The following is a 72,089-nucleotide window of genomic DNA, read 5'->3' as shown; positions in this document are numbered from 1 at the left end:
ACACCTGGACCTGTTTAACCTGGACACTAGAGACCAGATCGGTGTTCACACCTGGACCTGTTTAACCTGGACTCTAGAGACCAGATCAGTGTTCACACCTGGACCTGTTTAACCTGGACACTAGAGACCAGATCAGTGTTCACACCTGGACCTGTTTAACCTGGACACTAGAGACCAGATCAGTGTTCACACCCGGACACTAGAGACCAGATCAGTGTTCACACCTGGACCTGTTTAACCTGGACACTAGAGACCAGATCAGTGTTCACACCTGGACCTGTTTAACCTGGACTCTAGAGACCAGATCAGTGTTCACACCTGGACCTGTTTAACCGGTACTCTAGAGACCAGATCAGTGTTCACACCTGGACCTGTTTAATCTGGACTCTAGAGACCAGATCGGTGTTCACACCTGGACCTGTTTAACCTGGACTCTAGAGACCAGATCACTCAGGATGGATGTTAATGTGAAGTAAATGAAGAGGGCCAAAGAGATGGGACGGAACCCGTCCAGCTCTCACCTACAGAGCTCTGATGTGTACAGCTGGCTGCTGAGGAGACCATGTAGAGTTTGAGTTTTTCTCAATAACGTCATTGATCTGTTGACAGAGCTGAGGCCAGGAGCCAGAGCTGTAGCTTCTCTAGGACCGTCTTAAACTCATTTTAGCTCAGGGACCACATAGAGCCCAGTTTGATGTCTAGGGGGTCAGATCAATGATGCTATAAATAAATAAATAAATAAATAAATAAATATACTATTAGATCTCTTCTAGTGAATCATTTCTTCATGATTACATTCATTTGGCTTTCCTCAGGATGGAAACAGATCAGCTCGTTGTTTTAATCACACCTTGGATCTGGTTCATAGAAGCTGAAGGTTTTATTTACTCATAAACTGAATTTACAGCAACTGGAAATAAACGTTATCACAGTAGATGTTTATCTGATGCTGCTGTAACTAGAAGGAGGTCGTTCATTATTCACTGGAGGAGCTCAGATGGTCTGGAAAGATGCTTTAACACCTTTATATGAAAATAAATCTTTAATGATAGAACATCATGACCATGCTTTAGTGATGCTGCTATAGGCCGAGGCTGCTGGGGGACTTCCCATGATGCACTGAGACTTCTACTCTCTGTTCACTCAGTTTACAGCACAGTCTGAACACCTTGAGTCTGGACAGTAATGGATCATCAGAGAACCAGGTTCCTCCAGGTTCCTCCAGGTCCAGGTCCAGGTCCAGGTGAGTCATGTGACCTTCCGGTGGCCTCCACCACCAGATGTTCCTGATAAAAACCAGACATTTAGAGCTGAACACTTGGAGGAAAAGTCTTCTACAAACACAACTAATCCAGATTCATCTTGTTGTGTTTTTTTTTAGAGATCAGTAACGACGTACTAATGCCTCCCAGGATACATGAGCCCCGTCGGCCTGTAATTACGACCCACAAACACAACGTTGTAAAGCCGACGCCCTTCACACTGTGAGACGAGATCACGGCTCAGTCCAGACTGTTATATCTGATCATGAGGAGCTTGTCTTTGTTTTTATTCTTATTATTTTATTAATATTAGAGCGTCTTCCTTTGGTCAAAAAGGTTAAAACTCACAAACGGCTGCTTGTTGACTTATATTTAATATCTGAACATTAATCTAAGCTAACTACAGCTAATCTCCTCTACTCTACTGTTTTATATCTCTGGACACTACAGTAGTCCAGTGTCGGTGAGTTTCAGTGGCAGCAGGGGTTGAGGGGGTCTGGTTTACCAGAATTTACTGCTGAGGCTTGTGGAGGTGCCGTCCATTTAATTTAATGACACTGTGATGGGAGGTCCCGGCTGATAACTCATATACTAAACTAATCAGACACACAGGACGACTGCCATCAGCGATGGAGGAGATGAGTTCATTCTGGTTTAACAGAGAGACACAGAAGAATCTGACACCAGTCAATGATGGAGCCCTTTGTTATTATTACTGTTGTTATTACTGTAGTAGGGATGCACGTTAACTTTTTTAAAAAACCGATAACCGATAACTTTCCGCTTCCAAAGGCCAATACCGATAACATACCTGAAGATGAGGAAGACTAATGAGCAAAAGTGATATATCATGACATCAATTCTATAAACAAAATCGAAAACTGATTTGAATCTTAAAATGAAGACATACACTATATTACCAAAAGTATTCGCTCACCCATTCAAATGATCAGAATCAGGTGTTCTAATCACTTGGCCTGGCCCCAGGTGTATAAATTCAAGCACTCAGGCATGCAGACTGTGAAACAAGACATTTGTGAAAGAATGGGCCGCTCTCAGGAGCTCAGTGAATTCCAGCGTGGAACTGTCATAGGATGCCACTTGTGCAACAAATCCAGTCGTGAAATTTCCTCGCTCCTAAATATTCCACAGTCAACTGTCAGCTCTATTATAACAAAATGGAAGCGTTTGGGAAAAACAGCAACTCAGCCACGAAGTGGTAGGCCACGTAAAGTGATGGAGAGGGGTCAGCGGATGCTGAAGCGCATAGTGCAAAGAGGTCGCCGACTTTCTGCACAGTCAATTGCTACAGAGCTACAAACTTCATGTGACCTTCAGATTAGCCCAAGTACAGTACGCAGAGAGCTTCATGGAATGGGTTTCCATGGCCGAGCAGCTGCAGCCAAGCCACACATCACCAAGTGCAATGCAAGGCGTCGGATGCAATGGTGTAAAGCACGCCGCCACTGGCCTCTGGAGCAGTGGAGACGCGTTCTCTGGAGTGATGAATCACGCTTTTCCATCTGGCAATCTGATGGACGAGTCTGGGTTTGGAGGTTGCCAGGAGAACGGTACATTTCAGATTGCATTGTGCCAACTGTGAAATTTGGTGGAGGAGGAATTATGGTATGGGGTTGTTTTTCAGGAGCTGGGCTTGGCCCCTTAGTTCCAGTGAAAGGAACATTGAATGCTTCAGGATACCAAAACATTTTGGACAATTCCATGCTCCCAACCTTGTGGGAACAGTTTGGAGCGGGCCCCTTCCTCTTCCAACATGACTGTGCACCAGTGCACAAAGCAAGGTCCATAAAGACGTGGATGACAGAGTCTGGTGTGGATGAACTTGACTGGCCTGCACAGTCTTCCCAGAAGAGTTGAAGCTGTAATAGCTGCAAAAGGTGGACCGACATCATATTGAATTCTATGAGTTAGGAATGGGATGGCACTTCAGTTCATAGAATGAGTAAAGGCAGGTGAGCGAATACTTTTGGTAATATAGTGTATATATATATATTTTTTTTTTTTCTTTCACATGAAAAACCATTAGAAAGCAAACATGTGCTCTATTTCCATGATCAAATCTCCAATAGCTTCAGCCCTTGTCTCATCTCTGGCAAATTTCTTGGATTTTTCGAAAGCCTCACCAATTGGTCCAAATCCAGGTGTCTTCTTTCCAGCTAGTTTGCTACCTTCTTTAGCCGCGCTGGCGTCCTCATACGCCTTCAAAACCCCATCGAATCGATGGCTATGTTTCAAATGACTTTTCATGTTAGAGGTATTAAAGCTGGTGCTGACTTTTTCACCTCGTGGCTCTTTCTTTAAACATTTATTACAAACAGCCACAGAAAAGTCATCCTCGGAAACTTTTAAAAAGTCCCACATCACCGCCGCCGCCATGTTGTTTGTTTAGTCGTTTTTCCGACCTTTTATGTTTCTGTGGTTTCTGTGTAACATCCTGGGTAATGGGCAGCTACTACCAGAATCATGACCCAGTTGACCTGTTGTTTTCCGACATGATGGAGTATTTTAATGATTTGCTTCAGCTATAATGTTGTTTTTCCGATTATACCGATGCCACTTGAACGCAGCATTCACTTTAAAAAAGTAATTGTTGTAATATTTGTTTTATTTCATCGCTGTCTCTCTTTAGATAAATCTTTTGTCACTTATGTTTTATTTCTTAAAAAACTTTAAAAAACTATTACACCATTATCCTAAACATAGTATTATTATTGAAAATACTATTTCTATCATTATAATTGAGCAAAATACAAAACCCCAACTCATCCATTTAATTATGTTGCATTTTATTGCTTTACATCCACATATACTGCTATATTATAGAACATATTAATCTGCTGCTCTCATATTAGATCATATATAACAGATATACTACTATCATATTATAATTATATATATTACTGTATTATTATGCCTCCATCATTAATAAATACTACAGTACCAGTGGTATCCTTCAGGATCCAGTTTGAGGATGCATAGACTACTACTACTACTACTAGTACTACTACTACTAGTACTACTACTACTACTACTACTAGTACTACTGCTGCTGCTGTGGTCGAGGTTGTTAATCGTGAACCAACAATAGGAACAGATTTCCTGAGCAGCCTCTGCAGCAGCTGGATCTTTCCTCCTGTCCTGGTTTATATTTAACAGGTCTCTAACACCAGGAGACTGTAAAGCTGAGAGGCCATATGTTGGCTCACATGATTAACTGTCCACTTGAGTGGTCAAGAGTAAGAAAAGGCAATTTGGAAAATCTGTTCAACCCGTTTTATCGTTATTGCACTTGAGTGAAGCGCTCCAGTGGAAAGAGAACCCACCCCCCCCATCATCATGACTACATCCTGCCTCTATCTGGCTGTAGGTGATTAGGGTTAACACTGTTCACACCATGCTTGGACGCAGGGACGTTCACTGGACAGGTTAGTTAGTTATTGTGTGGTTGCTGCTTTATTTAACACTAATCTATTAGCAGAGAGTCTGATTGTTTTCTTTAATAATGTTGTATTGTTTGTAATAAATTATTAAAGCCCCTATAGTCTGTAATGCAGCGTCAACAAAGGTCATAAAGGATTTATACAAACTTTTTACCCAAAACCTTCACATTCACATCTTTGCATTGTAAATATATATCTATATATACTGTATCTATAGATATATATTTCTATACATATAACAGGTGGACAAATCGACTTAAAGAGCCCTGGGGGAGTTTTAAACTCACTCTTTGCTGTAATATTTCTTTGAGGCCAGTCACAGTCTCAGGATCACGTCGTCTTATCTCTGAGCTTGAAGATTATCTTCAGCAGCTTTTGAGCAAAGATCAGAAAACTGCTCCGTGATGACGTCCCCTGGTCCAGGACAAACACCTGGACATCTATTAATCAGATCCAGATTGAACACTCTGATAAAAATCACTTCCCTCTCTTTGTTCTGTGGTTTTAATATTTGAGATAACGTCCGCTTTGATCAGGAAAGGTTTGACTTTAATTTATTTGCTAACTCACCAAGTAAACGGTAGAATATTGAGAATATCACGACGCTGCTTTAGCTTCTGTCTGAAGGGACATTAGTCAAATTAAAAGATATGTGCTTTAGCCTCAACAAGACTTTAACTCATTTTCTAACCTCCTACGTCTCTTTACAACTTCAGTTCACTTCTCCTTCAGTTCATTAAATATTCTTTTCTGCTGCTACACACCTTGTTACTCAACGTTCTTCTTCTTCTTCTGCTCCTTTCACACCATCTGTGTGTTGACAAACCGTCTCCTCGTCACGACACCCATTGATCTGACGGGCGTAGAAACAGGCAGAGTCTTTGATAGACGCTGGCACATCCAGAGGCCGGGTGACGTTGGGGGGAGTTGGGGTTCTACAAATACAGGGAGGAAGCTCACTTTCCCTGATGTCTTCTCTGGGTCATGCATCATCTCGTTCCCTCGCCCTTTGAGTCATTCTGGTCAGATCACTCTGCTTCCATCAGGGCTCAGCAAACGTCAACTAGCATCCAGCCTTTACGTTAACAGAAATCTTAAAGTCAGGCTGAAAAGAAACTTTTATTATTTTATCTTCAAATGAAATGTTTCTCATCTGATCCATGAGTTTCTCAGACCTCTGCTCCTCCTGCATCATCAACACCTCCCTCAAAAACCTGTTTGTTCCTCATCATCTGCCCCCTGCTGGATTTATACGGGTACTGCAGCCGCTAGCTTTTGGCAGACGTTTCCAAAATGGCCGCCTTCGCCTCAATGGACTTTCTAGTTGTTGTTTTGTTGCAGGGAGGTTTTTACTCATTTTGAAAAGTTTACTTTAAGAATATCAACCGACAAGTTCCTTTATACTTTTCACATTATGTTATGGTAAAATAGTTGGAATGCATTTTTATGACACATTTTCTAGCAGATATTTAAAATGTAGGGGTTATTTAAAAGAATAAAACATCATCTTAAAATATAATTTCCTTCAATATTAGTGTAATGTTTGGATATTTATGTATTTTTCTATTTAGTCTAACGTTGCAGGTTCACGTGTTGTCTTTTATTGTCCTCAGTTTTACAATTAAACACAATTAAATGACTATGATGACCTATAGAATATATATTTAACAGTTCACAGAAATGTCTGAAAACAATGCACAGTGTATTTAAATTAGTTTTTACACAAGTTTGTTGTGAATCTGCTGGAGGTGAAATAACCAGTAATACATTAACAGACGTGAACCTGTCCTCTGTGTCCACAGCGCTGATCATCACAGTCAGTTTACACAGTAGATCTCTGCTGTGGCTCAGTAACGATGAACGACTCTCACTGCAGAAGAATTCAACTGTAAGCGGTGGCATCCACCATCATTTAACGCGTCCATTAGTCTGCAGCTGCTTTTATTTGCTTCGCTCCCGTTTCAGGAAGCTATTGGGCTCGGTCGGCTGCAGGACGCTCCACTGCACAGCGCAACGTTCCTGCAGCCTAATCAGGACGAGACGACGCTGATGAGGGTTCTTCAGGGCGAGGACTGAGTTTCTCTTCATTGACCGGGGTTCTCTGTCATCCCGTCCTCATCCCCGTCCAGGAGGTGAACATTAAGGTCTTGGTCATCCTGCTGATCCATGGCGACCGTCCTGAGATCACAACTGTCCTCTTCTTCTTTGAGGCTTTCATAGTGGTGCACACTTTGATATTATATTCATGTAATTATGTGGGGTGACTGATAAGACCATGGCCTGAGGGAAAAGCAGATGAGCTACGTAGCTCTCGTTCACACTTTAACTCTGTGAAAGTTTATCCAACAAAGGTTCAAAAAGGCAACTGGACTGGAGTTTTTTTGAGAAGACGTTTCACCACTCATCCGAGTAGCTTCTTCAGTTCTAGGGGACTGGTGGGAAGTCTGAGGTTTAAATAGGAACTCCTCCTGAAAAAACTTGCTTGTTATGCTAATAACCAGAAACTGGTGCAAGAAGCTGAAGAAGCTACTCGGATGAGTGGTGAAACGTCTTCTCAAAAAACGTCTTCTCAAAAAAACTCTACAAGTCCAGTTGCCTTTTTTGAACCTTTGTTGGATAAACCATGACCTGGATGACTAAGAACCTTCACAGACATATCTGTGAAGGTTTGAAGTTCATAACTTTTGTGGTGAATCTCTTTACAAAGTTATTACAAATCAGCTCCGTCTGTGTCGTCACCTGCTACTGGAGATCAACCAACGAGGTCCATGAGGACAAGGTGGACAAGTAGAAGAAGGAGCTTGGTGGAAAACGACATCGTGATGTTTGTTCATTGTCTGGAGAGACAAGTAGACCATGATCACTGGTGATTACTTGATGACTTCATGAAGTGAACACCTCACTGGTATTTCTGCACACCGTACTTTACCGACCTCACTGCCTATGTTGCACTCTAATGTATATATTGTATATAATATTCAGTCATTTGAACTACTCATCACCAGGTTTGTGTTTGTCATTTATTTTAGATATATATTTATTCTTATGTCGTCTCATGTCTTTATTGTCTGCTCTGGGGACAAATGAAGTTTCTAAATCTGAAAATCACAAGTGATTCACACAGATTAAAACCCCAGACGACCTCTGACTTTATCACTGGAGGTCGTCAGGTTAAACTCAGGTTAACAGGACTTTAGTCTGCCATGTTTAAGTTGAATAAAATAGTTAAATCTGCTCCTGACTGGACAGTCCTCCAGCCAATCAGAGCCATTTCCTGTCAACGTCTCTCAACATCTTGCTTCTCAGACGGCCGACAGTCTAATCTAGACCACTGTCACTCTCCTGTCCATCACCACATTAAGCCCCGCCTACACGATCCGATTGGCCGATTGATGAACTTATTTCCATCCCAACAGGAAGTATCTCTTCTAAACGCTGGCTTCATCAGAGTGGATTGAGTCCACATGTTTCCCCCCGTCTCAGTTTGACAGGTGATCTGAGTGAAGTCCTGTGTAACGCCAGCGTAGCTCGTAGCTTTCATAGCGACGGGTACGAGGGACGATCAGCCGCCCATCATCTCCTCTTAATGACACGTCTGCTGCGACCTTCTCCTCGACCTGTTACTGTCCAGCAGCAGCTCAGAGGGAGGCGGCGTTCAGCTCCTGTTCCTCCTCCACACAGATAATGGGCTCTCTGATGAGTCGGGGCACCTCTCTCCGTCTCCGTATCGCCTCCATCGGTCACTGTTCCTCCTCAGGATAGTTTCCCTCGGAGTCGTCTTCATTCCCAGATTGTGTGAGGTCAGGTTGTTTGGGGCTGACATAAATCACCCAGACATAAAGTGGAATTATAAAAGAAAATAAAGAAAAAAAAGCGTATAAAGATTGTGTGTCCTCGCCTCCTGGGGCACTTGGGAAATGCAGTTCTGTATATAAGGTCACATAGAAAACATTTATTTTTAACGTTTATTGAAGTTATTCTGAAGGAGCATAGAGGTCACATGTTTGCTTCTTATAAATAAATATCGGGCCTTGTGTTAAAATATAAGACCTTCGTTGTCATGGTTACGGTAAAACAGATATGATTAATGTGATGAAGGTCAACGGTTAAAGGAAAGATTACTGAGACATTGGACATGAGCCGCTGGTCTCCAGTGGTAAATTATAATGTGTGGTGGACCCGCCCATCCGCCCCGACCTCCTCATGGGGCTGGGCTGTGTAACAGCTGTTCATGGCCCGACTCCATTCCTCTTTGCTAGCAAAATGCCAGGAACGTCAGTAGCTTTGCAGGGACTTGGATCATTGTGCTGCTAACGCCTCCTTCACCAAATATCACGGCAACACGCTCAATAGCAGCTGAGATGACGAGCTCAGCAACAACATTCACCAACGAATAAAAGAAAAAGCTGCAGTAAATGTTGAAGTTTGTGTCGGTTCATCTTTGACCCGTACATGGTTCTGGATCACTGCAGGGCTGAGGGGGTTCCTCCTCTGAGGCCGGTCGCTCCAGCTCGATAAGCAGCCAAACGTTCAGGAGTTAATATTTACACCGGTCCAGGTCCAGCTACGCCTGATGGAGACGTGGGACAGAAATATTGTTGATAACGTCAGCTGAACATTTCCGGTAACTGCTGATCAGTCGTCTACAGCAGCCTGGAGGACACCGCTGATGTTCTCAGTCATTTTTACGCAGAAATATCTGAAAGGAGAATAAATCTTGAAGCTGCAGGATTGCTGCAGTTTCTCATGACTCCTTCACGTCTGAATGTCAGGTCTAAGATCTAGACGTGGAGCTACGACTAGATGCTGGAGCAGAATCAGTTCCCAGCAGAGAGACTCCAGAACATCTGTTCTCCAGACTAGGATTCATCTTCTCTCTGCGTCAAACAGCTCATTTCATTTAATCTCATACTAGTTGTGATATTTCAGTCCGGACCACGGTATGATCCTAAATCTATTTAAAGTTCCTGCTCGACCTCCAGACTGGAACATCTGACCCTCACCTGTGTTCCCTCTGCTTCCTGTGAACTCCCCGTCCTTCTCCTCCAATCACATCGTCTTTTCTCTTTCTCTTTGTTCTGCTCCGTCTCATTTTGTCTCGGTCCTGTCCTCTCCTTCCATTATGGTCCGTGGTGACCCCAGAGGTCTCTGGACTGAGCTCACCTGTCATGAATCATCTGGTCATCAGCTTCCTTTCCTCCTGTGGTTCTCTCTCTCATGATCACCTCCATCCTTTCTCTCCATCCATCCATCCATCCATCTCCCTCTCTCTCTCTTTTGTTTTCTATCTCTCGTTCCTTTTTATCGTTTCGTTGCAGACTGCAGGACTGAGGCGAGCATCATTTATGACACCATAACACTCGCGCCACAGAAAGTAGACCGTAATAACAGAAACCCAGCAGTGTGTTTTTATCGGGGAGCAGAGGAGAGGGTCTTCTAATCAGACCTGAATGACCAGATGATCACAGAGACCATTAATCTGACCTGCACTTTGTGTCAGACGAATCATTCCTGACAGTCTAAAGTGACGCTTAATGAAAGAAGCAAACAGGTCATTACAGGCCTGGCTGACAGCTGGCCAACCCCCCCCACCTCTCCACCCCCCCACCAACTCCCACTTTAAACCTTTCAGAATATTCACAACCAGCCCTGAGGAGAGGAATGATTATTTATTTTACATTTAATGCAGAAAACTCTGCAGCAGAGCAGGATGAGTCCAAGGAGACACGACCAGAGATGTGGACCAGGACTGACCTACAGGGAAACTGGATGGCGTAGCTACGGCGACAGCCCAGACCATACGTAGACCAACAGACCAAGAGCTGTGATTGGTCCTCTTGTTTTCTCTTTAGTATTTCTAGCTGCTTCTCCATCTCCATGATTCTCTAAGTGATTGTTTTGGATCAATAAAGATGGAACACATGGAGGAAAGGTTAACTGAGGAGGTTCAGCGATACAAACGTCTTCTATTCTGTTATAAAATCACAGTGAGTTTTGGGAATCCATCACTGAGGAATCCTGGTTGGTAGCTTTGAGCTGTGCAAGCCATGGGTTATTATTAAAGGTCATCCATCACATCCACCAGACTGAGCTCAGCTTGTCTAACTGGTTGTCTGATGTAGATTCATTATGTGACCGATGTAAGTTCAACCCAGAGTCACATACCCACTGGTTCTGGTCTTGACCTAAATTAGGTGACTGCTCGATATCCATATTTGAAGTCAGGCTTTGTGGGACGGCCAATATCACCACGCCCCTTAGTTGGGTTGTTTGGTGTTACTTCTGACCAGTTGGGTCTAACTAGGACTAACTCTAGACGTCTGATTCTGGTCCAGAGGAAGGACTACAAACCCCCAACATTTACACATTGGGTCAAAGATGAACTTTACTTTCTCAAACTTGGAAAAATGAGATATTCTTTGAAAGGATCAGCAAAACATTATAATAAAATACAGCAATAAAATCATGCTCTCTGCAGGGTAACCAGAGGTATTCCTCATCAAGACAGAGACTGACTTCCATAATGCTGCAACACACTGACGACCAGTGGTCACCCCCCTTCCCTTTATGTCGTAGTGGGTCTTGTCTTTTTACATTTTGACCGTGTGTGTAAGTTACTAGAAATACTGTAAAAATGTTCAGGAATACTCGTGATGTCATGTCCATGTCAAACATACAAACATTTCTACGACTGGTCTTCAGTCTCCATTGGTGAAAGTGAAGCAGGAAGTAGAAACAAAAATGAACCCGACTGGTAAAAACGACACAGCGCCCTCTAGTGTTTGGGTGGAGATGTTACAGAGAGAGACTGACGAGGTAGAAGTAGAAATGACTCGTACTGGAGTAGGTTACGTACGTAGGTTATAGCGTCTATGTTCCTTAAATGATCCCAATGGATGAGGTGGTGAATGCATTTAACTTCACCTCCACTGAGACACGTCTGATGTTTCTGTTTTGATTTAACCTTTTTTTAACCATTTCAGCGTCATCCTTCATTTGCATATTGTTGATGTGGTAGAGGAACGTCAGAGGAACCTTCCTGCTCCTCCAGGTGTTGCCAGATACAGCTGATGGTTTCCTGTTCAGAAGTTGCTCAAAGTATAAGATTAATATCTTGTTTAGTTCTTCATAACCTCCTACACTGATTCCACTAGTGTAGCCCATCACAAACTGCAGCAGCCACCAACATCTGGATAGTATGAATGTAGTCACTGATAGGACGATAGAGGAGACACTGTCTTCTAGAGAGGGTACCCACAAATAAAAATAAAATCAAAACCTCCCAAATGAGCTTGAAATGATCTGGCCCCAACATTGACCCCCTCAGTGAGAACTGTTCCAGTCGGTTTAGTCGTGTTTTCTGTCTCTGTTCTGTCTCTAATGTCCTTCAAGAGTCCTTCATCGTGTATTGTCTTCTGGTTTCTAGTGTTTGCATGAAATCTGGATTCTTCATTTGCCTTCTCTATCAGACGTCTCTGCTGACACCTGCAGAGTAGAGCTGAGTCCTTATCAGTTGGCTTTGATACTTTGAACATCTGAAAAATCAGATTGGAGTCAGGTCTCCTGCCACCTCCATGCAGGGTTTGGATCTGATATGTGGAAATCTAATCCCATCTTTGCCGTCCAAACTAGTAAAGTCAAATAACAATCAGGTTTGGCCTTGCAGCAGGTTCCTGATGGAGCCAGAATCCAGCTGAACGCTCTGCTCATGTAAATCCTCGGTTTCTTTCTTTCTGTCAAAATCAACACGACAGAAGATGATTTCACGCTGCGAGCCGAGGATCTAAAAACCCGGGAACACCCACAGACTCCCAGCGTGGATGGCGCCGCTCTGATGAAAATCACGAGTCCATTAACAGAGTCTTCAACGCGACGGCGGAGCTGTGTGTACACTAAAACCGATTCAGCCGTGTGCCTCTCAGCCGTCACATCAGACGCTCAGATTCTAATTAGCCCAGCTGTCTTCGCAGGTGGTGCAACGCTTCACGCCTGCAAACGCAGCCGGAGCAGATTTCTACGCTTCAAGGGTATTTTCCTGTGTTTTACACGTGTAACTACAGCGACTGTGTGTTTGGCTCAGAGCGGTAGCTGCAGACACTCGGCCCTCTGCACCTACATAAGGTTTCTCTCACTCTGTAACTCACTGAGAAGCACAGTGAGCTCCGTTTGACCGGCGTACAGGTGTGAAACAGCCACAGAGGTTCTACAGATGTCGGCGTGAGGGTATGAAGCTCGCAGCTGAGCGTGAACTCGAGCGTTAATGACTGTTTCCAAGTCGTAGAAAGAGCCGCAGGGTGCAGGTTTGCTGCTGGTCGTGCACACACATGCCTGAGCTCAACGGGACCGAGGCGGAGCCGGGGATTTAGGGGGACCACCAGGACGCTACCTACCTCACACAGGAGCAGGTGCAGATCCACAACGCTCTGTTATTAAAGATCACTGACAGACTCTCCCATTTCCTCTGTTCACACAGTCACAACACTTTCTTTGATTCACTCTCCAGTCACATTTACTTGTGTGTAGGTGCTGTTTCACTACGAGACAATTAAAGGATCTTCATGAACCATTTTGAACCAGCTGTAGTTGAGAAAGTGACGTGCATGGATTAAAATCAAAGTGGTGCAGAGAAAGGAATGATTTCACTTTGGCCGGTTGATTACACCTGTGCATTAAATTTGATAAGAAAGCCAAGGCGATGACAACCTCCCGGGATCCTCTTCCTCTCTGCAGAAAGCCGCACGGCTGCAGACGAGGAGCCGTTGCAGCGTAACAACCTTGGCGTCGACGAGAAACAGCTGAGGTGTAAAGTACAGCAGGAGTGATGAATTGGCAGCGATGCATAAATGACAAATCTGCAAAAATCAGTTTGACAAATGGCCTTTGGAAGCTTCTGTTGTTGTCAGCTCAATGTTGGAGTGAGCGAGTGTGAGTGTGACAGAGATGGAGGGAGGCTGGAGCTGCTGATTAACCGCCGGAGCTGAGGACGAAGCTTTTTCACTCGGGAGAACGTTAAATAAATTCTCATTGTGAAGAATCGTTGTCGTGATCACGTCACACATATAACTCTATCAGCATTTACTTGTTCTCAGCGTTCGTGTGTGTTAAATTATTGTTAATATTATCAGTCAACAAAGGAAGTCATTAACTATCATGTAGTTCCTCTATCGTCCACTAGAGGCTCCACCAGTTTACATCTTGGTACTAAAACACTTTTAGAGATGACTAGAGATAACTTCTGATTTTTATAGAGCTCACCTGATCATTAAAGTAAACTGATTCTCTGGTTGTCCGTCTCTTTGTAGCTGACAGTTGGTCTCTAGTATAGTCTGTATGTAAACATGGACTCCTCTTCCTCTCATTGGTCAAACTGACGGCGGCGCCATCTTGTGAGTTTGGAGCCAATACTACGCTCTGCTCTACCTCCACCAGTTACAAAGACATGATGGATTATACACTGGACTTGTTTTTAATTCATTTTTACAACTTTCATGGTCCCATGGAACCCCTTCATGGAGCGGTTGGCATAGCAACTGCTGGTCGCCATTATGTCACATCCTGTTTCTATAGCTTATCCAAAAAACTGACACTTGAACATTCATCATCATTATATTAACTACCTAAAATGACAGAAACCATCCTTGAAAATGATTTGACGTGTATTTTAGTGTTTTAGTTTGGCCCAAGCCCCGCCCACTAACATGGAGGGGGTGGAGCTTATGACCTATACTGCAGCCAGCCACCAGGGGGAGCTCTACTTGCTTTGGCTTCACTTTAGAGGAGCTGTTCCATCGTCCATCTTTATTCAGTCTATGGTCTCCAGTGGACGTCCCAAACTCTGGTTACCTAGGTAACCCTGTTGACGGGACTAGCTCTTCTTCTGTTTGAAAAGAAAATGTCACAACAACAACAGCATCAACGCCGGCGCTAACATCAGGGTCCACCAGACGCTCCAAGCTGCTTTCAGCACCGTGGATTTGGTGGTTGGAACCAAAATGGTGGACGGTGTCCTCCATCATGACCACAACATTAATGGTGTCTGGTCGTCTATTCCTGTGGGGACGGACCTTTAAAGTCCTGCAGAGTCTAGATGCCTCAGCTCCACGTCTTTGCATCAGCTGGGAGACAGATGGAGTCAGGTGAAGATGGAGACGTCACGCTGAGCTTCAGAACTGGTCTCTAGGAGGAGGAGGAGGAGGAGGAGGAGGAGGAGGGTTCAACCATCCTGGATCAACCTGCACTGAAGAAGAAGATCTCCTGCTGTGAATAAAGGTCCAAAATGTCCAGAAATACCTGACAGTCATCTCATAGACGTCACCAGTGTGACCAGCTCTCCCCTCCACATGTCTGTCCCTCGTCTTCATTCGTCCCATCAGACATTCTGCTGTAAGAACGTTGCATCAGTGCAGAATCAGAGACATGGTCCCCAGCTGGCTACATGTCCTCATTAATGGCAGCATTAACGACGTCCTGCCTCCCTCTGCTCTGAGCTGGAGGTCTGACGTACCCAAGCTGCAGCAGGAAGACATGAAGACTCCTCAGCAGGTGAACCGTTAGTTGCTCATTCAATCGGCAACGCTTGGCCGCCAACGCCGTTGCTTTCACGACGTGCAACATAACCTCTAATGTGTTGGAGGTTATTTAAAAAAACAAAAGGAGGGATGGAGGGGTTTTCTGGTTTCCCTGCAGAGAGCTGCTGTTCAGGACACGTGATCTGAGACGGTCGTTAATGTTTAACAAATGGCAGCAGACGCAGCAGGACGCCTCTTCATTTATCAGTTTATATGTAGAGAGGGAGGGAGGAGAAAAGGCAATATTTTCTTTTCTTTTAGTCTCCAACTGTTCCAGCTCGTCTGGGCCTTACAGGGTACACATCATCTTTAGTTTTACGAGCCAGAAGTTTATCGGTTTAGATTTAAAACTACAGTTAAGGAAATGGAGCTTAGTGACTGTGATGGAGGCTGCATCAGTATCAGACTGATGCTCCGTCATATTTTTCCATCATGCAGTTCGTCACAAGTCACATTGGATTTAAAACAGGCATCTAAACCAGTCAATGAACATTAAAGGTAATAGTTTGATGGTTAGACTCAAACTAGAAAAGCTGAAACTCAAATGATGAAAGTAGATACGGGACCAACAGAGTCTAGGCCAGGGGTGTCAAACATAAGGCCTGCGGGCCACACCCAGCCCTCCACAGGACCCCATGTGGCCCATGGGATACATTCACCAAGTGGGAAATTACTTAGAAGACATTAACTGCAATTTTTAAATAAAAATAACTGCTATTCCTAACGTTTCCACTAGGAGGCGCACTGTTTTAGTCGTAAGAGTTGACGTAATACGACACAGAGTCAGAACTAAACAGCAGATGGTAGCTAGGAGCTGAAAGTGTAATATGTTTCTTAAAAAGTTGAGTTCATTAAATAAAAGGGAAACATTTGAAGTCATTTAACGTTGAGATGATGCTCGTCTGGTTAGCTTGAGCTCAGATTGGTCTGATGAAGACTTCTGTGACGATCATGGATCTGAACAACACGACGTATATAGTTTAAAGGTTCCCATCGTTCTTCTTTCCTTTAATTAAAGACGAACTGAGGCGTCCATCCAGCTGTTGAACTAAACAGAGCGGAACACCGACCTCACGCCTCCGCTGAAATAAAACCTAAACTCATTACTTGTTTCAGTGCGTCCTCTCATCCCTCTCCAGACCTCCACCCACCGCTCGGTTCATGCCCTGACATTATTACTATTGTGTCCTGCTAATTCCCCTTCCCTCTCTCTCTCTCTCTCTGTGTTGGTGTCTCTCGTCCTCTCTCGTCCTCTCAGACTCTATTTCCTGTGGACGTTCACGGGTCACTCGTCTCATTCTCTTTACGGGTCACACGGCTTCACCTCAGCCAGACAGACGGGGGGGAAAAGAAAACATTCAAAAAGCACAGGATTCTGGGAGTTTCTTTAATTAGTTGGCTGAAGCCTCCCGGCCACCCCCCCCCCCCCCCCCCCCGCACTAATGTCTTTGCCCAGTCATGTGAAGTGAACATCTGGGGAGAGGTTTTAAAGGTTTAGAGAGGACACACAGCTCTGGAAGTCTTTACCAACGCTGAGACACGGCAGAGGGACGTGGGCTTGATGAACTGGGAACAATAAAAGAGGTGCAGGGACCCGGGGGGAGGGGATGGACAAAGAAGGAGAAGAGACAGGAATGTCCAGAGTTCTGTGTCCTCCACCAAACTACTAAACGCTCTGAGAGGAAGTGGACAAAAGTGTCTCTGACCTAGATGATTGTACGAGTTGACCTCAGTTAACGAATTTAAATATTAGTCAAAGATAACACATGTTAACACAAAACGAAGGTTCTTATTATTCAGAGAAAACAAAACCCAACCCTACATGGTCCTGTGTGGACAGTGTTTGCTTCTCAAACCCAACACCTGCTTGTTCAACCCTTAGCAGCAACAACTAATCAATAATCAAGTGTTTTCCAGCGTGGAGGAACTTTCTTCCACTCATCTTTGCAGAATTGTTGTAATTCAGCCTCATTGGAGGGTTTTGGAGCATGAAACTCTTTTTAAGGTCATAGCATCTCAGTAGGACTCAGGTCAGGACTTGGACCAGGCCTCTCTAAAGTCTTCATTGAGTTATTTCTTCAGTCATTCAGAGGTGGACCTGCTGCTGCGTTGAGGATCATTGTTCTGCTGCAGTTCAGTTAAATACAACAGGATATTTCAGTGGAAAGCTACAACCATGTCTAACATTCATGCCCAAGAGTGTCAGCTGTATGGAGTATTACTTAAAAAGGAGAAGGAAGAGGAGAAGAACAACACAGGACTCAGGAGTTTAAGGGCGTATTCACACCAGGAAGGTCCGTTAGTTCACTTGCTTTGGTCCGGACCAATTTTTTTTTTCGTGCGGTTCGCTTTCACACTGTGATTAATTGCAACCGGACCAGAATTTATAAACAAAAACACATGTGCTAAGGTCGTTCAGCCATTGGCTGGTAAACGTATAGGCGGGGTAAAGAAGGAAGCTTTGTCCTCCGCTGGTGAGGGGTGAGGGGTTGGTGTTTGTCTAACTTGTTCTCCAGTTGATTCAGCTGTTGCAGTTTCTCGTCATGGCAACCAAATGTCAGTGAGTTGCTAATAATACCAGTGACCTTCCTTCCAGCTCCGGCGCTGTTTGCAGAGCTGCGTTGAACCGTTGTGAGGTTCAGTCAAGTTGAGTAAAACTAGACTCTGGAGCGTTGAGGGAACTCACAGCGGTCTCCCAGGAAACCACATACTGTCCCCTGTCCCATGTCCTCTGTCCTCAGACGTTACAGGAAGAAACTGCATCACATTCATTAGGATTATTGTAAACGTAAAAGTTTATAATTACGATATTAATTTTCCACTAAACCTTCTTCTGCAGCAGATGGAGAAGTTACTGTATGTGAAGTTATCTGAGTTTAATCTGAGGTAAAACTCTAAAAACATTGAGGGGTCTCCAAAAGTTTGAGTTAAAAGTTGAGTAATTTATCTTTAACTTCATGAGTTGTAAACTCCACCCATTAAGGAACCAGTCGTCCTGGATTAGAACCCAGAACCTTCTGGCTGGGAGGCGTCAGTGTTGACCACCACACCACTGTAGTTTGAGCTAAAACCAGAAAAGTAAAGTACGGTGCTGCTAAATACCAGGTAGTCTGACTGAAATAAAAATGTTTGTTCCACTTTTAAAAAATGATTTTGTACAAAACTATAAAAGACCCAAAAAGAACTGGACTTAAAATAGACCAGTGGTTTCCAAGGGTTTTCTGCGAGGCCACTCTTTAGTAGACAAGAATACTGTGGAAGTATTTCTCTGGATCATTTAAAGTACTACAGGACATAGACGCAGTAACCTACGTACGTAGCCTACGTTTATATGAGTCATTTCTACTTGTACCTCGTCAGACTGACTCGCTCTCCGAAATTTTGCCGAGGACGATTCATAGAAACGTTTGTATCTCTGAACCTCCTCAGTTAACCTTTCCTCCATGTGTTCCATCTTTATTGATCCAAAACAATCAGTTAGAAAACCATGGAGATGAAGAAGCAGCTGGAAACAGGCTACTACCAAGAGGACCAATCACAGCTCTTGTGGTCTGCATCACATTGAGGCATAGTTAGTCTTCTGGTTTAGGCTTTGGCGTCAATTTGCACCAGAGCCTAACAGTGTACCCTGATGTACACCTCCCATGAAAGTTTCAGTCTCGCTTATTGAAAGTGAAGCAGGAAGTAGAAACAAAAATGAACTTGACACAGCGCCGACTAGTGTTTGGGTGGAGATGTTACAGAGTGAGTCAGTCTGATGAGGTACAAGTACAAATGACTTGCACCAGCGTAGGTTACGTACGTAGGTTACTGTCTAGTCCTACAGTACTATATAAGAGCCTTACAGAGCTAGGGTCTGGGCTGTCACCGTGGCTACGGCCTCAAACTGATGCAGGAGCATAGATCACCTACTAGTCCTGTTCTTCTTTCCTCTTGTTCAGCTGCTATCTCCTGATATTTCAGTGTATCTGGTGATGAGTGTTCTCCACCTCCCTCTGATACCAGACTCTCTCTCTCTGGCCCATGTGATGGATCAGAACAACATTTTATTTCCTCTCCATAACATCTATTAAACGAGTCCATGGACAGTGGGTCAAGCTGTGTCAGATCAGAGAGGATCCAGAAGAAGGAAAACCAGGGACCAGAGGCACGATGAAGAACCAGAAATCTGAAAAGCTTTGAGGCAGAGAGGATCTGGAAGAACGAGATTAACCAGAGGAAGCAGAACAGCTCAGGAAATGCATTCTGGGATACCTGGCTGTGCCGAGTCTGTGGGCGGGGCAAGAACTCAAGAAGGTATCTGGACTTGGTGAGAGACTGATGACGTTTCATGAGAACAGACAAGAAGACAGATTAATAATTAGCCTTAAATATCTTCTCAAATTAATCTATCTCAGATTTTACTGAGATGAAAGTTGACAGCCTCATCATGTCCTCTCAGCATCATCCCCCCCCCTTCACTAGTTACATCAATCCTCCATTAATCTTTGTCATCACTATAATCTGTTTACCCATCCAGGCGACCGGCGGCGTCTCGGGAACACATTCATCACCGCCGCTCCCTCCTCCAAATTAAACTCCGTCGTGAATTATCAGAGCGCCGAGCGAACGCTTTTCCATCCGATCAATATTCTGACGGATCGATGCCAACGATCTGCATGCGGCGCGAGGAGCGGCGGACGGCGGACCCAGCTTTCACACCGAGTCGTCCCAGTAGTCATTCAACGGCAGAATAATTCACTGCACAAAAAATAAAAGAGACGTGTCCGAAGGCTGGAGACGGTTGCCAGGCAGCAAGACGTCCGGGGGGGGGAGGAGGGGGGAGGGGTCAGACCTCTGGTGGACCTCAAGACTGATTGATTTATCAATTCAAGGCTAAGTGGGAGCAGTAGGAAAGTGACAGTGACCAAAACGCTCATCCATAAACATCGGTCATGACAGGGTGAGGCGCAAAACTGCCGACGGGAAAAGACAAGGACAGACAGATGAATGAATGAATGAATGAATGAAGGAGCGCTGCTGGGGTTTAGTTTAAGGTACCAGTTGGTTTTATTATTACAATGCACACTTGATAAGCAAAAAAAGCCTTGGCATCCTGCGAAAAACCAACGTCATGACACTGCGAGCCACTCCAGCCGCCGCCGCCGCCGCCGACCAGTCGCCGAGGCCGACTGCGCCGCGCGTTATTATTGCAAAGGGTCACGTTCAGTTGAAACTCATCAGCAAACGAGAAAGGACGTGGAAATAAAAATCTGATTACATAAAATATGGGTCATTCCATCTTTGTATAGTGTGGGGGAGGTGCGGGGGAGGTGTGGGGGGAGGGGGGCGTACATTTTAAATGCAAACACACAGAGTAAAATAAAACATGTGACCCATGACGAAAAGAAAAGAAATCAAACAGAGTAACTGAATCATCGTAATCGAACTTCTAGGCTAAAATCTTTTTTTTTTTTCCTTTTTTACAAATCACAGAAGACTAATCATCGATCGGGTTTTGAGGCTGTATCAAAAACTTTGTAAAAAAATTAGAAGGAGATTTTTTTTGTTTGTTTTTTTTTTTTTTTTTTGAAGCGAGATCATTTTCTGGAGATGTCGGCCGCCGTCGCCTCCGCCGCGACCTCGAAAACACGTCTGTACAGTCTCCACGGCAAACAACCGGAGAGAAGAAACTGCCTCGTCACATAAAAAAATAATTATCCCCTCCTCCCCCCCCGGGTCCAAAATAATCTGCAGGAGGGTTCTTCCTGTTTACATCCAGAGTGAATGAAGCAGACTGAGCTCAGACGTCATCAACCCTTTAAATCTGTCTCAGTTTTCTTGTCGCTTCCATGTGACCGAGCCTCTTGTGTCTGCTGAGTGGACGAGGCCGTCGTATTTATCTGAGATATAAGAATAAAAACAGGAATAAAAACCCCTGCAGGTTATTTTAGAGAGGCAATCCCTTTCTCCCCCGATTTCCTCCCACCCCTCCCCCAAAAAATAGAACACTCTTTCAGAACGTTGTCCAGATATACAGTGACTCTTAAAACCAATGAAACAAACAAATGATTATTTATTCATCTCTAACTCTTTAGGCTACCTTGTTATTCTCATCTTTACTAGACATTGTGAATAAGGATAGAAACAGACAGCTAGTGTTAAAAGGCAAACCGTATTGAATCTGAATAAACACACACTCATTCATTCGGCCTCCCGTCCTCCTCCTCCTCCTCCTCCTGCGTCGTCTTTTATTTATTTTTAAAAAAACACACGAGTGGTCGCCCGCGGTGCTCCGATGACAGTTCACCGTCTTCTCGTGTCGTTTGAACGCGAGACAGAAGAAGAGTCGTTAGTCCAGAGAAAAAAGAAAAAAGAAAGACTAATCTGGGGATAAAGATAAAAATTAAATCCAGTATCCAAATGAACCGAGGAGAAACGAGGAGCGACGCCTCCCCCGTCGTCACGTCCGACCAACTGGTCGAACCAAAAGCCGATGTGACGAGAATTTGTTTGTCTTAGGCCACTGTAGAAGCTGGGCTACCGTTACGACAGTAGTCCTCCCAGCTGCTTCAACCAATCATCCCAGCTGTCTCCTGTAAAAGCCCCACCCAACTCATTGCTGCCCCTCCCTCACCAAAGTCCCCCTGTAGTTGTTTTTGTGTACTTTAGCACCTCTTGTCATCTCTCCCTGTAAAAGTCCAGACAGACAAACACCAGAATGGAAACAGGTCATAGTTCCTCAGGCTTCCTCTCCCTCCGCCCGATCAGGGGAGGGCTGAACAAGTCTTAGGGCGGCACGTAGGGGGGTGGAGATCTGTAGGGAGTCATGTTCTTGGGACGGGAGCCCTTGCCCTCCATGGGGGCGGTGAAGGGAGGCGGCGGCTGATAGGGAGGCGCGTTGGGGTCCTCGTCTCTCAGAGCTGTGTACTCCCCCAGCAGCTCCTGGTTGAGGGGGGTGGTCTCCGGCGTGGCCATGTTGGGGTACTCAGGGGGCGGAAGCGGGGGCTTCTCTTCCTGCAGAATCAAGGGCATGCTGGAGGACGGGGGAGGCTTAGAGTCGTCGAGTTCATCCGCAAAGATGATGGGCACACCTTTTTTGATGAAGGTGGCCTGGTCCTCGATGGTGAGCTTGCCCTTCCGTTTCTTCCTGTAGCAGATCATCGCAATGATCCCTGCTATTAACAAGATGGCCGCCACCACCACGGCAGGAATCACCGTGTGGAGGTAAACGTCGTCTGTACTGTGCCGGCTTGACCCCAGACCTGGAGTGACTGCTGGAGGCTCCGTTAGGTCAATCTCTTGCGGTGGGATGAAGGAGTACGTCCTGCAGCTGGCCCGGCCCTTCACCTTCACGTCCAGTGGTCTGAATTCAGGCTCCATGTTGTGCCTGAAGTTCGGCGAGGGTCGTCCGTCAGCGTCGCCGAGTGTCCTGCTCATGGCCGTGAGCTGCTCCCTTGGACACGGGTGCTGTGGAAGGCTGGTGTTGGTCCACTCCACCACGATGGACCCTTTGCTGATGTTTCTCAGACTCACTGTGCTGCTGTTGCGGTCTCCCAGCGCGTACGCCAGCTTCTTAACCAGAAGGATTTTCTTGTGGATGTCGTTTGTTATGGAACGTGGCTCCCCTTCGAATCGGGCCGTGAAGATCACAGGGGTTTTGTCGTTGGCGGGCCAGCGGTTTACGCGCACCTCAAATGCGTCAATTGCATTCAGGCCACCTTTGTCAGCTGCCTGCATGAAGTACTCATGTTTTCCTACGTGCTTAGCGTCGGGCAGGCCGTAGAGGAGTTGGCTGGTTGTGTTGAACTGGATCCAGGAGTCTTCTCCAACCACTTCGTTGTGGTTCTGTCTCAGCGTTAGACGCAGCTTGTCTGTTGTTCCGTCCTGAATGTCAAAGAATGTATCTGATGGGATCTTAAACTCAAAGTAGGTGCCCACCAATGCGTTGACCTGGTCGATGGGGTTCTTCAAGACAGGCTTGTCATTGTACGGATCTGGTATGACAGCAGGTGATGGTGTGGTCCTTCTGGGGGGCTTGGGTGTGATGCTGCTGGGTGTTTTGGGCGTGGTGGTCCTTGACATTGGTGTGGTTTTGGGCTTCTTAGGCGGCTTCTTGGTGGGTTTTGTGGTGGATGTGGTCAGCGTGGCAGTGGGCTCCACATAAGGAGGTCTGGTAGCAGATGACTGTATGACAATGGTGCTGGTGGTCTCCACTACCCTGGACGGTTGAGAGGGTCCCTGTGTCGGTGTGTGGTTGATAGGATCTCGAATTCTCATTGTGGGCTTGCCTGGAAGGGGAACGGGGCCTCGTACAGGGGGGGCAGAGCTTTCAGTCGGTGCGGCAATGGAGGGAGACGAGAGGGTCGGGATGATCCTCACCGGCGGCTCCACTACAGTTGTTGGAGGAAGCACTGCCAGGACAGGCGTTGGAGTGTTGTACAACTGCCGTCTCACTCGCTTCGGGACGTGGGGTTTCTTATTGGCAATGTGCCATCCCACCACAGGGTACCCCAGCCTGGCCGACATGGCGCCTTCCTTCGCAGGACCCTGGACGCTGTTGATGTTTGGGACTGTGCTCTGGTCCAGAGAGCAGCCGAGCTTCCAGGACAACAGAGCGCCGTTCTCCACCACCTGCAGAGACGCATGACACCGTGTTACTTTAAAGATTCCTCCACGAGCACGACCACTAAGAAGTTACTTATCCACAAAAACATGCGCTCACCTTTTTGGCGTTCCCAGGCCCGGCCATGAATGCAGACATGTCAAACAGCCTGTTGTTGACCACAGGGAGTATCTTCATGTACTGGAGCCCCACCCCAGAGAAGCTCCTCATGTTATCCAGGAGCTCCACCCTCTCTTCTGAGCTCATCTTGGTCAAATCGGCGTCCAGGATCACCGTCAGCACCGTGACCGGTTCCTCGTTGCCGCACATGAACGCCTGGACGTCGTCCTCAGAGGAAGCCTGGTTGGACAGCAGCTGGCCCGAATCGACGTCCATGTGATCCTCGGGGTGCACCTCAATAGAAAACACCTCGGAGGAAGAAGACGAGGATTTGGTGTGGTTGGAGATGGACGCAGAGATGTAGTGGACTCCCTTATCCTCCTCCAGAGGCAGGCCGTGCAGGATTCGGCTGCTGGCGTCCCAGTGCAGCCAGGACGGGAGGGAATCCTTACCCATCTCTGTAATCTGAGAGATAAACAACACAGATGTTTCAATATAGAAAGACGTTTTCAGAAGCTGAACATCTGGTATTTGAAATGCAACATATGTACTGTGATTGCAGAAAACTGCAGTAATAAACCTTTGACTTTAAGTACGGTTCTTATCCCTGTGCAGCATAGTACACACTCCTAAACACTGAAGGACCATTCAGGCTCCTGTAACTAGAAGACAACTTTATTTTCTGACAGAGTAAACTTTTGTTGAAGGTAACCAGATGGTTTCTTGTGTACAATTACTAGCAGCCATGGAGTCTCTGCGGCTGCCGCTAGTATCAGTCAGCTCAGGCTCTAGGGCTGCCTTTAAACACATAAATACACTTCTGAAATACACGATAGTTCCTACATCCTCTTGTTACTAATCTCCCTGTTGTCTCATAAGACATAAAACCTCACAAGCCCATGCAAGGAGACTAACCCTACTGGAGCGTAGTCATTTTAGAGAGATGTCTTTTTCTTTTTCACAAATGAGTTTAGGAAAGTCTGATCTTCCTACGTTGGGAGTATCTCCTGTTTTTCTTTGTCTGGATATTTATTGAACAAGACGTAATTTCAATTATTATTCAATCAAACACTTGAAATGTCATAAGGGGGGGCCTTTGAGGGGAGGGGCCTTTGTGGATCATCCCACAGATACTTGATCAGTTTGGGATCAAGTGAATCTGGAGGCCAGGTCAACACCTTGTGCTGTTCTTCATGTTTTTTTTTAGTTGTTCCTAAAGTGTTTTTGTGTGTGTGTCTGTGTCAGGCTGCATCCTGCTGGGGATGGCTGCTGCCATCAAGGAGTGTCATTGCTATGGGGTGGGGGTGCCTGGTCTGGTCTAGGTGGGTGCTACATGTCTAAGTAACATCCACACCAATGAATGCCAGGTCCAGAAGAAGAACCAGCAGAACATTGAACTGTCACAAGATGGTTTAAATGTTATTGACTTCTCCTATTGGTGACCACGTAGTAATTTAACTAAAATTAAAATAACATGTCCAGCTGCAGGACGGGGGACGTCCCCCTGGTGAGTATCTGATGGAGATTGTGGCGAACTCGTCCGTGAACATAAATCCTAAAACCAGAACAAACGCATCCCGCGCTCCTCGTCCCCCGACAAGTTAATTCTGCAGCTAATAAATCCTGGTTGATAAATTATGTAGAGGCAGCTCCCTGGACACATCATTAATGCTCTAACCAGCACACAGGCAGCGCCGGGGGACAACACACACACACATAAACACACATGGACGTGCACACACACACACTAGTAGAGACACACTCTCTCAAGTGTACAGACGCAAAAATCACTTTCTCATTTTGTGGCCTCCTCCTCAAATAATGTAAACACACACAAACACACTATCTCCTCATGGACACCAACTCCTTTAAACCCCGCCCCCCCACGCCTCCTGAAAACCTCTCCCCCCTTTTCTTGGAAATAGTTGGATCCCAAAAGAGCAAAGAGACTCGGAGGAAATGAGCCGCTCCAGTAATTACACTCATGTCCTCCTGCTTTTCTCAGTCGTCGTTCTTCATCTGACACCAGGTTCTCCTCTCCATCATCGTCATCAATATCTGACGGTCACTGTCACTGAGAGACAAAAGCTCAGCTCTGAGGGCGACGTGCTGTTTGAAGACGTCCTGATGAGATTACAGTGAGAACCATTTATAATTCAGCCCAGAGATGATTCTAGATTAGAGGGAAGCTCTGTTACAACACTGCCCTTCATTATTAACTAGAAACCATGGACGGTATAAAGACGGACGGAGGAACAGCTCCTTTAAAGTGAAGACGAAGCAAGTAGAGCTCCCCCTGGTGGCCGGCTGCAGTATATGTCATAAGCTCCACCCCCTCCATGTTAGTGGGCGGGGCTTGGGCCAAACTAAAACACTAAAATATACGTTGAATACATTTTAAGTAGCTAATATAATGTTGAATTTTACATTTTTTAGATAAGTTTCGTGTTAGCATGGTTGATCTGGAGTCTCTCTGTTGGGAACGGATTCTGCTCCAGCAAAGATCTGTTGGGCCAATCAGATGTCGTGGGCGGGGCTTAATGTGGTGATGGACAGAAGAGCCAAGAGTCAAACATCCTTCCTCCTGCAGCATTATTTGATTTAATTTGTCTTCAAACCGAGCGCTGCACTGTAAACCACCAAGAGAAGGAGGACGGATGGAACAGTTACTGAATGTGCATCCTGAAAGCAGAGAGGTGATCACTTTCCTGTCTGCTGCAAATTAAATATGAGTCCTTTACAAACTTAAAACAGACTAAAGCTGCTGTAGATTTTCCCCCCGGGCGACAAAAAACAAGCTGCAGAAAATGAATCCGAAGAAACAAGAGAAACGACTTAGGGCTGGCTGTGGATCTACAGGCGTCACGATCCCCCAGAGCTGCAGACGAAAAAGCAATGTTCTCTCTCCAGGTTCAGTAAGCGTTGAAACAAAAAAAAAATAGACAACAAGTACCTTTTAAACTCCTACATGAACCCTGCAGAGAGCGACTGGTTTCCTGCCTCTTCAGAAACAACATGAAAAATACATCGGATCCCACAAAATGTCAAGGAAAGTATCTCAGGGATTTTTTTTTTCTTCCCCGGGAACAAGAGGGTTTGATGTTCGGCCTAAAAGGTTACCGCTTCCATCGCTCTCCTGCTCAACACACAACGCTGGCAAGGTTACAGCCCCCAGCCGTCCCAGAGCGGCCGTCCCGGAGCTGGACGACCGGGGGGATCCCAGCGTTCTGGAGGATTCATTTAGAGACGAACACAAGAGCCAAACTACTTCTATCTATAAAGTGAAGAAAGAATGAAAGTCAATGACGACCTCTCAGATAAAACACTGTAAAAACTGAACTCTATCTGAGATGAATCCTGTTAAATCAAGTCTTGTTTTTAGTGGACCAAGATAATTCTGCTTCTTAATTCTCTTAATAAACTATTAGAACTTGTTAATGATCCAGATTAGAACTAGAACAATCCTAAAGTAGAAACTATTGCTACTGACTAAACTGTTCTGGTCACATTCTCCTTGGATCAACACAAACCTACTTGGTTTTAGTCTGAAACTAACTTTTATGTCTTGTTTTTTTTTCCAACGCTCTAACAGACAGAGAGTATTAAAGATGATTTAAAGAAACACGTCAGTCGTGGATCCAGAGGTTTAAGCGTCAGCAGCAGCAGCAGCGAGCCACGCGTCCATTTAAACCCTTCAACTTAAAAAGACCCTTAATTAAAACTGAATAAATTATAATCTCATCAGAGTTGTGGCTCGTTTCATCATCTTTGTTCTCTCCGACGCATCGGCCCGTAAAGCCGCCGTGACTATCGGCTCGGTGAGCCGCGGTGACGAGGGTGAAAACCTGTTTGAAGTCCACATGAGCGACAGGCGTGAAACGCTGGCAGACGTTATCACACATCGCCGCCGCCGCCTCCTCCTCAGCTGCTTGGTTCAGAGTTACAGTCGCTGGCGTCGGGGCAAAGACTCAAGACGGACCATGAAGCAGCTGAAGGGCTGGGGGGGTTTTTGGGGGGCTGGGGGGGGGGGGGGGGGGGGGGTTAGTGCTGCAGACTAGCAGCCTGGAGCAGAGTCTGAATGTAAAGAAATCTAAGTTGAACCTTTTATACTAAGAACAATGAACTTTGACAGAAACAAGGAAGTCTGTACGAAAGTTTACTTCACTGAAACTTTCTGATTCTGCTCCAGCAAAGATCTGCTGGACCAATCAGATTGTTTGGGGGCGGGGCTTAATGTGGTGATGGACAGAAGAGCAACAGTAGTCATAGACGTCATGTGATTGTCTCTGATTGGTTGGAGGACTAGCCAGGTGATGCTGAGGTGTTTATTTCTTCCCTGGATCAGAATGAGATCGTGTTTCTAGTAGGGATGCACCGAAAATTTTTGGTGCATTTTCGTTTTTTCGGCCAAAATTTTTTGGTGCATCCCTAGTAGAAACACGATCTCATTCTGAAAATTGCCGCGGTTGTTGCTAGCGTCATCACAACATCCTGTTTCGGCGATAATTTTTTGTCCGAAAATGGCCCAAAAGTGCATTTTCGGTTTTCGGCCGAAAATTTTTGGTGCATCCCTAGTTACTACAGCAACCTACAACTACTGGCTGGTACTTGTAACCCCTAACCCTAACTTATGAGTCCATACGTTAGGATTTAGTCATACAGAGGAAGAAAATGTTCTGACTGGAAGTAAAGTATCTGCTGTTAGCCTCAACGGTTCTGAGAAATAATACTTGTGTTTCTTTTTCAAGTGTTTATTTGACCTTTAAACTTAATCAAGTACAGACATATAGATCCAGTTAAGATGTTTGTATTATATTTGATTCATCAGGCACAATTTATGATATTATCATTATCATTAGTATTATTTAAAAGGTAAAACCTTGTGGATCAATGAATGACTCTGATAGTGACTAACACTGTGTCACGTCTACACTGTAGAACATTACGTTGTAGTATAATTGTGTTGTTGTGCATTGACGCATAAACCAGAGACTCCACTTCAGAATAAAAGCCCAGCGGTGGAACGCGAGTTATGAGTAAAAATAATAAAAAATAAATAAACAAAAAGCCGAATGAGAGCGGAGACTCTGAGATGAAGGACGTTCCAGGAACAAAAAGAGGTTCCTATAAATAGTTCAGAGTTGTAGGTGAAACGTCTGAGATGTGCAGGAAGTCTTTCCACGAGGACGACGTCACGTTTAGAGGCTGCAGGAGTTTACAGAAACTCATTAAACCACACACACACACACACACACACACACACACACACACACACACACACACACACACACACACACACACACACACACACAGTGGAAACCACAAACTCACATCTATTATAAAGTCATTAAACCAGGACCATGGAGAAGCCGCTCAGCTATAAAACTAAAGTACGCTCACTTTCTATCACACGCTGTGGAAAAAGCCCCGGCTGCCAGGGCCCCCTCCCCCCCCCCCCCACACTCTCCACTCTCCTCCCCTCTCCTCCCCCCCCCACACCTCCCCTCCCTCTCTCTCTCTGCAGATTAGAGCGAGCAGCGACTCAGGAGCCAACACAAGCCACTGTTTGATTCCAGCTGTGCAGGCGAGAGACTCAAAGAGAGGGAGGAGGCAGTTGTTGTTGGTGCTGACCATGCAGGAGGAGGAGGAGGAGGAGGAGGAGGAGGAGGAGGAGGAGGAGGAGGTGTGAAGCAAACAGGGAGGCTGGAGAGGAGAGTGTGTGTTTAGTTGTAACAAGGACGAGTGGAGGGTAAGAGAGGAGGAGAGCACAGAGACTCCTGCTGCTCTGGACACGAGGAACAAGGAGGAGGAAACAACGTCCCAGAACAGATGTTGGGTTAGAGGGAGAGAGAGAGATGCTGAGGAAGAAGGAGGTGATAGAGACACATGAGGATGATGATGATGTTCAGGTTTTCAGATTTTATCTCAAAGCTTCACACAAACTGATTCCTGATTCCAGTTTTCCATCCATCACATGTTTCCTTCTCATCTCCTCTAGTCAGACTGGACTTGTTCTGGATTCGTAGCTGAAACTAACGACTCGTCTCAAGTCGTCCTCTAAAGTCCCAGCAGTCGGGTCTGGAAACTTTCTGGAATCTTTGCGAGAATCGTTTCTGTGTTCATGGAACGGAACGATAACTGACAACTTCATATCATCTGACCAACCTTCAGTCAGTCAGCTGTTCCGGCTCCACTCCTGATTATGTTCTCAAATAATCGTTGGTTTGATCTGAGACGTCTCATAAAACTGGAACTGTTCTGTTTGTCTCGCCTTAAAAGAAGAAGAAAAAGAAGAAGAAGAAGGAGAAGAAGGAGGAGGAGGAGGAACTGAGCCCTTGTTATTAATGGTGGTGGTGACCTGGAGGCCCCCACTGGCCCCTGGGTCACCTATTACCCCCCGCCTCTTTTTGTTTTTGATGGCGTGTGAATAAAACATGAGCCATCTTTATCCAGCTAACGAGCTACGGTGCTGACACAAGACGTTAAAGAGGAAAGGAGGAAGAAGAAGAAGAAGAAGAAGGACAATGAAAGATGAGAAGATGGAGGAGACTCCACAAACCTCTGGAACCAGTGAGGAGCTTTTAGTTTGGAGGAAATAGTTTCAAAGAGTAAACTGAACTGGACCTGTATTTATATATATATATATATATATCTATATATCTATATATATATCCCATAATGCACTGCAGCAGAGGCGAGGTTGAGGCTGAAGCTGCCTTTATTTTTAGGTTCTTCTAGATCGTCACCTAGGCAACCAGACCAACCATCAGCTACTACGAGGACGGACCACCAGAGAATGACTTCCTGTGTGGGCGGGGCTTAAGGGAAGAGTTCAGTTCTATGTCAGGATCAAAAAAAAAAAAGAAGTGGAGCCCATCACCCTGCAGGATCACATGGTCTCCTTTAATGACCTCTGACCTCTGACCTCTGACCTCTCAGAGCCAAAGCTCGTCTCTAAAATCACCAGCGTCTAAATTTACTCCGCCACCTTCGCCCACCAAACATGGTCCTGGCTCGCTCAGCCTGGAAAACCAATGAAACGCTCCGGCTCCACCCCCCGCCCCACCCCCTGCTCTGGGCCACGACCAAACATCAACAGGCCGGTCCAAGACCTGGGGTTGCTAGGCAACGGGACGACACAACAACACAACAACACAACAACACGGGGAAACATTTATCATCAAATATCTTTTGTTTCTATCCGTTCGTTTTGGAAACTAGTCCACCAGATGAGCTCCTGCTCCTCTTAGAGGTCAGCCGGTGGCGGCCGGAGGTGGCGGCCGGAGGTGGCGGCCGGAGGTGGCGGCCGGAGGTGGCGGCCGGAGGTGGCGGCCGGAGGTGGCGGCCGGAGGTGGCGGCCGGAGGTGGCGGCCGGAGGTGGCGGCCGGAGGTGGCGGCCGGAGGTCAAAGCCCCAGAATCCACAAAACAGTGACACTGAGGAACAAGGAGCTCACGTTAGTCTGAGAGCCTGGACTCAAACTGGGGATCATCCAGTCATGAATGGAGCCGTGGGAGCATATAATTTGGAACATGTGAATCAAAAAGCTTCTCCTCCTGCTGGATGTTTAATTACATAGCAACATGGCCACCACCGTCCCGGAGCCAGGAAACCCATCGCAGCGTGCTAGCTTACTGCTCCAGTGACTCATATGTTCTGGTGTGTGTTTTTATCTTCGGGTCGCCTCCCTCCCTCCTCCCTCCCTCCCTCCCTCCCTTCATACCAGTTTCCACTCCCGTCCTGCCAGCTAGCGGCTCCAGAGCCACGGGGGCTGAGCCCGTCCACACAAAGGCTGCTTTAAAATGCAGGACGGCGACAAGAGCCTCCAGAATCACAGCGATTCAAAAAGGTTTTTGTAATCGAACCCTTAAATAGAGAGAGAGAGAGAGAGAGAGAGGAATAACCTACAGCCCTACAGTTGAAAAGAAAACCTGGAAGGAGTTTTAGTAAAAAGGAGAAAATTACAGAGTTGGAAGTTAATCTGCAGTAGCTGAAAAGAGAGACGGAGAGATCGCCAAGAAAAGATCGGAAAAGAAAAGGTGGTTCCTCCAGTGAGTTAACAAGAGCGAGAAGAAGAGACAGTAAATGACAAAAGCAGAGGAGGAGGAGGAGGAGGAGGAGGAGATAATGAATGAGAGGAGAGGAAAGGACGCAGCAGGGAGGAGAAGAGAAAGTTAGTTTTCCCACCAAAATGCCCCCGAGGGGGGACGACCCCGTAGAACAGCAAACTCTAGTCTCCATTCATCAGGAGGAGAACGATCTGAGCAGACAGTCAATGAGATCTGACAACCACACACTAAACACACACTAAACACACACTAAACACACACTAATACACACTAAACACACTAAACACACACTAAACACACACAGTGGTTTTTCTTCAGTGTGAAGAAGCTGCTTTTTATCCACATGAACAACACTGTGTAAATGGTTTCTGGCGTCTTTAGATTCTCATGCATCGTCCTCAGTTGAGTCCTGAAGAACCAACAGTCTAGTCCTGACTCTACCGTTCACACCAGGCCCAGGTGTCACTCATGATCTGACTCTACCGTTCACACCAGGCCCAGGTGTCACTCCTGATCCGACTCTGAATCTGAGGTTTCAAACTGAAACGTCCTCCTTGGCTCCAGAGCTTTGAGGCGTCTCCTCCATCTTCTCGTCTCTTCCGTCCTGATCTAGATCTCCATCACACATCGTCTCAATCTCATCGTCTCACCGGTTTTTATATTTAAAATAAAAAATAAATAAAAAATTATGAATGAAGATCAGTTTGAATTGGAAAATAAAAACTAAATTAAAGCCCAGCTCTAACGCTGTGTGAAGGAAACATTCAGAAGGTCTTTACTTCCTGCTTCTGTTCATCTCCACAACCAACCACTCCTCATATGTTAAATATCATTACACATCAAGGTTCAACACTTTTACTAGTTTACAGAGACGCACCGAAATGAATATTCTTGGCCGAAAGCGAAAACCGAAAGAAATTATTATGACAATTATTAGTACCACTGCATTTATGGCTATGACTGTACTAACTCACTAAAATCAAGACATTGCAATTTCATGAATTAATATTAATGTTTCAAAGAATAAATCAATTACAAAATTATGAAAATATTTATTTAGCACATTAGAACAGTGCACAATATAAAATCAAATAAAATTCTAAATAAAATGTTTAACTTGACTCCACTCGTGTACATTAAATAATAATGGAGCAATAATTGTTTTTATTTTTATTAAGAAAAATTGGTGCACTGCACCTTTAGACAGACAGCGCTGTCCCTTTAAGAAAGACGGTATCTTAACTGGAGCTGTGCCGCAATAAAAAGTGAAAAAACTAAACAAAAAGATGAACGTTTGTCTTGCTGTTTGTTTTGGACGTAGAGCAGATAAATGATTAGACTATTTATTTTTTCCAGTGGCACACGATCTACTCACACTGCCTTCACCATCTACCGGTCGATCGTTGGATGTTTGGATTTCAGGTGATAAATTAAACACGACTTCGCAGATGCACACGTCTTGAAATTTCAGCATCACACGTTTTGCAAATCACTATCAGTGGGTCTTTATAAAATACTTTATATACGGCGATAAAAGTCTTTCGGCCACCAAAAATTTTTCGGACGAAAATGGCCCAAAAGTGCATTTTCGGTTTTTGGGCGAAAATTTTTGGTAGCCAAATATTCGGTGCATCCCTACTGTTTTACTGTGTACAGCTTCATAACCAGCTACATCAGGTCCATCTGTGCATTTAATACCCTTTTTACTCTTGATATTTTTCTGCCCTTTTGTATTTTGTTGTAAACTACAATTTCCCCACTGCAGGACAAATAAAGGTTTTTCTTAATTCTTAATTTTCCAAACTTAAAGTCCAGATAAAAGTGTCTCCTTCCTTCTTTCCTTTGTGGCATGACACCACAGCGTCCAACATGTACTTTCAGTTTCATTATTCTTAATATTCTTTCATTCATTCATTCATTTCATTTCTTTAAACCTCTCTCTCTCTCTCTCTGTCTCTCTCTCTCTGTGTCTGATATTTCGAGCAGACTCCAGTTTGACCAAATAAACCGAGTCCTCCAGAGTTTTTCCCTTTGAGGCTTTTTTACATGTTGGACACAGACGGAGCTTCCAGAGTAATTACGAACGCGTTAGCCGACATCAAAACATTAATATAACAAAGGAATTTGTAACATGTGCTCGGAGGCAAACAGAGAAATATCTACTCTCAACCACACACTGCTGGACTCAGTTTTTTTTCCCAGAGGCACAAAAGAATTTTCATCTTCGTCAGTTATTTCCTGGAACATAAAAAAAAAAAGCAGAGTCCGTCCTGCCAGCCAGCCCAGCAGCCAATCAGCTAATCACACTGGTGATTGTGGTAATGAGGCCATGGAGAGCACTCATCTCTTCTTCCAGCCACTTCCATTAATAACAGCGCTGACGATGAACCAGCAGCAGGGTCGGTCGTTCGGTCCCAGCAGCTCCTCAGCTCCTCACATGCTTCAACCTTCACACCGACTCCCGGACACGTTTTCATTTCAAACTAAAAAAAAGTTTAACATCACTTCCTCTCAAAGACAAGGTTAACCTGCCACAAATATTCCCAGAGAGGAGCGAGAGGCAGAAATCAAATTGGAAAGCTTGTCTCCATCAAAGAGAATACAAAATGGTTTCTGGCCCCAAACGGTTTGGAAACGAGTCCAAGTACAAATATTAAAAAACACGTAACCGTTCACCAGCAGCTCAGCGGAGACATTCACCAACCAGACCAGCTTCAGCACTGACTGCAGCTCTAACACAGGTTCTACCTCCTGGGTCCTACGATGCTGAGAACGGGAACACCTGGCTAGTGTCAAAGATACCAACAAATTTAAGAAGAAGAAGAAGAAGAAGAAGAAATGAGGAAGACGATAAAAGAAAGAAGTAGAATAAGAACCTAACCATGAAGGTCGTCCTCTGTTAGTCAGTAACTAGTGTAATGTGGATGTGTGGTGAGGTGGTAGTAGTTGATCATCTAAACAGAATCCATGGAGTCCACTCAGTCAAAGGCTGCACCCAAACAACAACAACAAACACTGAACGTTTAAAAGAAGAGAAAAGTTTCCTGGAGACAGCGTCAAGGAGAAACATCTTCCAGAGAGGGTTAGGGAGTTTATGGCAGCGTTGGATGACCAGAACATTTCTGGAGTAGAGAACACAAGGTACCAGCTACCCTCTCCACACTACATTAACTTTGACTGAAAGATTTATTGGACTGAATCCAGTCCACTCTAGGAGAAGACAAGGAAGACAAGGACAGACTTTAGGAAGCTACAGGAGACCAACTCTAGGAGAAGACAAGGAAGACAAGGACAGACTTTAGGAAGCTACAGGAGACCAACTCTAGGAGAAGACAAGGAAGACAAGGACAGACTTTAGGAAGCTACAGGAGACCAACTCTAGGAGAAGACAAGGAAGACAAGGACAGACTTTAGGAAGCTACAGGAGACCAACTCTAGGAGAAGACAAGGAAGACAAGGACAGACTTTAGGACACTACAGGAGACCAACTCTAGGAGAAGACAAGGAAGACAAGGACAGACTTTAGGAAGACACAGGAGACCAACTCTAGGAGAAGACAAGGAAGACGAGGACAGACTTTAGGACGCTACAGGAGACCAACTCTAGGAGAAGACAAGGAAGACAAGGACAGACTTTAGGACACTACAGGAGACCAACTCTAGGAGAAGACAAGGAAGACAAGGACAGACTTTAGGAAGACACAGGAGACCAACTCTAGGAGAAGACAAGGAAGACAAGGACAGACTTTAGGAAGCTACAGGAGACCAACTCTAGGAGAAGACAAGGAAGACAAGGACAGACTTTAGGAAGACACAGGAGACCACCTCTAGGAGAAGACAAGGAAGACGAGGACAGACTTTAGGAAGCTACAGGAGACCAACTCTAGGAGAAGACAAGGACAGACTTTAGGACGCTACAGGAGACCAACTCTAGGAGAAGACAAGGAAGACAAGGACAGACTTTAGGACGCTACAGGAGACCAACTCTAGGAGAAGACAAGGACAGACTTTAGGACGCTACAGGAGACCAACTCTAGGACATTTAACGTTGCTTGGAGGAAAATAAACGTGTCTTTAACCACAGAAGGAACACAACATAATCTAAACCTAGAACCAATAATCTGAGGACATGAGGACATGTGTACAGAACAACAGTCCAGGTTTAAATGTCTCTTCCATAAAAGTCAAGAAAACACAATCTGTGTCACCTCAGAGCAAAGCTAAAGGTTTATTGTAAGGTCTGCTTTCAGACCTATCGGACCTCCTCCTCCTCCTCGTCCTCCTCCTCCTCGTCCTCGTCCTCCTCCTCCTCCTCCTCCTCGTCCTCCTCCTCCTCCTCCTCCTCCTCCTCACATAGACGCTGTATGAATGGATAAATGCTGATGGGGGGGGGCTCAGTAAAAGGTGAATGAGCAGACCGGCCGTCACGGAGCTGGAGACCTCTCAAGCTCTGGCACATTTTCATAAGAAAAGGCCATTAGTATGAGAGGGGCAGCAGGAACCCAATTGATTTGGCCTTTCGCTCTGCAACCTTGTTCACCGACCTTCCAAATACCTGGGGGGGGGGGGGACTCACATCTGAAGAGGAGGAGGGAGGAGGCAGAATAAAGCATTGGAATTTGTAATGGAGGAGAGGATGGGGGGGTGCTAGAGATGAAGGGGGAGGTAGGGGAGCTGTTCATTTCCTGGATCTCATCTGTGACCTTCTAGTTTCAGGAGGTCTCTCTGAGGTCATGACCTCCTCCTCTGCTCCCTTCCTTCTTTAAACTTCACCCATTATGATTTTTCATTTTTTTTTTGGTGGGGGGCTTATTTGTCCTGGCTGTCAGGTCCTACCTGCTTTAATAGAACCCCCCCCCCCCCCCATCCCCCGGCTTATAGTGTGGCAGATATAATCAGTTTTTGGAAGAGGCTGTGGCCATGTGGGACAAACAGAGGGAGAGGAGGAGGAGGAGGAGGAGGAGGAGGAGGAGGAGGAGGATAGTGAGAGGAAGATGAGCCGAATGAAGGGATGAAATGAAGAGAGGAATCGATGGAGAGAAAGATGGAGGAGATGGACAAAGACAAGGAGGATGACGAGGAGAAGAGTGAACTGAAAGATGAAGGTTAGATCCTAAAAATAAAGATTTACCAGAACGTTAAATATGAAAACAAGGACGTGAACGTTCTCATGCTGCTCATCATTTGATTGATGTGATGTGACGTGATGATGTGACGGGGCTGGAAGAAAGATGGGAGTTAAAAAGTAATGGAGGGATGGAGCTGGGGGGAGGAGGGGGGGGGGTTAGCAGCAGGATATGAAAGGCTGGAATGTGATGGGGGAGATAAAGAGAGAGAGAGAGAGAGAGACGGGGGAGATAGAGGGTTTAAAAGTGAACGTATAATTAAGAGCAGAAGGAGGAGGAGAGAGGGATGGATGGCGTGGAGAAAGATATTAAAGGTTTAGCCTGGAGAGAGATGAATGAATGAATGAAGAGGAAGAGGAAGAAAGAGGGAGGGCAGCGCTCTTAGAAGCCTACGACTCAGACACCACATGTGACGGTGTAGCATTAGCTTAGAAACTAGCTTAGAAACTAGCTTAGCAGGTCTTTCCTCCAGCGAGTTCACTCACAAACTACACGCTAATCCAGTTAGCGTTCGTCTATGGCAGTTTACATTCAATAAATTAGCTTAGCATAACTTTTCACGACAAGATACATCCAAGTTTCCATCTTCATCGCCGCTTTCCACTAGTTTTTATCCAACAACCAAGTTTTTTATCCAGAACAGAGTTTCTGGCGCCTTCCATGTCAAACGTCTGTTGTTAACCCTCTCTGTTGGTGTTTACCGCTTTTCCCGCAGAATGTAAAAAAATTGGACATTGCGTCTTCGCTTCCTCCCATTGGTTAAACGGGTCGCTTCATTGAGTGGTTGTCAATGGCAACTGTCAATCATCATGATCCTGTTTTTATAGTGTCAAATAACTAAATCATTAGCATTATATTAACTACCTAAAACGGATGTGACGTGTACTTTAGTGTTTTAGTTTAGACCAAGTCCCACCCACTAACATAGAGGGGCGGGGCTTATACAAGCTGTACTGCAGCCAGCCACCAGGGGGAGCTCCACATGACTTGGCTTCACTTTAAAGGAGCACTTTCCACCTACACTGGTGGTAGTTGCTCTGTCTTAAACAATGTTTACAACCTGTTGGTCCAGCTCTTTGACTCCCTCACTTCCTGTCCTATGAGAACTGGACAAAAGTTTTAGGAATGTTTGGGTTGATCGTCCCACATTCTGCCAACAGACGGGACAACGAGCCCAAACGTTCACTCAGAGTCTCCTGCTACAAGAAGAACAAGGATGGTCCTGATGTCAAACATGTCCTAAATGCTCAATAACTGACCACCACCATGAACTGCACATGGAGGCCATAAACCCTGCTGTTGTGTCTGTGTCGGGGGGGTCCTCACCTTGACGATGTCCCCCAGGTAAACGTCCTCCATCTTGTTGGGCACCTTCATCTGGAAAATCCGGCCCACCACCGCAGAGGAGTCTGGGAAGGCCGTGGGCGTCGTCGCCGCCGCCGCCGCCGCCGCCTTCTGCTGAGCCGCCGCCACGTCGACCACATCCATCGCCTGCATTCCCTCCGTCGCTTCCTGGAAGTCCTGAAGGAGCGAGGAGTGCATGGACGCCTCCAGCTCGCTCCCGCCTCTCTCACTCTCTCCGCCCGCTTCCATGAACACCACGTCGCCCAGCATGTCGATCTCCACCTCCGCGTGGGCCGGCGACGGCAGCCAGCCTGTCGCAGCCAGGACGAGGAAGCCCAGCAGCAAGACTCTAGTCCTGGGTAGTCTCACGTCCAGGCCCCGGCTCGCCCCGAGCCGCCACAAACTCAGCTTACTGTGCATTCTTCGCCTCTTGTCGGGCCTGACGCAGGAACAAAAAATAAAAAGGAGGATGTCCAAGTGGGAGGGGGCGAATTAGGGGTGAGCATGCACCCCCAACAGATAGAGCAAATCCCTCTTTTCAAAGCTCCCTCCTTCTCCTTCTCCACCCACTCTTCTTGCCTGGCGCCGAGCAGGAATCTTCCCTCCTTCTCCTGTTCCGCCTCCTCCTCCTCTTTTGTCCTCGCTCACTCGGCTTTATTCTTCCTCTTCCCCCTCGGACCTTTTGTCGCTCGCCCCCCTCAGAGGTTTAGGAGTCCCATTGTGGCCGAGCACCTTTGAGATCTGTGCGGAGACAAAGACAGAAGGCAGAGGGTTAGCGTTGGAGTTTCTTTCAACGCGCTCACGACGAAAACACACCTCAAAAAATTAAAACGCCTCGCACACTCAATCAAAAGTCAATCGCCTTCAGGAGTTCGGCCTCTAAATCCACGGTGTGTAGGAGGAGAACCATATTATCATACGATGCTGGGGAGTAATCTGATTAGATCTTACAACAGCTCTGCCTCTCTCTCTCTCCTCCTTTTAAGTCGTAGGTTATCCAGTAACTTCAGCTCAAGAATGAAAGAGTGAGGGAAAGACACGTGATGGAGAGAGAGAGAGGATGGGTGGATGAGGGGGGAGGTGAAGGTGATATACGGTGGGACCTTGGATTAGCCAACAATGGAGAACCAGTCGAAGCTTTCTTGGAACCGCTAATGAATGCATGCTTCCTCTATTGTGAGACGGGTCAAACTGAGTGTGTGTGTAGGTGTGTGTGTTGTTGTGTGTGTGTGTGTTGTGTGTGTTGTGTGTCTGTGTGTGTGTTGTGTGTGTGTCCATTGTCAGGGCTGAGGTTTGTTATTCATCCAGCTCTTTCATGGAGCAGAGGATCCCCTCCATGCGCCACAACACAAATGATTTCCCCCGAGGGCTTTCGCTCACTGAGGGATGGACAGAAAGCGGAAAAGAAAGAGTGAAAGAGTAAAGAGGGGGAAAGTGAGACACCCCCCCCCCATCCCCCCACTTCCCCACTGTGTCTCACTTTGCCCTGAAGCAGATGCCCGCTGGAGAAAGTGAAATCACTGCAGGACGTTTCTGGCAACAACAACACTCGGCCTCCCAAGCAGCTTCTGACCGACTCAAAAGACTCTTTGTTGCTGCCGCCTCGTCCTTGACGTGTCTCACCTTTGGACAAAAACTTTGTTTTATCATGAGCTGCAAAGATTTCACTCATGAGCTACATGCTAATACAGTTAGCATACGTCTATGGCAGTTTACACTCAATAAATTAGCATTTTAACTCAAGCTCCAGCTCCATCTCAGCTTTCAACCGTTTCATCCGTCAACAAAGTTTTGAACAAAGTTTCTGACGTCGACATAAAGATCTCCTCTGATTGGCTACTCTGAGCCACAGCGGGCTACCCGATTGGCCACTTTCAACATCAATTAATAGAATTGTTTATCAGAACAGATTTTCACAACAGTTGATGATCGTACGTGCCCGATCAGTTGTGCCCTGAACACTCTTCAGTCTCCCTTTGACTTCCTCACTTCCTGTCCTATAAGAACTGGGCAAAACATTTGGAAACATTTGGGTTGATCGTCCCAAATTCCTCCAACAGACGGGGCAACGAGCCCAAACGTTTGCTCAGAGTCTTCTGCTACAAGAAGAACAAGGGTCCTGCTACAGATGGTCCTGATCTCAGACTCTTTGTTGTTTCCCCTCCTCCCCCAAGAAGAACTAACTTTCTCTTCCAGTTTTTCATCCTTGTGAAAGTCAGGACTTTGACTGATACCACCTTTGGAATCATTCCTCTCCAAACTAGTCCAAGATGGCCGCTATGGATCAACTCCTTCCCTTTCATGTCAGGTACCTTCAGCTGCATCGCCCGGGGCCACATCCCTCCTCTTTCCTCTTATTGCTTTTTCTCTGTTCTTCAGTGTGTTTTCTCTTTCTAATGCTTTCATTGCTTCTCTGTCTCAGGATGTCTTGTAGTTGTACCTCACACAACTTTCTTTATCCAGAACACTTCCTGTTCCCCCTCTCCTCCCCCTCCTCCTCCTCCTCCAGGGGTTTAAGGTACACCACACCTTCTCTCTCACATATCCAAAACCTTCAAGGCCATTCGTCCTCTTTTCTTTTTCTCCCGGCACTCCCTCACCTATCACAAACACACTCAGTCTATTCAGTGCGTGACAATCAGGGGAGTGCTGCTGTGAAAAGACTCGGCGAGCCGTCGGTGCAGGCGCAGAAAGAAAAGCTGTCAATGAGCACAATGAGGGACAAGACAAGAAATCTTCTACTCCGGCTGTCGTTACCTCCTCACCCACGCTCCACCCACCCACCCACCCGCCTCCCAGCATCGATCACTCTGGCACAGATGGAGAGGGAGGAGGACAAGGACGTTCAGGATGGATCGAATAAGAGACGGAGAGAGAGAAAGACTGGAGGGAGGACGTGGGACAGTTTTCAATAAACAGTGAGTCTCTTGATTGGTCAAAACATCAACTAAGGACCACTAAGAGACGCTCCACATGGCTCCCACAGCTATAAGGTTACCCTTTAGTCAGAGGAAGAGAAGGCTGAAACTAGTTTACTGGACGCCATGGCGACACCTTTTGTTCCGAACAGGCCCGTAACCATGTCTGTGTGACTCTCCCTCGGTCGGTCAGAGCCTCTTACTGTCCTTTAATTACTTCGCCAGCACGTCGCAGAGATTTACGGCGCTCGAGGAATGATTCAGAGCGGACTTCCCCAAACGTAATTAAAAGCCACCGTGTCGTAGCTTGGGATGTTCTGATCCAGAGTCTCCGCGGATCAAAACTCTCAACGCTCTCGTCTCCACTTTATGTTGGAGTCCTTGAGCCGATGGGGTAACGGGGGGGGGGTTGCAGGGTGGAGATGTAGGGCTAAAAAAGAAATAGGGAATCAGAGAGATGATCCTTTGTCATCAGACACAGATCACAGTGTGAGGACTGCTCAGAGAGCATCTATATATAGATTCATGGAGGGGTGGGAGGCAGGGGGGGCTGTGGCCTTGTGGTCAGAGTGAGTTTTATGCCTCGTTACAACTTTTATGACTGTCGAGACAACAAGACTGAAGTCTTTTATACTTCAGGACAGACACAAAGACCATCAGTTTGCACCAGAGGATCCAGGATCGGATAGATTTACCTCCTAACGCAGCATAGAAACACTGGAGACTCTCTGTTGGGAACTGATTCTGCTCCAGCAAAGATCTACTGGGCCAATCAGATCGTTTGGGGGCGGGGCTCAACGTGGTGATGGACAGAAGAGTAACAGTAGTCATACACGTCAGCTGATGAAGAGGGTTTTTTTTTAATCTCTGGATTCAGATGGAGTCTGACTGAACTGGTCACGTTTCAAGACCTCAAGCTTTATATCCCAGTGTTGTTGTGCTGGGGGTAAGAGAGCCTGTCTAAACCTGTACAGGAATTCTCTCAGCGACCAATGAGAACACAGAACATGCTCAGGGGCCAATTAAAGAACAGCCCCAACCCCCACCACCACCACCACCGCCACCCCCGTCCCATGGAAGCTAATCAGAGAGACAGACCATCTTGTCAGCACTTCAGTGGCACCTTTAAATCTCTGCTAGTCCCTCCTTCAGACTCCACCTTGGTCCCCTCTTCTCCTGTCACCTTTAAATCCTCCAAAGTCACAGCTGATGCTTCTCTATTATTGGTTCAGACGGGTCAAGAGTGTTTCTAATAATGTTCCCCAGACCGACAGCTGACACTGACGCCACGCAGATATTACCACCGTCCCACCCAGATGCACCAGACACCAAACATACCCCAGCTCACGGGGTTTCCCTCCTGACCACAGACTTCAGGCTGGATCAGAGCGTGTTTTACCTACAATAACGTCTAGATATTCAGCTCAGAGATCAGGAGCGTCTCAGGTCTTTATCCGGCTCTCTCTCCTCCAGACTAATGTGTGGTGTAAACAGATGGAGATTATTCTTCCGGTGTGAGGATGTGAGAAGTCTGCATTGTCCGTTTATATAATGTGTGGGAGAGAGAGAGAGGGAGGGAGGGAGGGACGAGTGGGTCTCTGTGATAATCCAAACCTGATTATCGGATACTTACGGATGAATTTCAAAACAAAAGCGTCGTGAACAAAAACTGTGACCTCGGCGTCGGAAACAATCCGCGCTGCCTCCAAAACCTGCTTCAAAATGGATTCAGATTAATCTGCACTCCCACTCGTAATTACATTCGCAATTAGCTCGGCTGCAGCTGGAGGAAGAGGCTGCAGCTCCACCGCCACACAATGCAGCCGAACAAATGCAATCAATCACGATGCAAATCCAGGCTGCGGCTGGATGCGGCGCTAGCTACGACCGCGGACGGAACATATGTGTGAGCGCGAAGGCTGGGAGTTATGAAGCATGTTCAGAGGAGGAGGAGGGGGAGGGGGAGGAGGGGGAGGAGGGGGGGGGGAGGAGGGGGAGGAGGGGGAGGAGGAGGAGGAATTACTTTCATTAATTACTCAATTCTTCTTCCCCGGTCACGTTGGGAATTATCATCTGGAAAACTTTAGTAAACGACTGAACATTCATAAATCAGGAGGTGGTTGGGGCAGATGGTGGGTGAACACAGCATCCAAAGTCTTTAAGATTAGATTATTATAAAAATAAAAATAACTATTTTCATGATTTATTTATGATTACTGTGTTTCAATTAAAGTAAATCATTGAAATGATAGTAGAAAAAAAACGATTACGCCTCAACGCCTTAAGAAAAACAGAAGATACGACAATTTAAGAAGACTGAACTTTTTTTTGAAGACTTTTAACTCATTAAAAGCTCCAGTGGGGCCTAGGTACTGCTGATAATGATTAAGTCACATTTCATTTACAGATATTCCAGTTTCTAAATAATTCTACCGTTTAGACACCAGCCCTATGATGTTTAGATACAAGGCTAGGTTTCTGATTGCTCGCTTCGATTCAATATCAGTTCATTTCAAAACAAGTTTACTTCAAACTAACGTTGGTTCCAGGGGTTTGTTGTGTCTCCTCCATCTTCTCATCTGTCATGTGTCTTTGCTTTTGTCCTCAAACGTTTTAAATCCTGACGCTAATCACATCGTCTCTGAAACCAGTTACACAAAACCAAGATCCGTTAAAAGAGGATGCAGGTAATGCCATGGACTCTATGAATCGATGTTGGATATCAAAAACTAAGTTCTCGCTTGGTGGAAGCTTAGTTTCCTTCAAAAAATAATTTGTTGGTTGAAGTGATCTGAAGCGAACCAGCTCAGTGTTCAGCTTTCAAAGTCATAACAAAATGTCCTCTCACACGTTCATTCTACAAAACAACAAAGCCAGATACCGGCTCCATCAAGGTCTGCCTGGTGCCACGGGTCACGAACAGAGGAGGGCCACGAACGGAACAAAAAACAGGATTCAGAGAAACTGTGAAAACAACAACAACATAACCCGACCGACAGGAACGACGGCTCCCAGAGGAGGCTTCCGGCCGCTCCTCGGTGGAGGTCCTGCTGTGATGTGGGAGTAGCTGGGGATCTGCCTGTGACGGACAGCTGGAAGCAGATGTGAACCTGCCTCCAAAAACAAAACCCGCGACAGAAGGATGGGGAGGCAGCAGACGTCACCTCGCGGGTGAGGCTCAGATGTTAATATGATCGGGCTTGAAAGTGATAGCGGGTGTTACATCCACCCTGCAGATGGTTGGAGGCACAGATGTGAATGCATATGTATAAGAGATGTTGAGGCTGCAGCACCAGCTCTGCTGCAGCGCTGCAGCCGACATGAAACTAATGGTCCACCAGCCGGGCCAGGCCAGACCAGGCCAGACCAGGCCAGGCCAGGCCAGGCCAGGCCAGGTCGGTCTATTCATCACCGAAAAAGACATGTTAGCTAGGTCCTGACATGCTGTAGGTGTGGCTGCTGTTTCCGGACCCCCCAGCTTTCTAAAAGGGGGAAGGTTTAGATTCTAGAGTTACACAGACAGACAGCCTGCAGCGATATTTATTATCTCCAAAAACAAGATCCTTATCCAGCAAATAATCCTCTCACGGAAAACAGGATCATCCACCGCCCGTCCCGTCCCATCCCGTCCCGTCCCGTCCCACCCCGTCCCGTCCCAGCCCAGCCCGGCCCAGCGGGTCACATAAACATCCAACACGACGTCCTCACTGCTTCAACCAGGGCTTTAGCGAAGACATCAAACCAACACGTGACCTTCAGCGACAGATAAAAGCTTCTGATAATATTGTCCTCATGGATCGGTGCTGATCCTCCTGAACTTCCTCAGGGCTCCACTTCCTCCATGTGAGGATTTGAAAAATAAAAAACACAAATGAAACCAGCGGGGTGGAATCATGGGAACTGTGGTTCTTTAGTGAAACACAGACAAACACTTTGATTAGAGACAGAGAGAGAGAGACTCTAACAGCTCATAAGAGAAATATCTCTGTAGGCTAATTATAAAACTGCAATAGCTGCAGAAATGAAACATGAAAGAATTAACAATCACAGAGAGGAGGGAGGGAGGAATATAATTACAGTTAAAGAATGTGTAGGTGGAAAGAGTAATTAAATCTTGGTCCAATTAGCCTCCTGCATTCCGGTTTCCTCTCAGCCTGTTGTCTGCTTTGGACAAAATCATCTCTTCTAGTTACAGAGACGTGTTCTTTGTGATAAACCTCTTTGTGAGGACAGTTTTGGACAGCGAGGACAAGCCGGGGCTCCAGAGGGACGGCTGCAGACATCAGAGCTGAGCCGTTGATCAGTACCGAGTACATTAACTCTGGACTTTTGTACTCGTGAAATACAGACGCTGGAGGACAAAGGACGGTTGTAGTTTTTTTTGGATTCTGGGATACCTGGCTGGACCACGTCCACACAGGTTACCTCCTCAGATACGTCCTGGATGAAACGGGCGGGGCAAGAACACATCCAGGTATCTGGACTGGTTTTTGTCAGATGGTAGTTTGAGCTTGGACAGAGCAACAGCTCGCACCCAATGGAAGCTTTTATCCACCATATGTAGATTAATATGGCAGGAGGACGGGTTAAGAGACTTGGAGTTCAGTGCCTTGGCCCGGGAGGTTTCATTGAGTGGTCCATGCACCAGGGATTGAACAACCTGCTTTAGTGAGCCACGGCTGACCCAGGAAGTGAAGGATATAACGTCAGCAGCTATAAATGGAGTTAAAAGATCCACAAATAAGTGACGAATGAAGAAAGACACAGCAGGAAGTCCATTTAAAAAATGATCTGTTTTATAAAGCTTCAGAAAGTGAGTGTGAAGAGCTGGACAGGCTTCAAGGGATGAGACTAAGACTAAAACTAAAACGAAACTAAATCTAAAATAAGGCCGGTTGTGTTAATGATGTCCTACTGGGACCACCAGCGAAGAGACATCTGCTCACATGTGTGTGTGTGTTGGACAGACAGCTGGTTACGACTGCTAGTGACTGAAAGTGACAGCCGGGTGAGACGGGACCTTCCTGACCCTAACCCCTGTTACACTTCTAACCCCCCACCCCACCACCACCACACACAAACACTCAGCTAATCTGGGCCCTTTAATCTGACGCTTCCATGAACTCTTCCTCTCCAGGCGCCACCGAGCGTCGCTGCCTCCGACAGCTCAGACAGGAGCAAACACCCCAGCGCTGACTATTCTTGGAGGTGAGAGGCTGAAATATGCTGAAGTCAGTCAGAGCTCCACTCACTCTGCATCCAGCAGCGACTATTTCAGTGAGACGAGTGAGCTCACACGCTTTATTTATACATCATGAATCATTTCACAACCCTAGGAGCCGGAGAGGGAGTTTACAACGGCGTCTCCTTTTAGATGAAATCAAACCATCACTTCTTCTTCTTCAGAGCAGCTACTCATTTAGTTTGGTTTCTGTCTAACAACTAGGGCTAGCAGTCAACTTCACTGCTGTACCATGACTCTTTAAGCATCATGTGGACTAGTCACTGATCACGTGACCATAACAACATGGCCGCCTCCTAGAAGACAGGTGAGGAGCCCAGTGGGTCATTGGTTCTTCACTAAAGATGAAGCCCATACTACCGTGACATGTCAGTCCTGAAATACAACTAAACTACTACTGCAAAAAAGACATGCTAATGCTAACGCTAGCAGAGGAACGGTCCAAATCCTCTGGACAGCAGTCAGTTAACAACTTGACCAAACGTCCTGTGGTAACAGAGAGAAGGAGGCTGCACATCAACTATCTGATAAAGTTATTAGACCTTTAGCTGCTACACTATCCCATCTAACAACACGCTGTGGAGGACTATTAAATGCTACTGATGGTGCTGAGGTGCTGCATGTTTTTATACAGACTATACATATCTGTAGAGCACAGTACTGATGAGCTCATGTGTTTATGTTCAGTTCTGTTAGTTGACATTGTTGCTGTGGTTGTAGAGCGAGTTTTTTGTCCTTGATGTCAGTGAATGCACCATGATAGAGATGGTAGTTATGGTAGAGAGTTTACAGAGCGAGAGACTGACGGTGTTTACGGTGTTGACGTGGTCTACAGTCGACAGTAGCTTCAATAAACTTAGAAAAGCCTCCGTAGCTTCTTCGTGTATTCAGGTCAAGGTGTTTCTATGTGTGACGTCATCGACTCATCAACAGTGACTCGACTTTCACCACATATTAGTCGACTTTACAAAAACCAGCCCGTGCTAACAACCAGCAGACACTACTTCCTGAATAAAACCACCGTGTGGACGTAGAAGCCCTCGGGTGCTCTGACACCGCCACGCCTCGCCGCCGGCTCCGTTTAGCTCCTCGCTGCAGACACGCCTCGCGCCTACTCCGCTAACTCAGACCGGCCTGATCTGGGTCAGCCGTGTGCAGGTACACATCTGATAACATCACACTGCAGTGACCTGGATATTCCTGCAGCAGCAGCAGCACATGTGTGTGAGCGGCATGTTGAGTCCTGAGAGACGTGTTCCTTCCTCTACGCTGCCGGTTTATCCTCGTGTGTTGGTGTGTTGGTGCGTTTGTGTGTTTGTGTGATGAGTCTGCAGCGATAGGCATCTCCTCCCGTCTCCTGGCGATGCAGGTCATCAATTCTCATCTGCGTATCTGTCCTATCTGGAGCTATAAATACACAAGCAGGCGGCAAGACGGGAGAAGAGAGCAGAGCGGAGGCAGTCAGCCGCCAGAGCACACCTTCACCTGAACTCTGAGCTCCTCTCCTGGCTGCCCTCTCTGAGGTACAGGTGTTATTGTTACCTGACACGTACATGGACCAGTACATCAACCTCAGCCTGATCACTCATTCTGACGTTAAATGATCTGATCACCTGGGGGTTGAGGGTTCTTGTGAAACGTCATCTGTTCCAGTTGAAAGAACCATCTGACCAAACACCTAAGTGTGTTCTTGCACCGTCCTTTTTATTGAGGACACGACGGGAGGTAACTAGTGTGGAGCTGGTGCAGCCAGGTATCCCAGAATGCATTTCTGTTCCACTTTCAGAATGACCGTCCTCCAGAGTCTCTACTTCAGAATCAAACTAAACAAAACCTCCAAACTACTACTACTACTACTACTACTACTACTACTACTACTGGATGTTGATGAATGCAGGAGGTTTTTTATGTCCTCCTCCAGTCCTGAATGTCTAGAGTCTTAGAAGACGAATCACAAGTTTACTTTATGTAAACTGTTTGTAGAATTAGTTGTGAGCAGCTCCTGGTTCTGGAGATAATTATGTTCCTACAAAGAGCCTATTTATTTATTTATTAATGTTGTTTCTGCAGAGATACAGAACCAGTCCAGCAGTCAGCAGGTCACATGTTCACAGAGTCTCTCATGGTCCTCTCAGTGATCCAGTCTCTCTTTTAAACTGAATAAATTCTGGATATAATCCCGTAGAGCCGGCCGCTCGGTCAGAGGCTCGGTATCTTGGATCTACCCCGGCTCCCTCCGCCTCCACGGTCCCTGCAGATGTCTCGGCTCCAAGGCCCCGTTCTTTATCTCTACGATAACGGCGGCCTCGGCTGATAGGCCTTCACACCCTGTGGCAAAGTGACCTCCAGCTCACTGGCGGGGTTTTAAAGGTGCCGCCGCCGCCGCCGCTTGGACACCCCCCCCTCCCCCCCTTCACTTCTGTCTGCTATATTTATCACGGAGGGAGACAGAGAGCTAATATTTATCAGCAGAGTTTTGTTTTTCACCTGAAAGTTGCTGAGCCGTAAAGGGATTTGGGTAAATGTCACAAGGAGACGACACTGCTGCAGCGCTGGGTGTCGCTCCTCAACTCCTCAACTCAATATGAATTCATTAAGAGATATTTAAGTTTCACAACTATTTTACTTCAAATGGAAAACTAAATGCTTTCAGAGATTTGTAGCATTTCAAAAGTATTCTACGTGTAGTTGGATGTGCCCTTTTCTATCGTCGTACTTTTTAAATCCAGAGTCGTTTTTATAAAACCAGCTGGAATGACGGGTAACTGCAGTACCTCAACTCATGGTGACTGTAGAGAGAAACTGACGCTTTGCAGCAGAAAAGAAACATTAAAGAGAGAAGCATGAAACGGGTTAACACAGGACGCCCAGAGGAAGGTCAGAGAGTTGATGTTTCTACGTCGCTGTCAATAATTCGGTCTTTGGTTCACGTTAAATACTTCTCGTGTTTTCTCTGTGAAGCACGAAAAAAAAGCCTCTTTGATGATAATGAGTCCATTAAAACGTGATATTTCTGCAGATTAACAAGGCGACGTCGCACACGCGTTATCTGAACACAAACTGATAAAATGAAAGAGAAGGGGAACAGCAAAGAGGAGGAGGAGGAGGAGGAGGAGGAGAGGGGAGGAGGAGGAGAGGGGAGGCACTGAGTGAAAGGTTGGAAGCTTGAGCCAGAATATCAGGAGATTTAGACGCTCGTCAGAGCAGCAGGACGCTGAGTTAGCGACGTTCACGGAGGAAGCTGAGACAAAATGATGAAGCCAGTGACCGGAGCTAACATGCTAACAACAACAATGCTAACATGCTGGGGTTTAGCCGCTCTAATGTTTAGCACGTTAGCATCAGACCTGTTTAAATATGTCAATACATTTAAAATAAGTTTCTCAGGTGGAAAATTGTAAGAACTCATGAAGTAAAACTAAACGCAAAGAAAAACTGTGAATAAATGATGACACAGGTGAAGCCAATGACCAGAGCTAAAATGCTAACAACAACAATGGTAACATGCTGGGGTTTAGCCGCTCTAATGTTTAGCGTGTTAGCATCAGACCTGTTTAAATACATGCCAGGGCTCCTGTGAGGTGAACGACTTTAGTTTTCTTCAACAAATATAAGACTTGATTTGAGTCTGAGTGACGCTGAACTAAACTGCGACAGCTCAACGTTTCCTCCGCAGGAAGAACTCGAGCAGAGGAAAGTGAAACGTGATCCAGAGGAGCTGAGTTCATCTGCAGTCTCAGCAGAGAGACGGAGGGACGGGGGACTTCCTGCCGGCCCCGGGACAACAATGGTATTTACTGTAGTAGCATGTAAACCAGCACAGACCTGCATGGACACGCGTCTTCATTCAGAGTCTGGAGGGAGTGGAGGAGGCAGGAGCACTGCCACCACCAGATAGCTCCCTCTCTCTCTGACTGCTGCTCCCTGCCCCAATGACTCCCCCTTCTCTCCCCCCTCTCTCCCCCCTCTCTCCCCCTCTCTGGTGGGTGACAGTCTTTTAAAGTGCAGTCCTGTACCCTCCGATAGCGCCGAGCAAACAATGAAGGTATTGGCCGCGCTGCTGAGTCTGCTCGTGTCTCAGAATAACAACGAAGCTGCTGATGAGTTAGTGCACTTCAAAGACGAGCCTCTGTGTCTGAGGACGGACCCAGAGCTGCACCGTCTGTCTTTTGTCTTTATTTGGAAACGAAGGAGAGAAGAAATGAACCCAAGGGTCGTGCTTTAATAAATCTACCGTGTGGAGAAACAACATTAGATCTGCTGCTCATCCTCAGTCTGACACGACTTTTATCAAAGCGCGCACACTCGCCGAGGCGAATTACTTTCGGTCACGCGGCAACAAACGCAGAGCGGGCTCGTCCAGAAGGTTGAGCGTCGGCCGTCTTCAAACAGAACTCATATCGTTCCAGGCGAGCGGAGCTGATTACAGGCTCGGCTCTGAGGAGGAGGAGGAGGAGGAGGAGGCTCGACACCTGGTCTGAGGTGAATCAGGACCTAAACGCGGAGCCGAGCGCCTCCAGGCTGCAGCCAACACGTCACTCATCCTGGAGGTTAGGAAAACGTTTCTGTCCGAGGTCGCCTCCGACTTCATCTCTGCCGTAAACTGACTCAAAGCACGCCGCCTTCCCGCCGGCCGCTCATATAGATTTACTGCCTGTTCATACCCTGAGACTGGGAACCGGTTTAACAGAAGGTAAAGAACGTCTTCAGGTTCTGGAGAACGTTTCAAGAACATCACCTCAGGCTACAAAGAAAACTCACTCCATGACTTATTGAAGAAGCTCTTCATCCTGAAGCTAGCTACGTTTCAGACTCTGAATGAAGCCTCAAGTCAAGTTTGCAGTTTCATGACTTTTCTCCACGCTGCAGGAACCGTCACTGACAGTCAACGGTCAACGGTCAACAGTCGAACACGAACACGAGGCCTGATCCAAACCACATCACGCAAGTCATCATTGACCTGATCACCTCACAACCACGTCTTCATCAGATGATTCAAACAAATAAAACAGGTTTCTCAGTTTCTCAGTCATCCAGGTCTTAGTACATCCAAACAAACAAAGACAACTGAACAAACTCCTGAAGTCCACGTATAAATAGAGTCAGTACTCTACTCTGATCTATTCTGAAGACCGACAGTAGAGCACAGTCGTCTGTAGTTCAGGACATTTCAAACTGTTTCTTATCGTCTGCCGAGGTCAAACCAGTAACCAGCCCCGCCTCTCATTCCTTTCAGTCTCATGGTTTGTTTGTGAGTCCAGCTGTTGAGGACCTGGAGACTTTTTTTAATAAACAGCTTTAATCTTCAGCCAGAGATCTGAGGCCTGGGCCGGACGGAGGGACGGACGGACGGACGGACGGACTCTGGAGGAAAGCTGCAGAGATCTGGGCGTGTCTGCTCTGCGGTCCATTCGCCCTTGAAGATTATTGCCTTATCAAACTGTAATGATCTTTGACGGGGCAACTCTCTAAACAATAACCCCCCCCCACAGCCGCCTCCCTCTGCTCCATGGCTGCACATGGACATTGACGTTTTGTCCAACCCGTCCTCACCTGTCCTCCTCAGCTCTCCTTCCTCTCTCTCTCTTTCTATTAACCTTGTTTCTCTCCATCTCACCCCTCCTCCCCCCTTTTCCTCCCCACCTCCGTGTCTTCCTGCAGTCTCCAGTCGTATCAATCAAGACGTCCCATTACTACATCCACTGTCACTCCCGAATTCCTGCCCTGTCCCAGTAGACTGCACACACACACACACACACCCCGACACACACACATCCCACGGCGGCGATGGCGTCTCCAGGACGTGAATCATCGGGGCCCCGTTGGCGGCCCCGGCGCTCGTCCCTCTGAATGACTCTGCCCATCATAAAAAGACAGATTGACGGATGAATGGGTGGGGGGTGAATAAACGCCTTGATGGATGGATGAGTGTGTGGGTGGGTGGATGAATGCAGGGATAAATGGGTGGGCGAAGAAACTGGATGAATGGGTGACTCATGACATCCTGATCCGTTACACAAATCTGCAAATAGGCTCGGAGATGAGCGTTCGAGAGCCGTGACACATCCCCCCCCTCCTCCCCCCTCCTCCCCCTCCTCCCCCTCCTCCCAGAGTGTTTACTTCCTGCTGCATCGACCGACAGAGCGCCGCTCCAGAACATCTGGCGGAGGCACAGCCAGGTATCAATGAGCTCTACTGATCTGGAAAATACAAACGCATAGAATTTAACCGAGGCTGTAACGACTCTGCACCGTCATCGATGCATCGATCCCTGTTGAACGAGTCCCAACGTGTACCAACAGAAAAAAAACCTGAAGCCAAACGTCAAAGAGAGGAAACTCTTTAAAAGGAGACTCTGACGCTTGAGAGCTAGTAGAAGAAGAAGAACGCTTCATAAAACTGAAACCTCTCTTAGTCTAGTCTGATTGTTGATGTCGTGTCCTCATCAGCTGTTTTAGAGACTCTAGAGCTGATGCTAAAGGTGATGCTAACAGCTAATGGTGATGCTAACAGCTAATGGTGATGCTAACAGCTAGCATGTCAACCCTGCTCTCCATCAGTGTGTCTCTACTCATATCGACCTCTAAAACCAAACCAGGCAGGTTCCCATCAACGCTCCGCTCTAACTGGATGCTAGCTACCTTTAGCGGTGGTTAGCATCACAGCCTGAAGGTTGTGGGTTCTAAGCTGCCGGCCCAGCTGGGCTCTTTCTCCGTGGAGCCTGAATATTCGTTTATAGACGTTCAAATGTGTCACAGTTAATGAACTACGTAGATTAAAAAGCGAATGTTTTGCTGCAGCCTCGTAGCTCTTTAATGCTAACCCGTAACGCTAGTCAATACGACTGATGAACGGTAATCGATGCTCTCAGGTCTCTAGAGGACGACTGGTATCAGACATCGACTCAGAGAAGTTCATTTGATAGATGAGGCCGATGACTTGGTAAACTAATGGACTGATAATCATTTAACGCCGCTAACGTCACATAGTCCTTCATCCAATGACAACAAGTTAAAGGATCTTTAAAGTTTTTAGTCTTATTTGATAAACTGAGCAGCTATTACAGGAGTATATGTGAGTGATGTATGTATACACTCCACAGCAGGGACAATGTGACCTATTGAGACCCCCACCACCCCCCACCACCACCACACACAGGCGGTGTAGCTGGTGTAAAGTGAGCCGGGTGGTGTTTGACTGTTAGATTTAACATGTCAGCTCCTCTCAGCTCTCATTTCCTCGGCCTGCTGTATTTATTTATCTGCCGCCGACGCTTTAAAAGCTCGGGGCCAGGTGGAAGACGGAGCTGTTTGCCTGAGTCAACATTCAACATTCAACACGACACACAGACGCACAACACGACCTTTAAATCCAGCAACAAACACCGGGGCTGGGTACGATCCAATCAGATCCATCCATCAGGTTCAAATCTAACGTCCTCATTGGTTCCAGAGGTTCGTGGTGTCTCCACCAGACGTCCACTGATCTCGTCGTCTTGCAGTGAGATTTGTAACGTGAGGATGCAGGATCCAAATATAAAGATATACTCTTAAAAGTTAAAGTACTGCTCCCTGGGCCCGTGCAACACATTCACACATAGAAGGCAAATAAAGCTGATGTGACTTTAGCTCAGCGACGCTCTGACTCAGACTCTGACTCTGGAGCTCGTTTTAAACCTTTTATTTTTCTGCGTTATGGATTATTCTCCTGGTTAAAAATCAAATGTTTGTTTGGTTTGTGGAACCTCCAGAGGCCGACGTGACATTTTCATTTCCCCTCATTCTGACCCGGCGACAGATTCACGTCCCAGCAGCTGAATAATTTAAATAATAACGTTTAAAATATTTAAAAGGAAAAGCAAAGAAACTGGAACCGTGAAATATTCTGATGGTTATCTAAACGGATTTATTGTTCCAGCTCTGTGCCTTCATTTACATTTATGTGCACAAATTATTTTAAAGAAGTTAAAAGTGTGTATCGTGGGGTGAACACGTCCTTAGTGCTGCGCTCCTCTGCTGGTGTTAACTTTTAATACTGAGACATGTAAACAGAGCGAGGAGCAGTAACTTGTCCCGTCCCGTCCCTCAGTGTGAACACCTCAAACCAGATCAGCCCTAACGACGAGTGTCTCTCACTCTGAGGCCTCGTCAGACCTGTCCCGGTCTCGTCGCGGGCCGCTCTGGTCGTCGTGGCGGAGCCTGAATTCCTTTGCAGACGACCGAGCAACAAGCTGCAACGTGCGAGTCTGTTTCCGACGCTTCGACAAGAACAAACACACAACCTCAGAGGCAGAGAGACACACTCTGACTAAACTCTGACTAAATGCTGGGACGCTGACACACAGCCAGCTTGTTTTTACTACTTGCACATGTGCAGACGTGCTTTCTGACGTCATTAAAAACTTTTAGTTGGGTTAAAACTGACTGTGGTTCCTTCCAACTGCTGACGAGGAAGCTGGAACGCCTGCTAACTGCTAAGCTAGCTTATTGAATGTGAACTGCCGTAGACGCCTGCTAACTGCTGACCTAGCTTATTGAATGTGAACTGCCATAGACGCATGCTAACTGCTAAGCGAGCTTATTGAATGTGAACTGCCATAGACGCATGCTAACTGCTGAGCTAGCTTATTGAATGTGAACTGCCACAGACGCATGCTAACTGCTAAGCTAGCTTATTGAATGTGAACTGCCATAGACGCCTGCTAACTGCTAAGCTAGCTTATTGAATGTGAGCTGCCATAGACATATGCTAACTGCTAAGCTAGCTTATTGAATGTGAACTGCCACAGACGCATGCTAACTGCTAAGCTAGCTTATTGAATGTGAACTGCCATAGACGCATGCTAACTGCTAAGCTAGCTTATTGAATGTGAGCTGCCATAGACATATGCTAACTGCTAAGCTAGCTTATTGAACGTGAACTGCCATAGACACATGCTAACTGCTGAGCTAGCTTATTGAATGTGAACTGCCATAAACGTATGCTAACCACTAAGCTAGCTTATTGAACGAGAACTGCCATAGACGTATGCTAACTGCTGAGCTAGCTTATTGAATGTGAACTGCCATAGACGTATGCTAACTGCTGAGCTAGCTTATTGAATGTGAACTGCCATAGACGCCTGCTAACCGCTAAGCTAGCTTATTGAATGTGAACTGCCATAGACGTATAGCCTACATGCTAAATGTATTGTTTAACACAGAAGACCACGTCTAATCTAGTTTCTAATGCTAACGACAACAGAACAGTGTAACCCATGAATATGAACAGTTGCTACGGCAACAGTGGTGCAGTGTTTATCAGTTAATCACTTTAACGCCGGCCCAGCCGTCCTGTTTACTTCACTTTTAATTGAGCAGTTAATATCCGCCGATTAGAAAACAGAACCTGAGGTTTTCAGTCGGGGGCCACGGCGCCATATATACGAATAAATAAAAGTTGCTTTGTGTCTAAATGTAAAAGCTCAGGATTACACTAGCAAGCAGCGCTAATAAAACGTTTTCAGCTCAAACTCCTCCGTGCTTGATTAAACAAGCCCAAATGGTTCGCCATCTGGGAATGTAAAGTCCAAACTGAAACAACACACAGGCCTTTTAGGGTTGTATTACCACTCCATTATACACACAGACCGCAAGTAGCAGTAGTAGCAGCAGTAGTGGTAGTATTTGGAGGAATAAGGCTGCGTATCCAGCGTAACTTCTGCTGAGGCCGAATCACAATCAGGGTTTCTCTCTGTGGCGTGGCGGAGGAATTCCTCCACGGTCGACCGGGTAACTCAGAGCAGCGCTTGGCTCCATGTCCAGAAGGCTAACCAGCCACAACAAGGGGGCTAATAAAACTGTCCACTGATAAGCAGTTAATGCCCCAGAACTAATCACTGCACCGCCACCACCACCCCGTTTTCTCTCACATTAGGACGGCGACACACACACGGAGCGGAGATATCTGCTTCAGCTGCAGAGAGGGAACCTTCAAGTAAAGACCGAGCAGCGGTCTGACAGTTAATGGGAACCAAAAGTCTCGCTGATGGCTGCTGACGTCCTGGCCGGCGTCCTGCTCAGCTCCCTCTGCAGCGCCACAAACCCGTGTCAGCTGCAATTTCTACAACAAGCCGCCGCCGCCGCCAGCAGCAGCGACCGCCGCCCTCAGAGCTGCAGAGCCACTCGGAGGAAATACCGTCACGCTTTCTGAAAAGAGTTTGGAGCTTTCTGGCCGACACCTGCCGACGTGACCTTCTACGCTCGGCTCGGCTCGGCTCGGGACGGGACGGGGCACTCGTTTCCAGGTCGTTCCAATCAACAGAAACTTTTGCCATGTGGCAGAGCTGGCGGTGGGATTTCAAGGCCTGGAACAGGGAGGGAGGATTATTCCAGCTGCTGGGAGGCAGCATGAGTCACGGTGAGAATCCACAGCTGAGCTCACTGTGGAGGAGACGACCAGCGTCCACCGAGACGTCATCCCGACCGTCCTGAAGCCTCCACTGCAGCTCTGCCACCGTGAATCATTCTGGAAAGGAGACTCTTTTGATCGTCAGCAGACTCTCAGAGTTGGGGAACGTTTGGGCTACGGGACCTTAGCTTAGGGATGCAATGAAAAATTTCGTCCGAAAAACCGAAAATGAACTTTCGGGATGTTTTTCCGCCAGAAATTGTTGTTTACACGTGTTGTTTTGGCGATAAAAGTCCGAAATTCTTCAGCCAAAAAAACGAAAATGCACTTTTGGGCCATTTTTGGCCGAAAATTGCTGCAGTTGTTACTTGAATCATCACAACACCCCTGCTTCGGCCATGTTGTTTCGGCGATAAATGTTCGGCCGAAAAAGGCCTGGAAGTACATTTTCGGTTTTTCGGCCAAAAATTTTCGGACTTTTATCGCAGAAACAACACGTGCAAACAAAACCCGAAGCAATTTTCGGAAATTTTCATAGCATCCCTACCTTAGATGAACGTAATCATGTTTTGTGGAAGCTGAGACGTTGAGACATTGTGATTTCCCTTGCACCTCTCCCTGTTCATTTTAAACCGTTACTTCACCCTCACTCCGTCCCGTTTACGGTCAAACTGAGCAGAGGCCCAGGTGTGAAAGGGTTAACGTTGACAGGTGTTGATTGGAGCGTTGCTTCGTGTTGACGAGGCTCCAGGCCAGACTTCACAACCCTCTACTAGAGTTAACTTCACTCAGATCGGTGTGAACTTTCACAAACATTGACACAAACTCTCTTAGCCTCAGCCTCTAATTAACCACAAGCCCCCCCTCCTCACCGCCACCACTCTCCCGTTCCTTCTGATTTATTTAAAGTGAGAGCAGCAGCTGAAGGCTTCTCTGACGGACTGACAGGAATCTGCATCGAGCGCCGGCGCTCAGAGGAAACGTGTCATGAAGAGCTTACAGCTGATGACTCTCTCAGCTCTAGAGGGTTTCAATCAAAGGCCTGAACGCGGAGCCGGTCCGACGCCGCTGACTCACATAGAGCAGCACGCCGTGGACCAGCTCCAGAGCAGCGGGCCGTCTGCTTGGTTATTTTTATTGGCCTCTATTTTAAACCACACTGAAACCATGACAACGGCAGAAAGACCAAGTCCAGCAGATCTTCTCAATCTGCTGCCGGCCAACGTCACCAACCAAAGTCCTGCGTGTGTCGTTATCTGGGGATAAGAATACCCCCCCCCCACCACCACCACCACCACCACCGTCACCAACCGTCCCTTCCTACACCTCCTGAAAGCTGCGATGGCTCTGCAGCAGTTTTAGTTTCAAGTTCGAGACAAATGTGCATCGACAAAGTGGCGTCCAGTAAGACGCTGGACGTCCTGAATCTCATCTCCTGAAGCGATGAAGTCGGATTAGTCCATAACATGAGCACGCTTTCTTTACCTTCATCCCAAACTCATCCTGATCTCAGAGAAGATCCCTCCTTCCACTCGTAGGCGAAGATTGGACTTATCATTCAGAGGATACACGACACGGGGGCTTTTTATAAGACCAGAACTCAATCCTATTTAGGACGATATTGATTTCTGAAATAGGGAGACGCAGACAGGAGAGAGGAGGAGGAGGAGGAGGAGGAGGAGGAGGGCCTGCCTCTGCCTTTTCAATGGGAATCTTGTTTACTGGAAAAGAGATGAAACCAAAGCTGTCGTCACGTTTACAGAAAACAGGACGAGGAGGTTATCCTGCAGCTTTACTGACTCACTGAGCTCACATTTAGTTTTCTACTGTGTATTTACTGGGTTCACGTACATGTACATGTACTGTACTTGGGGTCATATCAGGTCAGAAGTTACTCAGCACATAGTACACAATACTACGCTTCAGTTTGGGGTGGAGGAACAAAAGAAAAACCAAAGGAATTCCTGTTTCCTTAAAGTCTTTGTTTTGGTCCTCTCTACACACAGCAGGCCGAGGCCAGTCCTGCCCCCCCTCCTCACCCCCCCCCACCACCACCAACAGCCTCCAGGACCAGTTAAGCTGATCATCACCTTGAAGAGAGAGGTCATTTAAAGCTCTCAGCCCGAGAAGAAACGCACCTTTTCACCAAAGACTGGGGCCTTTCAGAGGAGAGCTCTGCTGCTGTTGACTCTCAGGCGAGCACAGGAAACCACCCAGGAGCAGAGCAACGAGCCGCCGGACGCCACGACGTACGGTTAACCCTTACAGGTTAGAGCACAGGAAACCACCCAGGAGCAGAGCAACGAGCCGCCGGACGCCACAGCGAATGGTTAACCCTTACAGGTTAGAGCAGAGGAACGACGGACACTCGCTGGAGCACGGGGACGAGGAAATAAATCCAGGCTGATGATGAGGTGGTTGACCGCGAGCGCCTGCAGCACTAATCTGTTGTTTTAATCCCGTTTTACATGTTTGATCTTTTTCCAGCTTTGTATTGACCTGAAGGTTCAGGGTCAGACAGACGACGGTCAACACAGCTTCACTGCGCCACCTGGACAGTCCTCCAACCAATCAGAGACACTTGGCTGGAAACTAATTCACCTCCACAGAGCTCAGGTTGCCGTTAGTCCTCTAGTCTGTCACATGTGGATGTACGCCATGACAGCTCCTCTACAGTGAAGGCAAAGCACATAGAGCTCCCCCTGGTGTCTGCCTGCAGTATAGGTCATATAAGCCCCGCCCCCGCTCCATGTTAGTGGGCGGGACTTGGGTCAAATACATTTTATCAAAGATGGAGGAGCAGGCAACAATAAAATATTGAGTACAGCGTCCTACGTTTGATCAATAAGGTGTAAGATGAAGTGAAGACGTCTACATGCTATGATACATCACCTCATAAAGCCCCGCCCAAGCGTTCTGATTGGTCCAGCAGATTTTTACCAGAGCACAACTGGTTCTAAACTCCGTCCACAAAAAACTCTCGTCATGTGTGAGGAGGTCAGTCAGAGAAAACCACAGAAGAAGAAGAAGAAGAAGAAGAAGACGAGTCACTACGCTACATCTGTGTTTGCTGCAGATTTCTGACTTTTCCAACGCAACCAGAAAACAGGAAGGAAAGAGTCGACGTTATCGTTTTGTTTCTTCTTCTCTACCGTCACCACATCCACCAAAACATCTCCCAGAGCCCAAACCATCATCTCGTTGGTTCACACACTGACAGAACATCTGCAGCTTCTAGTTTCATGTCTCAGAGTCAAAGTCAACGTCCAAACTTTTCACTGCAAAACTAAAACAAGCAACCAGTGAAATGACTGGAGCCTTTCATCCATTCATCCATTCATCGTCGTGAAAATATGAATCAGCTGATTCATTATCAGGTCAGAGGTTACCAAACACACAACGCACACACACACACACACACACAATACACACAACACTGCATGCACAAACTAACGGTGAAGCGTAAGAACCAACACGTCCTGATGAGTGGAGGCTCCTCCTGCTGCTCAGAGGGAAACAAACACTGTTCACACACACCAACACACACACCAACACACACACCAACACACACACCCAGGCGAGTGTGCTCAGCTGCAGGTCTGGCTGATTTACGTCACTAAAGGCTCCGTATGAAAGAAGAGAATGGAGCAGAATCAGAGTGAAGCTCTGACAGACGACGGCTTTACCTCCACTGAGGTCAACAGGAAGATAGGTGGAGCCCCCGGCCTCCTCCCAGGCTTCAGGCAGAGAGTAACGGCCCCCACGGGACCCCTCAAAACCCTCCACACTGCCCATTACTGGGGGGGGGGGGACGACGAGTCCTTTCACTCATCCTGGGCCCCTGGTGTTCTTTAAACCAGTCAGATCACATTAAGACCTGGAATAAACAACACATCCAGCTGGGGGGGGGGGGCATGGAGGGGGGGTGAAGGTGTTAACAGTAAGTCATCTGCGCGGCTTCCAGGACCTTAAAGGTCAGCGGCTAAAATAAAATCCAAATAAAAAGCTGTCTGTAGTGGAGCCAGGACGGGACCAGAGACGTGTCCTCTGGTCGTCCAACATTCAGGAAACATGAGCTAAAGATCATCAGGGTCTATTTATTTATTTATTTATCTATTTACTGGAGGACAGCGTCTCATTAGCTCGTGATGGGTTCTGACAAAGGTTAAAGGTCAGACGTGAAACTACAGGAGCTTCTGTTGAATCTGAACGTTGAGTTATTTTAATGTGTTTGGAACTAAACTCAGTATTAATATTAATATTATTATTATTATAACACACATCAGCTCCCTGGAGCTAACCCCCCCCCCCAGACCCCCCTCCCCCGACCCCCCCGGGCCCTGCTCAGCTCTTCGTCCCGTCTCTGTCGGCCTCGTCCCTCGGCCAGAGGAGACGTCCCCGCGCCGCAGCAGCCTGTCAAACGTCTCCATGGCGAAGCGGACGTGAGAGGAATCACGACGAGGGGGAGCGCACCTACTTCACCTCCAGAGGCTCTTGACGCTGGCAGCGTTTGGGTTTTTCCTGGCACACATGGAGGATCAGGACCCCCCCTACCTCCCCTACCCCACCACCACCACCCCACCACCCCACCACCCCACCACCTCACCCCCCCCCCATATCTGAAGCTCTTTAACCAACTTCCAGACCACAGCGGCACGCACGGAACCAGGAGACAGAAAATAGCAGCAGGGACAATGAGGTCAGTGAGGACTGAGGACACTACAGGACTGTACGGGACCCAGGGGCCGAGTGGCCGAGGGGCCGGGGGGGGGCCCCTTCTCTGGACGCCATAAATAAACCAGATTCTGTGTTGGAGTCCGAGGAGGCCCTTCCCTCCTGGAGCCCAGCAGGTCCTGGCCTGGCGGTTTAAAGTGCACCTGTTCGGGTTTGAGTCCAGAGGAATGAGGCTGGTGTCAGCTGTCCAAACGCTGGGGTGGTGGGACAGGGGGGGTGGGGGGGGCGGGGGGGGGGGGTGAGGGGGGGACGCCCGGGGGAGGGGGGGGGTAAGGGAGGGAAGGGAGGGAAAGCAGGGAGCAGGGCGTGTGGATAAGTAAGAACCCCAGCGAGCCAGCTAATAACACAGACATCGACTAAAAATATCCTCCACCACCTCCTCCTCTTCCTCCTCCTCCTCCTCCTCCACCGCCGCTGCCGCAAATCACGGCCGGAGCGGACCCGGATGTGTCAGCGGAGCCGCCGAACCGTGCGCAAATAAACCTGAACGCTTCTAACGCGTCGACCACCGGGGCTGTAACGGAGAGAGGAGAGAGGAGAGAGGAGAGAGGAGGACCCGGTCCTGCCAGCACGGAGGCGGCAGGGCTGCAGGAAAACACCCCGAGACAGCCCGGAGCAAGCACAGCGAATAACACAACACCAGATAACACAGAGTAACGGAGAATACCGGAGAATGCCGGGGCTGAAAGGAGAAGAGGACTGACCGTTAAATCTCCTCCGGGGTTTATGTCCCTTCCTCCCGTTCAGCCTAAATCCTCCTCCTCCTCCTTCTTCTGCTGCTGCTGCTGGAAGCCGAGCCTCGTCCTCCTCCAGCGGACATGGACGCTCGGGCTGCTCGGTGCTCGGTGTCTGCGCTCCTCCGGCCGGTCGACGCGCCTCCTCCACCTCCTCCACCTCTTCCTCCACCTCCTCTTCCTCCTCCGCTCCAAAGTTACCAGGCGCGGCGGCGGAAGGTGGAACTAGAAGCAGGTCTGATTTATTCTTTGAAATAAAAATAATAACGTCCGGAGTTGGAATGAAGGCGGCTGCAAGAATATAAAAAAAATAAAAAATAAATAAATAAACCAAACCCTCCAGACGAAGAACGTTAAAAAAGAAAGAAGGAGAGAGAGAGAGAGAGATCACATCGTCTCCGCTGAAAAACCGGCGGAGCTCAGACCTCACACGTCCCGATGTCCCGAGGTCCTCCAACCAAATGTCCGCTACCGAGCCTGAAGGATGAACCTCCACCAGGAGAGGGAGGGAGGGAGGGAGGGAGGGCAGAGTCTTGCATTCTCTGAATTACTCCACCCCCAAACTGCCTTCCCCCTCCTCTCTCTCTCTCTCTCTCTCTCTCTCTCTGTGTTGTTCCCTCCCTCCATTCACTACATCAGCTCTCTACCTCCCTCTCTATTCTTTCTTCCTCCTTCAGTCTCTAATCATGAGCCAATGATCGATATCTGATGCAGTTATGATGATGATGAAGATATTGATCGAGCGTCTCAGTCAAGAGTCTCTTCACTGTAACAGAGAAAGGAACCAAGTGTTCCTGAGTCAGATCAGATCAGACTGATCCACCTGAAGAACAACAGCAGAACCTCTGACGTTTAACTTCTCACCGACTCTAAGAGCTGAACTCAGGACAGAAGTAAAGTTTAGATTAATGTTTATAGGTGTAAAACTAGAAGGACAATACATGCAGGAACTTGTTCACTTTTTAGTTTATTTGAGGTCACTTCAATATTTTTACTAAATACACAACGGTGTCTGTTTTTATAAACATTTATATATTAAAAACTTCTGTGTCCTTCACAAGTTTCTAAGTTTCTGCAAAAAAATTATTCAAAAAAACATCTTCGAAACATCAGAACCTCATCCCTCCATCAAACATGGGGGTGCTAATGTCCTGGTCTGGGCCTGTCCTGCTGAATCTGGACCAGGACGTTCTTGTCGTCACTGACTGCGTTTACATGGTCTTTAGTATCCCGGTTTTGATCGGGTTTTTGAAGTATCCTGTTTTCGTGTTTGTCCATGTAAACACCATATCCCGAATTCAGAAATCAGCTTATGCCCATTTCCCGGTTTCAAGAAACCCGGTTTTGCTACCTGGAGTACTCCGATAGAAGCCGGGATACTGGAGCATGTATACACCTTATTTCTGACGGCTGCCCACTGTCTGCGCAGGCGCGAGTGACGCCAGGTGACGCACTAGATATACAATCAACATGGCAGCAACGAGAACGTCTCACTTTTGGAGCGACGACGAGACTGAATTTTCCCTTAAAGTAATGAAAGAACTAAACATAACGACGTGTTTAGATGCAGAAAACACCGACATGCTGATGTATTCAAATCTGTTGCGGAAAAGCTACGTGACGCTGGTTTTCCACCTCGCTCCGTTGAACAAGTTAGGTCGCGTTGGAAAACATTAAAAAAGACGTAACACACGCATGCGCAGATAGGATGCAGTGATCGGAAAACGGGTTTCTGGTATTTATCATGTATACGGGGATATGAATAACCAGGTTTCTCTGTGTTCCATGTAAACACCATATCCTGGATAAGCCTCAAAACCGGGATACTAAAGACCATGTAAACGCAGTCAGTGATGGACCAATGAATTCTGAATTCTACCAGTGAACTCTAAAAGAAAATGTCAGGACATCTGTCCATGAGCTGAATGTGAAGAGAAACTGGGTCATGCAGCAAGACAACGAGAACCAAGAACACAAGTGGTTCTACAAAAGAACGGTTAAAGAAGAACAAGATGAATGTTTAGGAACGGCCAAGTCAAAGTCCTGACCTTAATCCAATAGAAATGTTGTGGAAGGACCTGAAGCAAGCAGTTGATGTGAGGAAACCCACCAACATCTCAGAACTGAAGTGGTTCTGTTCTGAGGAATGGGCTAAAATTCCTCCAAGCTGCTGTAGACCACTGATCAGCAGTTACCAGAAACATTTAGTGACAAGGAGGTCACAGCAGATACTGGACACAAGGAGGACATGAAGGATCTCATCACCTTCAATCTTCTCTGTTCATGTTCTTCTCTCCATTGACATACATTGTTCCACATTCTTGATCCGTTCTCCAGCTGCAGCCTCAGTTTTCTTCCACAGACCTAAACTTGTAGTTTCCTGTAGAACAGTCAGAGTTCATGTTCTTGTGGTTTCAGAGTGAGACCTAGTTCAGTGGATTCTTCTCAGACAGGACGACCACAATGGTAGCTCCTCCACGTTTTAAATGTTGTTCCTGAGGTTCTGTTGGAGCTGGAGCCAAACGTACACTGATGAACTCAAACCCTTATTACTGCACTATGTTTTTAGATAATCTCCTCTAAGGGTGAAAGTCCAGGATTGGTTTTACACTGAGGAAATAAAACTCCTCACTCTGACTCTGCATTTCTCTGCTGGACACGGCGACAGTACCTGCAGCAGTTTTCAGATGTGCTGCAGACTTTAAGCTCCGCGTGAAATAAGACTTGATTGGATTTAAAAGCTCAGCGCTCTGTGTTCTACAAATTCATAAAATCATTTATTTTATTTTTTTTTTAATCTGTGGTAGAAGCTTCGTGTTTGTGGGAGAGGAGCTCAGCACTCAGGAGCTGCAGCCTTGGTCTGCAGGACACAGTCTGGGTATGGTCCTGCTGGAGACACATCCAGGAAGCTGGGATGTGGGTTTTATTCCACTTGGAGTGAACTAGACGTGACCTCAAACGTTCCAGGAGAACAAAGTGGAACATAAACTACAAACATGGCAGACCGCCGTAAGATAATATTTGTTTTGTGTCTGAAGTTACTGGCAATGATCGACATCGAGGTTTTTCCACCAGCAACAGGTCATAAACTTTCCAGGAACCACAGAGCCATTCATCCTAACCCTTTCTTTCATTACAGGAACCAGAGAACCAAGGGAGCTGAAGCTTCCACAGATGTACCCCCACGTTGAGTCTCAGTCCCTCAGTCCATCCAGTCCCCGTCCCTTCCTGTCCACCAGTGAACTTCCTTCCATCAGTAAAGGTCTAGGTCTGATCTCTGTCATTTACACCAGGTACCGGTTCATTTCTATTCTGAGGAGCGGTTCCTGGGTTCTAAGTGGACCTGTAACATTTTTATCTGGGTGTCTGATCCGTTTAAGGGTCAGCTGATGTGAGCGACACTTAAATCCGCCCCCCCTCCCTCCCCCCCATCCCCCCAGCAGCAGATTTAAGTGTCCGACCGTCCTCTGGAACATTGCTTTAATTAGCTCTGGCTTTGTTCAGACGTTTTTTTTTTTGGAGGCGAGCGTAGGTGTCACTTTTAAGCGACTCTCGTTTCATTTGGGATTGAGTGAAATGTGACACTGGTATACGCTGGCTGAATTAGTCTCATTTCATTTATGTTTAATTGGGAGTTAAGTCTCCTCAGATCAAACAAACAGGAGCGTAGGTTGAATCCCAATGTGCCTCGACTGCGTTTGCTTTTTAAAAGAAGGAAGATATCTCGTTAGCTTTGACGACGCACGCCGTCTCCCCTCACATGAAAGCTCCCGTTGACATGGAGCGGCAGAGAGGGACGTACGAGGGCGGAGGAAGGAAACGCGTCTTGAGAAGTGTTGGTATTTTGCTCCACAACTAGGCCAGCGTCTCTGAGAGCGTTATTACAGCTGACAGCAGACATTGTTTCTGTGGTGTAGAGTAAAACGTTCCAGGAGTCAGAGATCGCTGTTAAATGTCCCAAATGAAACCAGACATAACTGGACAAGTCATCGTCAGTTTAGGGATCAAAGGTTTGTAAAAGGACTGCAGCGGTTAGGTGACCGGATGAAACCCTGCGTTCACTTACAGGAGATGTAAAGGGACGGTGGTGCAAAGAGAAAGTTCTGCATCTCAGGTTCTAACCTGGTGGATTAGACAGTTCCCCCTCTGCTCTGGTCCAGAGGTGGTCTGGTCTGGTCTGGAGCAGGTCCTGGTGGAGGACTCTGCAGGACGGTGTCACATTCATCTGAAAAAATGTGGAGCTGATGTGAAGGTAGGAGGTGAGGAAGAAGAGCTGGTGTCAGAGGTCTCTCTGTTGGGAACTTATTCTGCTCCTGGACCAATCAGATCGTTTGGGGGGCGTGGCTTAGAATAGTATCAGTAGTCATAGACATCATCCGAAAAGATGTAGAGTTGAATTAGTTATCTTTATGAGGCTACTTGTTTTTAGCTAATTAAATGACAGTCAAACGTTATCCAACATGGCTAGCGTTTGACTGTTTGTGTTAGCATAACTACTCTCATCACTGTGTTATGTTCTTAGGCTAATGAAGATGCTAATGCTATCCCGTTTTAGCATCAGCAGCTGCTAATGAATGCTCAGGTATAGAGAGACCCTGATTCTGCTCCAGCAAAGATCTGCTGGGCCAATCAGATCAGTGGGGGCGGGGCTTAATGTGGCGACACATGCCATCTGAGCCGTTGGAAAGTTTCAGCAAACATGCCAACGTCTTACTTGAGGCTAGAGGAAAGATCATCAGGGGATCAACCGTCTGTAAACTTCCCACTTATCCCTCCAGTAGTTGTTTGGATTCTTCAGCCTGGACCAAAGTGGCGGCCCCCACCGACACCCAGGCCCCCTCCGTCACCCAGGCCCCCGCCGACACCCAGGCCCCCTCCGTCACCCAGGCCCCCGCCGACACCCAGGCCCCCTCCGTCACCCAGGCCCCCGCCGACACTGATACAGTGGCTAAAAATAGACGCTGACTGTGGCGGCTGGCATTCAGAGTCAAAGCCAACAGAAGACACAACATAACGGACCAGCAGCCTGATCCTGCTCAATGCACGGAGCAACTCCTGGCTGCTGCAGGACCTGTTCACTGCTGCTAACGTCTCCAGACAGGCCAGGCTTTACCGAGGGGGGTGGAGGCTCAGTATTCATGACGGTGCATGACAGAAGCGTCGATGAGAGGAGAAGTGGGAGTAAACGGTGGAGGGAGAGAAGGAGGGAAGAGGTAGACGTGACATCGAGGCTGACAAAGTGTGTGAGCTGAAGAGAAAGAAAGGATGAGAATACTACGAGCTGCCAATGAACATCCAGAGCCAGAGGAGACGGGAGGAAACAATAGGATTCACACACGTTTTATGTTCTTTGTTTATTACACAGAGTCACTGGACAGCTCTGACGTCTGCAGTCATACTACGATACCCATGAGCCTCAGCTGCAGATGAATCCAAAATTTGATCCAGAATCCAAAAACAATCTGATGCAGCTCTGTCAAGAACAAACAAGAACGTCAACACTGGACAATAACATGAAGAACAGCACAAGGTGTTGACCTGGCCTCCAGATTCACTAGATCCCAAACTGATCAAGTATCTGTGGGATGATCCACAGAGGCCCCTCCCCTCAAAGACCCCCCCATTAACAACAGGACACCCTCAGAAGGCCCATGTCCAAGGTGGTCGTAATGTCCTCTGCTGTTAGTTCTGTTCCTTTCACAGGTCTTCTTCTTCTTCTTCTTCTTCTTGTCACCAACGGGAGCCAGGCTGCTAACAACATTAATTACATACTGTCCCTCGTGTGGACGTTCAGAGACACTAAACCGGTTTAAACCAGTTGGACATGTAGAAGGTGTCGTTTCCTGCATTAGAGGCTCGGTCCAGATACTCCCAGGGACACTGAGCAGGTTCTACAGAGCTGAAGGTTTAGATGGAGCTGGGTCATCGTAGAACATCTAAACCCAGGATCCATGAAGCAGAGCCAACATTTCATCTGAGGGTATGTGGGTGTTTTCTTCCGGAATAAAAAATAAAAATGAGATAAAAACAGATTTATATGTAGTTTAAGACGACTTAAAGGTCAGCATTTTAAAGTAACATCACTGATGCATCAGGTTTCCTTTAAATCTTCAAATTAGTCTTTGCACAACACATGAATCTGAAGTAAGATAAAAAGGTCATTGAGTGATAAACACTATCAAACCAAATAAACAGATGAAAACATCTGGTTCTTTGTTCTCCTGAGTCATTGGAGGCGTTGGACGCTGCGGGGGGGGGGGGGGGGGGGGGGGGGGGTCAGGTTCATACTGTCCTGGGTGTGGCCGGGGGGGGCAGGGAGGAGGGGTTTGATGCACACAGATGAATTATTAAACTCAATAATCTGATGTTGACCAGAACACTTCCCTTTTACAACAGCACACACCTCTGGTAAACAGACGTGAAGAGGAACGAAGACGAGGAGGATGAAGAGACGAGGTGGTGCATGCAAACGCCTCCACGTTAAAAAAAAAATCAGCTGCGCGTCTCTTTCCGTCTGACGGTGTGAGCGGTGCAGGGCGGGCGTCAGGCGAGCCGGGGCCTCGTCCGTGGGACTGGAGCTAATGAAAAGTGACAACTCCCCTCTCCCACAGAGCCCTCCTGTTTTGCTAGGCTTCAAATCCTATTTGCTCCCCCCACCTCCACCTCCTCCACCTCCTCCACCCTCCATCTCTCTCTCTCTCTCTCTCCACTCTCGCTCCTCTAATGAGTGCCCCCCACTTCATGGAAAACATGCTGCCAATATAGTCTTATTATATTTTAAATGCCGTAATTGACCCTCGGGGAGAGACGGAGCTTTTAAAACGTGCATCAACCTGAGAAGCTGCAGCCGGTGGCGCGTTGGTGGAAGCAGCAGAGGCAGCAGAGAAATGAAAGCTGGCGAGGAAATTGATTATTGAATGGCAGGTATTCAGAGTGTGTCAGATCATCTGATGAGCATGTGATAGGAAAACGTCACACTGCACTCAATCAATCTGCACAAAGAGAAGCTGCTGCTGCTCTGGAGGGACGACGCTCACCGGTCCATCAAGTCAAACATCTTTGGTCCTGCAGCTTAAAGACGCTGCAACAGCGTTACGCCAGGATTTAATGTAGAAATGTTGGGATGGCGCAGCCTCCTCTGAATATCTGGACGAGTGTGTGTGAGTGCATGATAGTGAAACCAAACCGATGTCCTTGGCGTCAGAGTGTGTCTGTGTGTGCTTTCCGCTCCCGTGCCTATTAAAGCCGTAAGTTAAATTGGCAGCGCCCGGGTACAGTATGTGGGTTAGGGTGCCGTCCTCCTCGTTAATATTTCATCTCGGCGCTGGCAGGAAGAAATGGGGCAGAGAGGCAGAGAAGGCCGAACGTGACGGAGGCCCAACGTGAGACGGGGGATGTTTGTGTTTGTGTCGTTTGTGCGTCTGTGTGACCTCGCGCGTTAAGTTAAAACACACATGCTCTGAATCCGTTGTCTTCCTTCGTCCCACGTACGTCTGAGCTGTGATCAGGATAAACGCAGCCTGACGCTTTCTCCAAGATGCTGTCAGAAACATGTCAGCTGTGCTCTGCATGTTCTCTGGTGTTCATGAGAGATGCACGGCCTGACGTTCTGCAGAGACGGTTTAAGGTGTCACACGGAGGGAAGGGTATTTCTAACTGGGTTATAAAGGCTTCTATGGACATCAATCTACTGACAGGAGGAAACTGACACGATGGTACAATCCTAATTGAACCGTGGAGACTGTGGCACTCAGCTGTGATTGGCTGAAAGGTGTGCAAACCTGAATGAAGGATGTAGTGAAACATCTACAAGTCCAGCTGCTCTTGTTTCAGACCAACTACGACCTGGATGACTGAGAACCTTCACCAGACTCAACGTCCATCATGATGATAGCGGCTCGGAGCGTCGGGTGAATCCAGATGGATCAGAGCTGGCGTCATTGACGGTAGAAGAAGAGAAGAAGAGCTAGCTCCGTCCATATGCTACAGAAGCCATACCAACCGTTACTGATTCAGATGAGAACTAGAACAATCCTAAAGGTTTTAGATGAACACAACTACTCACCTACTCACTGACTAAACTGTTCTGGTCACATTCTCCTTGGATCAACACAAATCTACTTGGTTTTAGTCTGAAACTCTACTTTGGACAAATCTGGGCCTTCCTGGAGTTTTTGCAGCGTAGCTAAAGGAAACATTGTCCAACTGTTTGGTTCCCACCACCTGATCCATCATGTTGATTGTGGGAACGTCCTCTAGAGACCATGAAGAGATGCATGAATCACCTCATGAGTGGGCGGAGCTTCACACTGCGTCAGACCTCTTCCATTTAAGGAAACAAGTCGAGTCCATCAGCAGCTCCAATAATACTCCTACAAACATCTGGAGCTACAGATGAATCAGGTTTTCTTGGGCTGCTGACGGTGGCGTTTAGGTCACTAACAACACAGCGTTTCCATGGAGATGACACAAGCAGCTACCAGCAGTCTGGAAATGTCAACAGGAGTCAAGCGTTGACGCTGAGCTGAGTCCGGATGTGTTCACTCCCTGAACAAGCCATAGAACCCAGAGAGTCGTCCTCACTGCGCGTGTCCACATCACAGCTGACCCTCTAGTCTACATGGTGTCTCGTTAACATACACGTCTGTAGGTGGATGCTTCATTTATTTTTCTCCGGTTTGCTCAGAAAACCGACTGCAGCGACAGAAAAACCGCTTTAAGATGTAAACTCTGTGAAGATTGTGTTTATCTGCGGCGTTTGGAGACGATAATTGCAGTAATCAGTGAAAGCAGTTATCATTTTGTTAGCGTTGTGACGGGTGACGATCGACTGGGAACAGAAAACACATCGGAGAGCACGTGGAATGACAGTTTTACCAGTTTAGTCTGTAACAGGAAGAAGAAACGATCCGACTGGGACGATGACCAGAGAGTCCTGATGATATTAGCATGTTGGACGTGATAGAAGAGGAAATAAAAGCTGAGGCAGAGAGAGAGAGAGAGAAGGATGTGTTACGGTGGAGATAAGAGCGTATTATAGGCAGCAGAGGAGGGAGATATGGGAGAGTGGATATGATTCAGAGGGGACAAGAGGACTCTTCTGGAGGAGATGAATTTCCAGCCTGTGGTAGAAGATAACCGTGCTCTTCTGACCGACCGGACGAGGCCTGGAGGTATCACAGCTCACTCATGCATTCTGAAAATACCACGGACCGCTTTCCCTCTTTAAGATACGAGGTCATTACACCAGAGCGGAGATATTAAACTCTGACCGTTTGACATTTTCTATCACGGCAGCTGATTGACGATTTGTGACAAAGTACCACAGGTCAGCGAAACCCCCCCCCCAACCCCCTCCCCACCCCAGCATGGCCGCCTCATCTTCTATCATAACCCATCAGGAGACGGGGAAGAGGCTTAGCGGAGATTTGTCTCGTTGAACGGAGACTAGAACGATGACACATTAGTTTTTGGGACTAATGAGGGAGAAACTGAGCCGAGGCTTCAAAGAGAATCGTCTCACTGATACGATTCAGTTCC

At 47.0% G+C, this 72,089-nt stretch overlaps 1 protein-coding gene across 1 annotated transcript; it reads right to left on the bottom strand.

Annotated features, from left to right (window-relative positions):
- Positions 1-20,316: 20,316 nt before the first annotated feature.
- On the bottom strand, positions 20,317-62,997 carry dag1 (dystroglycan 1). Its single transcript, XM_084543662.1, has 4 exons — positions 62,520-62,997; positions 38,515-39,273; positions 23,996-24,460; positions 20,317-23,904 (listed from the first exon to the last, which is right to left on the bottom strand). Exons 2-4 carry the CDS (start codon positions 38,950-38,952, stop codon positions 22,060-22,062), a joined length of 2,748 nt encoding a protein of 915 aa, XP_084399788.1. The 5' UTR covers positions 38,953-39,273; positions 62,520-62,997; the 3' UTR covers positions 20,317-22,059.
- Between the last annotated feature and the right edge of the window lie 9,092 nt (positions 62,998-72,089).

The sequence above is a fragment of the Chelon labrosus genome (assembly GCF_963514085.1).
Source record: "Chelon labrosus genome assembly, chromosome: 4".
NCBI classification, from domain to species: domain Eukaryota; kingdom Metazoa; phylum Chordata; class Actinopteri; order Mugiliformes; family Mugilidae; genus Chelon; species Chelon labrosus.
Note: the sequence above shows the minus strand (reverse complement) of the source record. Positions and strands in the feature narration are given on the sequence as shown.

Bases quoted from the DNA above. Each gene is read 5' to 3' on its own strand.
- dag1 (XM_084543662.1), bottom strand. From the start codon at position 38,952: ATGCACAGTAAGCTGAGTTTGTGGCGGCTCGGGGCGAGCCGGGGCCTG. The intron at 24,461-38,514 runs GTGAGGACCCCC...TTTATCTCTCAG, and splicing joins ACCTGGGGGACATCGTCAAG to ATTACAGAGATGGGTAAGGA. The intron at 23,905-23,995 runs GTGAGCGCATGT...GCGTCTCTGCAG, and splicing joins GGCCTGGGAACGCCAAAAAG to GTGGTGGAGAACGGCGCTCT.